Below are 71,249 nucleotides of genomic sequence, written 5' to 3'. Positions count from 1 at the left end.
CTCTCAGGTAGATGTAAAAGATCCTATGGCCATGATTTGAAGAAGAGCAAGGGAGTTCTCCCTGATGTCCTGGCCAACATTTATCTCTCAACCAACATCACTAAAACAGATAATCTGGTGATTTATCTCATTGCTGTTTGTGGGAGCTTGCTGTGTGCAAATTGGCTGCCCTGTTTCCTACATTACAACAGTGACTTCACTGGCTGTAAAGTGCTTTGGAATATTGTGAAAGGTGCTATATAAATGCAAATCTTTCTTTCTTGTTCCTCTCTGTGCATCTGTCTCTGATTCTGAGTAAGTTTTTCTGTGCATCGCTCTCTTTATTTCCATCTCTCTGTTTCTGTGAGTGTCTATCCATCTGTTTCGATATATCTGTTTCTCTGAACATCTCTCTTTGTTTCTCTCTCTGTTTCTGTGTGTATCTTTCTCTATTTCTGTGTATATGTGTGTTTCTCTCTCTCTGTTTCAGTGCCTGTCTCTCTCTCTCTCTCTGTTTCTGTGCCTGTCTCTCTCTCTCTGTTTCTGTGCCTGTCTCTCTCTCTCTCTGTTTCAGTGCCTGTCTCTCTCTCTCTGTTTCTGTGCCTGTCTCTCTCTCTCTGTTTCAGTGCCTGTCTCTCTCTCTCTCTCTGTTTCTGTGCCTGTCTCTCTTTCTCTCTCTGTGCCTGTCTCTCTCTGTTCCAGTGTGGGTCTCTCTCTCTCTCTCTCTGTTTCTGTGCCTGTCTCTCTCTCTCTCTCTGTTCCAGTGTGGGTCTCTCTCTCTCTCTCTCTGTTTCTGTGCCTGTCTCTCTCTCTCTCTCTGTTTCTGTGCCTGTCTCTCTTTCTCTCTCTGTGCCTGTCTCTCTCTCTCTCTCTCTCTCTCTGTTTCTGTGCCTGTCTCTCTCTCTCTCTCTCTGTTTCTGTGCCTGTCTCTCTCTGTTTAGATCAATAGATTTTTGTTGGGTAAGGGTATCAAGGGATATGGAGCAAAGGCAGGTAAATGGAGTTGAGGTACAGATCAGCCATGATCTAATTAAATGGCGCAACAGGCTTGAGGGGCTAAATGGCCTAATCCTGTTCCTGATGTTTTCTGTGATTGGATTTTCTTTGCCCAACAGGCCCTGGGTTGAGATTGCCTGGACTCATTTCACAAAGGACCCCTGTAGAGAGGGGGAACTTTCACCCCATCAGTCTTCCATTTTTTCCGTTAACGAGAGCCGGGAAATTTAGGCACAGATCAGCCATGGTCTAATTAAATGGCGGACACCCCAGCTGCCGCCAGTTTACAAAAGCTTCCAGCAGCCACAGCAATTAGCCTCTAATCTACCTTCGGCATGCGCCTGAGCAGCGGGCTTTAAAGGCACAGGCCAGGTTAGGTAGCGAAACATCGCAACTTCTGCTCCAGATCCCAGGCGGCCCATGAGCAACGCCAGGGGAGGTCCACCAGCGCGGTTTACATGGGCTGGCAGTCAGGAGCGAGACTCGGAATGGTTTGGGCCAGATGTGTGAGCTCCGCGGGCTCGATCTTTCAAGCCTTGGGTTGACGCCTCCCTTTTAGCCAGAGATGAGACGAGATTCTCATCAACTTCTGCTTTTTCTTCCTTCTTTCTCGTCTCGCTGACAGAGAGGAAGGGAAGAGAAACACGCACGACCCAAACCGGCTCAGTCAAAAATAAACCCATGTGGGGGGTTTTTCTTCTCTCTGATGTGAGGGGAAAACATAACAACCGTCAAGGATGGAAAAAAAAAAGCCCATCAAAGTTCATCCCTCTGGTACCCTAACTCTCCCAGTACAGCACCCGACTGTCCCTGGTGTTTCTTTATCTCCAATACCCTGTCCAGGAGAAGAGGAACAGGAGGAGGCCATTTACCCCCTCGAGCCTGTTTCGCCATCCAATTAGATCATGGCTGGTCAGTTTCTTAACTCAATTTACCCACCTTGGTCCCGTGACCCTTGATACTGACGAAAATCTATCAATCTCAGTTCTGAAATGTTCAATTGTCCCCCAGCCTCAACAGCTTTTGGGGGAGAGAGTTCCAGATTTCAACTCCCCTTTGTGTGAAGAAGTGCTTCCTGACATCACCCCTGAACGGCCCAGCTCTAATTTTAAGGTTATGCCCCCTTGTTCTGGACTCTCCCGCCAGAGGAAATAGTTTCTCTCCATCTACTCTATCAAATCCTTTAATCATCTTAAACACCTCAATTAGATCACCCATTAATCTTCTATACGCAAGGGAGTACAAGCCTCGTCTGTGCAACCGGTCCTCATAATTTAACTCTTTTAGCCCCGGTATCATTCTGGTGAACCTGCGCTGCACCCCCTCCAAGGCCAATATATCCCTCCTGAGGTGCGGTGCCCAAATCTGAACAGGGCATCACCAGATGGGGGTCTAGCCAGACCTTTATACAACTGTAACATAATTTCCAACCCTTTTGTATTCCAGCCCCCTTGAGATAAAGGCCAATGTTCCATTAGCCAAACATTTCTCACTCTCTCTGAATGAGCCTCAGAAGGAGGGGAACTCAAAAGCTCGGTCAGAGCGATGGGTTTTAAAGGGGATCTTAACAGGGCAGGGAAAGTTGGAGGGGCGGAAAGGTTTAGGAAGGGAATTCTGAGGTGCGGGGCCTAGGCACGGCCGCCATTGGTGGGGCGAAGGGAGGGGAGTTACACAAGCAGCCAAAGTCGGAGGGACGCACAGAGCTCGGAGGGTTGTAGGTGTGGAGGAGGTTACGGAGATTGTGCTTCTCAGAGGTGTAGCTATTCCTCTTCACTGATAGATTTTTTTGTTGGGTAAGAGTATCAAGGGATATGGAGCAAAGGCGGGTAAATGGAGTTGAGGCACAGATCAGCCATGAGCTGATTGAATGGCGGAACAGGCTCGAGGGGCTGAATGGCCTCCTCCTAGTTCCTAATGTTCCTATGTCTATTTCACTCTCTCTCTGTCTCTCTCACTCTCTCTACCTTTGTATTCTTTCTCTTGCTCTCTGTTTCTCTGTCTGTGTCTCTCTGTTTCTCTCTCACTCTCTCTCTGTTTCTCTGTCTGTGTCTCTCTTTCCTCACTCACTCACTCTCTGTTTCTGTCTGTATCTCTGTTTCTCTCTCGCTCTCTGTTTCTCTGTCTGTGTCTCTCTCACCCTCTCTCTGTTTCTCGGTCTGTGTCTCTCTGTTTCTCTCTCACTCTCTCTCTGTTTCTCTGTCTGTGTCTCTCTTTCCTCTCTCGCTCACTCTCTGTTTCTGTCTGTGTCTCTCTTTTCTCTCTCACTCTCTCTCTGTTTCTCTGTCTGTGTCTCTCTTTCCCCTCTCGCTCACTCTCTGTTTCTGTCTGTGTCTCTCTTTTCCCTCTCGTTCGTTCTCTGCTTCTCTGTCTGTATCTCTGTTTCTCTCTTGCTCTCTGTTTCTCTGTCTGTGTCTCTCTGTTTCAAAGTTCTCTAGATTCAGGAACTGTCCCTCTAGATTGGAAAATTGCACATGTCAATCCGCTTTTTAAGAAAGGAGAGAGAGGGAAACCGGGGAATTATAGACCAGTTAGCCTAACATCTGTTGTGGGGAAATTGCTGGAGTCTATAATTAAGGATAGGGTGACTGAACACCTCGAGAATTTTCAGTTAATCAGAGAGACCCAGCATGGATTTGTGAAAGGTAGGTCACAAACCTGATGGAATTTTTTGAAGAGGTGACTAAAGTAGTGGACAGGGGAATGTCAATGGATGTTATTTATATGGACTTCCAGAAGGCATTTGATAAGGTCCCATATAAGAGACTGTTAGCTAAGTTAGAAGCCCATGGAATCGAGGGAAAAGTATGGACTTGGTTAGGAAATTGGCTGAGCGAAAAGCGACAGAGAGTGGGGATAATGGGTAAGTATTCACATTGGCAGGATGTGACTAGTGGAGTCCCGCAGGGATCTGTCTTGGCACAGAGTGAGCTGGGGGGAAGCCGCTAAATGTGACGCGGGGCGGCAAAGGCAGGAACATCTAGTGGGCTATTCGACAACTTTACGTGGGTTTTCCCTCAATTATTCACAATATTTATTAACGACTTAGATGAAGGCATAGAAAGTCTCATATCTAAGTTTGCCGATGACACAAAGATTGGTGGCATTGTAAGCAGTGGAGATGAAAACATAAAATTACAAAGCGATATTGATAGATTAGGTGAATGGGCAAAACTGTGGCAAATGGAATTCAATGTAGACAAATGTGAGGTCATCCACTTTGGATCAAAAAAGGATAGAACAGGGTACTTTCTAAATGGTAAAAAGTTAAAAACTGTGGATATCCAAAGGGACTTAGGGGTTCAGGTACATAGATCATTGAAGTGTCATGAACAGGTGCAGAAAATAATCAAGAAGGCTAATGGAATGTTGGCCTTTATATCTAGAGGACTGGAGTACAAGGGGGCAGAAGTTATGCTGCAGCTATACAAAACCCTGGTTAGACTGCACCTGGAGTACTGTGAGCAATTCTGGGCACCGCACCTTCGGAAGGACATATTGGCCTTGGAGGGAGTGCAGCGTAGGTTTACTAGAATGATACCTGGACTTCAAGGGTTAAGTTACGAGGAGAGATTACACAAATTGGGGTTGTATTCTCTGGAGTTTAGAAGGTTAAGGGGTGATCTGATCGAAGTTTATAAGATATTAAGGGGAACGGATAGGGTGGATAGAGAGAAACTATTTCCGCTGGTTGGGGATTCTAGGAGTAGGGGGCACAGTCTAAAAATTAGAGCCAAACCTTTCAGGAGCGAGATTAGAAAACATTTCTACACACAAAGGGTGGTAGAAGTTTGGAACTCTCTTCCGCAAACGGCAATTGATACTAGCTCAATTGCTAAATTTAAATGTGAGATAGATAGCTTTTTGGCAACCAAAGGTATTAAGGGATATGGGCCAAAGGCAGGTATATGGAGTTAGATCACAGATCAGCCATGAACTTATCAAATGGCGGAGCAGGCACGAGGGGCTGAATGGCCTACTCCTGTTCCTATGTTCCTATGTTTCTCTCTCGCTCGTTCTCTTTTTCTCTGTCTGTGTCTCTCTTTCTCTGTTTGTCTCTCTCACCCTCTCTGCCTTTGTGTTCTTTCTCTTGCTCTCTGTTTCTCTGGTTCCTTTCTGTTCCTCTCTCTCTCTCTCTCTCTCTGTAACCACAGCCACCCTGCCTCCCTATCTGTCAGCTTCAGTCTGCCTCAGTGTGCTCTCAGACCTCAACCGGAAACCCTCAGACTCTGACCTTATCGCAGGTGCTGGCTCCAGGGGCCGAGCGGAGCAGAGCAGAGCTCCCCCGAGCGCTGCAGCATCTGCTGTGTGGAGGCAGCCAGGCACAGAGTGAGCTGGGGGGAAGCCGCTAAATGTGACGCGGGGCGGCAAAGGCAGGAACATCTAGTGGGCTATTCGACAACTTTACGTGGGTTTTCCCTCCAGCGAGAGGGAAGTGAAATCAACGGGCGACGAACATCACAAACCCGATGCCCAACATCCATCCCTGAATTTGGAGCCACAGTTCCTGGATTTTGTTTTTCTGTGTAAATTTAGGACACTCTCTGCCTCAACATTATATAGAAAAGAACTTGCATTTATTTGGCACCTTTCACGGCTTCAGGATGTCCCAAAATACTTTACAGCCAATTAAATACTTATTGAAGTATTGTCGCTGTTGCAATGTAGGAAATATGCGCACAGCAAGATCCCACAAACAGCAATGTGATAATGACCAGATAATCTGTTTTTGGTGATGTTGGTCGAGGGATAAATATTGGCCTCAGGACACCGGGGAGAACCCCCCTCTGCTCTTCTTCGAAATAGTGGCCGTGGGATCTTTTACCTCCACCTGAGAGGGTAGACGGGGCCTCGGTTTAACGTCTCACCTGAAAGACGGTACCTACCGACAGTGCAGCACTCCCTCTGTACTGGCACTGGGAGTGTCGGCCTGGATTTTGTGCTCAAGTCTCTGGAGTGGGGCTTGAACCCACAACCTTCCAACTCAAAAGGCAAGAGTAATACCCACCGAGCCACAGCTGACACCCAGTGAGAGATTTTCCAATGATCTGAAAACATTAATCACTAAGGACTTGGTTGGGAGGGAGTTGACGATGTGACTCAAGTCCTCTGCAAAGGCTTATATATATTCCCAAAGCAGCACCTCCCAATGGCTTAGTTGGTAACTGCGCTGCCCGGTGTGCTCCTGAGCCGTACAGGCCATGAAGGTCCCATTTTGATCCCCGATCCGTGCTGAGCTAGCTGAGCTGAGTCGGGGAGTGGGATGGTGGGGTGGGGGGGGGCTGCAATTGGGCTCAGGGCAGGTGCAAGGTTCTACGGGCGCCGGGTGCGAGCCAAAGCATCAGGCTATTCGACAGTGCAAGGCATCATGGCTAAGTCTGATCCTGCCCTCGCCTGACGTATACTTTTTCACCGGGGAAGTGGGGGGGGGGGGGGGGTGGGGGGTGTCGCTGGACGGCCATGGGGGGGTGGGAATCCTGGCTGATTTCCCCCACCCACTCTCCCTAGTCCAAAAGCACCGAGGGAACCTCTTCTGCCATCCAAGGCTGAGATTGGCCAACTCGGCACAGACCAGCGGTCGACCCTTGGACCTTCCTGGTCTGTGCGGCTCAGTAGCAGACGAGGGCGGTACGTTTACTGTAAATTGCTAAACTTTAAAACCATGGTCGGATTCAACAACAACAAGTTGCATTTATACAGCGCTTTTAAAACAGTAAAACGTCCCAAAGGCGCTTCACAGGAGCGATTATCAAACAAAATTTGACACCGAGCCACATAAGGAGATATTAGGACAGGTCAAAGAGGTGGGTTTTAAGGAGCGTCTTAAAGGAGGAGAGAGAGGTAGCGAGGCAGAGAGGTTTAGGGAGGGAATTCCAGAGCTTAGGGCCTAGGCAGCTGAAGGCACGGCCGCCAATGGTGCAGCGATGAAAATCGGGGATTCAAGCGATGTTTAATTAAATTATTACAACTCGAAGTTACCAGGGAGGCGTCTAGTCCAATCAGTCGACAGAAAAGGTGGACTGCTTTGTCAGTTGTCAGTTCTCACCCAGGGTACAATGCCCCGTCACCTGGTAACATGGCTGTCTCTAAGAGACACTGACATCTGGGCAGCTGTCTCCCTTATATCTGATTATAAGAATCTTTGATGGGTTAAGGCGAGTGTCCCTTTAAGTGAACATCGACCCCCCCCAGACGCTGAATTTCACAGTTTTGAACCGAGCAGCTGCTGGAAGCTCCTCCTCCTCATTTGTTGGTGATCGGCTCCCCCTGTTGTCGCTCGCTGATATTTCACCCTGACAATTCATCCATGTTTTTGACCAGGGCAGAAAAAAAGAAATATTTATATCGGAAGTAAAAGATCCCAGAGGTGCGGGGGAGTTCTCCCCGGTGTCCTGGCCAATATATATCCCTCAACCAACATCACTAAAAAAAAACCCAGACCATCTAGTCATTAACTCATTGCTGTTTGTGGGATCTTGCTGTGCACAAATTGGCTGCTGCGTTTCCTATTTCATGCTCCCAGATCTTAGTGTGACGTGTGAGGCGGTGAGTGGTGCTGGGCTATTTAATCATGGGGGGCACCATAACTGAGCCAGCTCCTGTCCTCCACTGGTGTCCACACACATTCTTTCCATCGGGGGTCATTGGATCGTGACCCTGGCTGATTATTTTCCCCCCCTTCCTCAGCCCAGGTCAATTGTACGTCTGAAATGGCAAGCAATCATGAGATTAAACTACATAGAGACAACAACAATTTGCATTTACATTGTGCCTTTAATGAATTGTAAGGGGTAAAATGAACACTGAGCCAGAGAAGGAGATATTAAGACAGGTGATCAAATGCTTGGTCAAAGAGGTAGGTTTTAAGGAGCGTCTTAAAGGAGGAGAGAGAGGCGGAGAGGTTTAGGGAGGGAATTCCAGAGCTTAGGGCCTGGGCGGCTGAAGGCACGGCCGCCAATGGTGGAGCGATGAAAATCAGGGGATGCGCAAGAGGCCAGAATTGGAGGAACGCAGAGATCTCGGAGGGTTGTAGGGGCTGGAGGAGGTTACAGAGATAGGGAGGGGTGAGGCCATGGAGGGATTTGAAAACGAGGATGAGAATTTTAAAATCGAGGCTTTGCCGGACCGGGAGCCAATGTAGGTCAGCGAGCACAGGGGGTGATGGGTGAACGGGGCTTGGTGCGAGTTAGGATACGGGGGCCAGAGTTTCGTTTTAATAAAGCAGTGCTTATTAACATGCCTGTGAGAAGTCAGTGGTTAAAAGCTCCAGGGGTACATTCTAACTATCGGCAGGGGTTTCATTGGAAAGAAAAATCGGGGCGCTGATTCGCCCCCCCCCTATTAAAATTTAAAATTTAGTCCCTAGTCTGCGGTCAGTGCAGTTTCCCATCAGCTGGACAATAGCGATACTAGTAAAGGCCACGCGAGGGAGCCAGAGAGATGGCAGGCTGTCAAGTGCTTTGTGCATTGGGGCAGACGAGTGAGGACGAGTGATCGGCTCCCCCTGTTGTTTTAATCCTTCAGCTGCTGCAGCAGCTCATCCTGGTTTTATTCCTCTCGTGTGATGGAGAGGAGGTGGGGTTCGAAAGCTCAGCTCGGCCCCGAGCAGGATGCCACGATTGCGAACAGCGCATGGTTCAGCCTGAGAAGTGGCTGAGATGAGGGGCTGGAGCCAGTGGCAGGGTCACAGAGTTTGTGGCGGGCGGGGTGAGGTGGGGGGGGGCGCAAAGACGATGGCTTCAGTCTCCCCAGTGTTGAGCGGGAGGAAATTGCGGCTTCTCCAAGACTGGATGTCGGACAAGAGGGGCAGTGGAGGGGCAGGAGAGGCAGAGCAGGGTGTCAGTGATCTGCATGCAGAAGCTGACCCCATGTCTGCAGATGATGTCGCCACGGGGAGCACAAAGGAATTGAAGAAAGAGGCAGTCAGTGTCATGCCTATCGGTGTCAGCCTTGATGCACTCTCACCCCGGAGTCAGAAGGTCGTGGGTTCAACTCCCACTCCAACCACTTGTATTTATACAGCACCATATCACATCAAAATGCTCCACAGAATGCCTCTTTGAAATGTGTTCACTTTTGAAGCTGTCAGCCGTGGCTCATTGGTATCACGCTGAGTCAGAAGGTCGTGGGTTCAAGCCTCCTTGCAGGGACTTGAGCACTAAAATCCAGGCTGACGCTCCAGCGCGGTACTGAGGGGGTGCTGCACTGTCAGAGGTGCCGTCTTTCAGAAGAGACGTTAAACCGAGGCCCCGTCTGCCCTCTCAGGTGGATGTAAACGATCCCACGGCCACTATTTCAAAGAAGAGCAGGGGAGTTCTCCCCTGGGCCAATATTTATCCCTCAACCAACATCACTAAAAAAACAGATTATCTGGTGATTTATCACATTGCTGTTTGTGGGATCTTGCTGTGCGCAAATTGGTTGCCGCCTTTCCTAAATTACAACAGTGACTACACTTCAACAAATACTTCACTGGCTGTAAAGCACTTTGGGACGTCCTGAGGGTGCGAAAGGCGCTATATAAATGCAAGTTCTTTCTTTCTTTGCCTGCAGATAGACGGGACACTCAGACTCGAAGGGGTACAAGCCAGTCCCCGACGGCAGTGCATGACGGGCGATTGCGAGTCGGCCGTCTGCTTTTGCACTCCGCCCGATTTTCTTTTCCATTGAATTCATCAAACTTATACCGGGTAAGTCGGCCCTCCGCTGGGACCCCACCCTCCAGCGTGACACTGAGGCACACAGTCGAGGAAGGTGTCGGGTTTCGTCTCTGGTCTGTTCCGCCCCAGCTCCCCCTGGGTCAGGAATTGGGGGTGGGGGGATAAACAAGTCAGTAATGAGCTCCCATCCCCGATTGCTATCCAGTGACTCCTCCTGGAAAATAAAATCAGAATTATACAGCACAGAAGGAGGCCATTCGGCCCATCGTGTCTGTGCTGGCTCTCTGAAAGAGCTATCTACTCAGCCACATTTCCCATTAAAAAAAAATGTTGAAATCTTTATCCACTTCCCTTTTAGAAGCCACTACGGATTCTGCTGATTTGAAAATTCATTCTCGGGGATGTGGGCGTCGCTGGCAAGACCGGCATTTATTGCCCATCCCGATTTGCCCCAAGAAAGTGGTGGTGGGCCTTCTTCTTCAACCACTGCAGTCCGTGTCCATACAATTGAAGGGCTTGCTGGGCCACTTAAGAGTCAACCATGTTGGCATGGGGACTGGAGTCACGTTTTGGCCCAGACTGGGTAAGGACAGCAGGTTTCCTTCCCTAAAGGGACATTAGTGAACCAGTTGGGGTTTTTACGACAATCTGGCAGCTCCATGGTCACTTTTACAGTTATGTCCTGTCCACAAAAAGCAGGACAAATCCAATCCGGCCAATTATCGCCCCATCAGTCTACTCTCAATCATCTGCAAAGTGATGGAAGGTGTCGTCGACAGTGCTATCAAGCGGCACTTACTCACCAATAACCTGCTCACCGATGCTCAGTTTGGGTTCCACCAGAACCACTCGGCTCCAGACCTCATTATAGCCTTGGTCCAAACATGGACAAAAGAGCTGAATTCCAGAGGTGAGGTGAGAGTGACTGTCCTTGACATCAAGGCAGCATTTGACCGAGTGTGGCATCAAGGAGCCCGAGTAAAATTGAAGTCAATGGGAATCAGGGGGAAAACTCTCCAGTGGCTGGAGTCATACCTACCACAAAGGAAGATGGTAGTGGTTGTTGGAGGTCAATCATCTCAGCCCCAGGACATTGCTGCAGGAGTTCCTCAGGGCAGTGTCCTAGGCCCAACCATCTTCAGCAGCTTCATCAATGACCTTCCCTCCATCATAAGGTCAGAAATGGGGATGTTTGCTGATGATTGCACAGTGTTCAGTTCCATTCGCAACCCCTCAGATAATGAAGCAGTGCCCGCATGCAGCAAGACCTGGACAACATCCAGGCTTGGGCTGATAAATGGCAAGTAACATTCATTCCAGACAAGTGCCAGGCAATGACAATCTCCAACAAGAGAGAGTCTAACCACCTCCCCTTGACATTCAACGGCATTACCATTGCCGAATCCCCCACCATCAACATCCTGGGGGTCACCATTGACGAGAAACTTAACTGGACCAGCCATATAAATACTGTGGCTACAAGAGCAGGTCAGAGGCTGGGTATTCTGCAGCGAGTAACTCACCTCCTGACTCCCCAAAGCCTTTCCACCATCTACAAGGCACAAGTCAGGAGTGTGATGGAATACTCTCCACTTGCCTGGATGAGTGCAGCTCCAACAACACTCAAGAAGCTCGCCACCATCCAGGACAAAGCAGCCCGCTTGATTGGCACCCCATCCACCACCCTAAACATTCACTCCCTTCACCACCGGCGCACTGTGGCTGCAGTGTGTACCATCCACAGGATGCACTGCAGCAACTCGCCAAGGCTTCTTCGACAGCACCTCCCAAACCCGCGACCTCTACCACCTAGAAGGACAAGAGCTGCAGGCACATGGGAACAACACCACCTGCACGTTCCCCTCCAAGTCACAAACCATCCCGACTTGGAAATATATCGGCCGTTCCTTCATCATCACTGGGTCAAAATCCTGGAACTCCCTTCCTAACAGCACTGTGGGAGAACCTTCACCACACGGACTGCAGCGGTTCAAGAAGGCGGCTCACCACCACCTTCTCAAGGGCAATTAGGGGTGGGCAATAAATGCCGGCCTCGCCAGCGCGCCCACATCCCATGAACAAGTAAAAAAAAAATTCTCAAACTGCCCTGGTGGGATTCTCCGGATTCACGTTCTCTGGATAACTGGTCCAGTAAAATAACCAATATCAAAGGGATATTGATAGATTAGGTGAATGGGCAAATCTGTGGCAAATGAAATTCAATGTAGACAAATGTGAGGTCATCCACTTTGGATCAAAAAAGGATAGAACAGGGTACTTTCTAAATGGTAAAAAGTTAAAAACTGTGGATGTCCAAAGGGACATATGTTCAGGTACATAGATCATTGAAGTGTCATGAACAGGTGCAGAAAATTATCAATGGAATGCTGGCCTTTATATCTAGAGGACTGGAGTACAAGGGGGCAGAAGTTATGCTGCAGCTATACAAAACCCTGGTTAGACCGCACCTGGAGTACTGTGAGCAGTTCTGGGCACCGCACCTTTGGAAGGACATATTGGCCTTGGAGGGAGTGCAGTGTAGGTTTACTAGAATGATACCCGGACTTCAAGGGTTAAGTTATGAGGAGAGATTACACAAATTGGGGTTGTATTCTCTAGAGTTTAGAAGGTTAAGGGGTGATCTGATCGAAGTTTATAAGATATTAAGGGGAACGGATAGGGTGGATAGAGAGAAACTATTTCCGCTGGCTGGGGATTCTAGGAGTAGGGGGCACAGTCTAAAAATTAGAGCCAAACCTTTCAGGAGCGAGATTAGAAAACATTTCTACACACAAAGGGTGGTAGAAGTTTGGAACTCTCTTCCGCAAACAGCAATTGATACTAGCTCAATTGCTAAATTTAAATGTGAGATAGGTAGCTTTTTGGCAATCAAAGGTATTAAGGGATATGGGCCAAAGGCGGGTATATGGAGTTAGATCACAGATCAGCCATGATCTTATCAAATGGCGGAGCAGGCACGAGGGGCTGAATGGCCTACTCCTGTTCCTATGTTCCTAACCACTACACTACTGTACCCTGCTTTCAGCCCTGTTTCTGGTAAGGAATTCTGTACCCTAACAGCCCTCTGATTAAAAATATCGGTGGTGATGCCCCCCACAGTCAAATAGTCTGCATCATTCTAGTCTCTGGGCTCAGGTGAGGAACGGTAAGATAACAGGGGGTGAGGCCCAGCGTCTGTCGAACTGTACCCCAGCCTGAATCAGCGGCTTCAGAAAAGGAGCAGGAAAACTGGTTCCCTTCATATTTTCACCAACAGAGGAAATTCAGGTTCCATTCGCGAGCCACTGTATTTAATATTTATTAAGACGTTGGTGCACAAATTCCGCTACATTCCTGAAACAGTTAATGCAAATTCTCCCTGTTCCTCAGATCAAGTTCCCACAGTTTGGAGATACATACTAATCTCCGTTGCTATGGAAACCCTGGGAAACTTAGACCACGTAAATGAGACAAGAATGGAAACTCCATCTGGGTCAGTGGCTCCAAATCAGCAACTGGCATCATTAAAGCTAACGGGGAAGCGGGGAAAGGGAGGGGGGAAATGGGGAATAGGAGGGGGAACCAGGGAAAGAGTGGGGGGAAAGGGAGGGGGAAATGAGGAATAGTTGGGGGAAACAGGGAAAGAGTGGGGGGAAAGGGAGGGGGAAATGAGGAATAGGTGGGGGAAACCAGGGAAAGAGTGGGGGGAAAGGGAGGGGGAAATGAGGAATAGGTGGGGGAACCAGGGAAAGAGTGGGGGGAAAGGGAGGGGGAAATGAGGAATAGGTGGGGGAACCAGGGAAAGAGTGGGGGGAAAGGGAGGGGGGAAATGGGGAATAGGAGGGGGAACCAGGGAAAGAGTGGGGGGAAAGGGAGGGGGAAATGAGGAATAGGTGGGGGAACCAGGGAAAGAGTGGGGGGAAAGGGAGGGGGAAATGAGGAATAGGTGGGGGGAACCAGGGAAAGAGTGGGGGGAAAGGGAGGGGGGAGATGGGGAATAGGAGGGGGAACCAGGGAGAGTGGGGGGAAAGGGAGGGGGAAATGGGGAATAGGAGGGGGAACCAGGGAAAGAGTGGGGGGAAAGGGAGGAGGAAATGAGGAATAGGTGGGGGAAACAGGGAAAGAGTGGGGGGAAAGGGAGGGGGAAATGTGGAATAGGTGGGGGAACCAGGGAAAGAGTGGGGGGAAAGGGAGGGGGAAATGAGGAATAGGTGGGGGAACCAGGGAAAGAGTGGGGGGAAAGGGAGCGGGAAAGGAGGAATAGGTGGGGGAACCAGGGAAAGAGTGGGGGGAAAGGGAGGTGGGAAATGGGGAATAGGAGGGGGAACCAGGGAAAGAGTGGGGGGAAAGGGAGGGGGAAATGAGGAATAGGTGGGGGAACCAGGGAAAGAGTGGGGGGAAAGGGAGGGGGAAATGAGGAATAGGAGGGGGAACCAGGGAAAGAGTGGGGGGAAAGAGAGGGGGGAAATGGGGAATAGGAGGGGGAACCAGGGAAAGAGTGGGGGGAAAGGGAGGAGGAAATGAGGAATAGGTGGGGGAACCAGGGAAAGATTGGGGGGAAAGGGAGGGGGAAATGGGAAATAGGAGGGGGAACCAGGGAAAGAGTGGGGGGAAAGGTAGGGGGAAATGAGGAATAGGTGGGGAAACCAGGGAAAGTGTGGGGGAAAGGGAGGGGGAAATGAGGAATAGGTGGGGGAAACAGGGAGAGAGTGGGGGAGAGAGTGGGGGAAAGGGTGGGGGAAATGGGGAATAGGAGGGGGAAACAGGGAAAGAGTGGGGGGAAAGGGAGGGGGAAATGGGAAATAGGAGGGGGAACCAGGGAAAGAGTGGGGGGGAAAGGTAGGGGGAAATGAGGAATAGGTGGGGGAACCAGGGAAAGAGTGGGGGGAAAGGGAGGGGGAAATGGGGAATAGGAGGGGGAACCAGGGAAAGAGTGGGGGGAAAGGGAGGGGGAAATGAGGAATAGGTGGGGGAACCAGGGAAAGAGTGGGGGGAAAGGGAGGGGGAAATGAGGAATAGGTGGGGGAACCAGGGAAAGAGTGGGGGGAAAGGGAGGGGGGAAATGGGGAATAGGAGGGGGAACCAGGGAAAGAGTGGGGGGAAAGGGAGGGGGGAGATGGGGAATAGGAGGGGGAACCAGGGAGAGTGGGGGGAAAGGGAGGGGGAAATGGGGAATAGGAGGGGGAACCAGGGAAAGAGTGGGGGGAAAGGGAGGGGGGAGATGGGGAATAGGAGGGGGAACCAGGGAGAGTGGGGGGAAAGGGAGGGGGAAATGGGGAATAGGAGGGGGAACCAGGGAAAGAGTGGGGGGAAAGGGAGGAGGAAATGAGGAATAGGTGGGGGAAACAGGGAAAGAGTGGGGGGAAAGGGAGGGGGAAATGTGGAATAGGTGGGGGAACCAGGGAAAGAGTGGGGGGAAAGGGAAGGGGAAATGAGGAATAGGTGGGGGAACCAGGGAAAGAGTGGAGGGAAAGGGAGCGGGAAAGGAGGAATAGGTGGGGGAACCAGGGAAAGAGTGGGGGGAAAGGGAGGTGGGAAATGGGGAATAGGAGGGGGAACCAGGGAAAGAGTGGGGGAAAAGGGAGGGGGAAATGAGGAATAGGTGGGGGAACCAGGGAAAGAGTGGGGGGAAAGGGAGGGGGAAATGAGGAATAGGAGGGGGAACCAGGGAAAGAGTGGGGGGAAAGAGAGGGGGGAAATGGGGAATAGGAGGGGGAACCAGGGAAAGAGTGGGGGGAAAGGGAGGAGGAAATGAGGAATAGGTGGGGGAACCAGGGAAAGATTGGGGGGAAAGGGAGGGGGAAATGGGAAATAGGAGGGGGAACCAGGGAAAGAGTGGGGGGAAAGGGAGGGGGAAATGAGGAATAGGTGGGGAAACCAGGGAAAGAGTGGGGGAAAGGGAGGGGGAAATGAGGAATAGGTGGGGGAAACAGGGAGAGAGTGGGGGAAAGGGTGGGGGAAATGGGGAATAGGAGGGGGAAACAGGGAAAGAGTGGGGGGAAAGGGAGGGGGAAATGGGAAATAGGAGGGGGAACCAGGGAAAGAGTGGGGGGGGAAAGGGAGGGGGAAATGAGGAATAGGTGGGGGAACCAGGGAAAGAGTGGGGGGAAAGGGAGGGGGAAATGAGGAATAGGTGGGGAAAACAGGGAGAGAGTGGGGGGAAAAGGTGGGGGAATGGGAAAGGGAGGGGGAAATTGGAAATAGGAGGGGGAACCAGGGAAAGAGTGGGGGGAAAGGGAGGGGGAAATGAGGAATAGGTGGGGGAAACAGGGGGAGAGTGGGGAGAAAGGGAGGGTGAATGGGAAATAGGAGGGGGGAACAGGGAGAGAGTGGGGGAAAGGGAGGGGGAAATGAGGAATAGGTGGGGAAAACAGGGAGAGAGTGGGGGAAAGGGAGGGGGAAATGAGGAATAGGTGGGGAAAACAGGGAGAGAGTGGGGGAAAGGGAGGGGGAAATGAGGAATAGGTAGGGGAAACAGGGAAAGAGTGGGGGGAAGGGAGGGGGAATGGGAAATAAATGGGGAAACAGGGAAAGAGAGAGGGAAATGGGGAAAGAGAGAGGAATGGGGAATGAGGAAAGGGGAATGGGGAAAGGAACGAGACATGGGAAAAGGAAGGGGGAATGAGGAAACGGAGGGGGAAACTGGGAAAGGGCATTTGTCAATTGTTAATCTCATTCCTAACACAGATCATCACTGATAAGCAGTCAACTTGTCCACTGAAATAACTTGAATTATTACATTACATAGAAATTACATAAAATTTACAGCACAGGAACAGGCCATTCTGCCCAACTGGTTCGTGCCTGTGTTTTATGTTCCTCGAGCCTCCTCCCACCTACTTCATCTAATGAGTTCCACATTCTCACCACTCTCTGAGTAAAGAAATTCCCCCTGATTTCCCCATTGGATTTATTGGTGACTATCTTATGTTAGATAACTTGAATCAAGCAACTTTGAATTAAAAGTACATTATAGAATCATTGAATTGTACAGCACAAAAGGAGGCCATTCAGCCCATCGTGCCTGTGCCGGCTCTTTGAAAGAGCGATCCAATTAGTCCCACATCCCCGTTCTTTCCCCTCAGCCCTGCAAATTTTTTCCTTTTCAAGTATCTATCCAATTCCCTTTTGAAAGTTACTATTGAATCTGCTTCCACCGCCCTTTCAGGCAGCGCATTCCAGATCAGAACAACTCGCTGCATAAAAAAAATGTCTCCTCATCTCCCCTCTGGGTTCTTTTGCCGATTATTTTAAATCCGTGTCCTCTGGTTACCGACCCACCTGCCACTGGTAACAGTTTATCCTTATTTACTGAATCGAAACCCTTCATAATTTTGAACACCTCTATTAAATCTCCCCTTAACTTCCTCTGCTCAACCTTGTGTTCAAATCACTCCATGGCCTCGCCCCTCCCTATCTCTGTATCCTCCTCCAGCCCTACAACCCTCTGAGATCTCTGCGTTCCTCCAATTCTGGCCTCTTGTGCATCCCCGATTTTCATCGCTCCACCATTGGCGGCCGTGCCTTCAGCTGCCTGGGCCCTAAGCTCTGGAATTCCCTCCCTAAACCTCTCCTCCTCTCTCTCCTCCTTTAGGACGCTCCTTAAAACCTACCTCTTTGACCAAGCTTTTGGTCACCTGTCCTAATATCTCCTGATGTGGCTCAGTGTTAAACTTTGTCTGATAATCGCTTCCGTGAAGTGCCTTGGAATGTTTTTACTACGTTACATATAAGATTCTAAGAGGGCTTGACAGGATAGATGCTGACAGGATGTTTCCCCAGGCTGGAGAGTCTAGAACTAGGGGGCATAGTCTCAGGATAAGGGGTCGGTCATTTAGGATTGAGATGAGGAGGAATTTCTTCACTCAGAGGGTCGTGAATATTTGGAATTCTCTACCCCAGAGGGCTGTGGATGCTCAGTTGTTGAGTATATTCAAGACTGAAATCGATAGATTTTTGGACTCTAGGGGAATCAAGGTATATGGGGATCGGGCGGGAAAGTGGAGTTGAGGTCGAAGATCAGCCATGATCTTATTGAACGGCGGAGCAGGCTCGAGGGGCCGTATGGTCTACTCCTGCTCCTATTCTTTATGTTTCTTAAAGGCACTATATGAATGCAAGGTATTGTTGTCTCAGGCCAGCAATCCCACCTCTCGAGTCTCTCCACGTAACTGGAGCCCCTCATCCCTGTTGTGTTTTGAAAACTTATTTGAAAATGCATCCTCCATAGCAATTGATTGACAGTCACCTGTCAATTTATTAGTAATGTTTATTAAATATATTCTGTTTTAAGTTGTTAGTTTTACTTTGCATCAATGCAAATATATATATATATATTTATATAAAAGGTGCTATTTAAAATGCAATGGTTGACCGGAAATGACAGCTTTAGAGTGGTGAAGGAGCAAAGTCGCAGAGAATCAGCGAGAGACTCGGGGAAAAAAAAGTTTTTGGAAACTTTTAAACTGATGCAGTTATGCAGCAGGAGGAGAGGAGGGCGGCGGCGGCGGCTCCGGGCTCCTTGTACCTGTCCCCGGACCGCTGCCTGGCCGCTCTGCTCCTGCTGGCTGCCTTGGCCGGCTTGATGTCCCTGCTTTCGGCGACGTTGCTGTTGGAGCTGGGGTCTCAGCAGCCCGGGGTGTCCCTTTCCCCGGTCCCGGGAGCGCTGGCTCGGCGGGTGCTGCGCTCCGTCTCCCAGGGACTGACGGCTCTCTCGGTCTCTCTGCACCTCTGCTGCCTGCTCCTGGCTCTGATGCACGGCTACCTGGCTGCCGAGGTCTGTGGAGGGGAGGCGGATCCGGACAGGTAAAAGGACAAAGTCCTGCCTCGTTACCTTTTAACTGACCAGTGTCCCTGGACAGAGCTGGCAATATTGAAGTGTTGGGATTGACTTTAATGATCATTAAGACAGGGGGGGAGATGAGGGGAAGGTGTTTTGAACGGTGAATAGTTATGATTTGGAATGCACTGCCTGAAAATAATTTTCAAAAGGGTAAAATTTGCAGCTATGGGGAAAGAACAGGGGAGTGGGACTAATTGGATAGCTCTTGGATAGGCGCAGGAACGATGGGCCGAATGGCCGCCTGTGTTGTATCTCCGTTCTTTACGCCCTATCTCTGTAACCTCCTCCAGCCCTACAACCCTCCGAGATCTCTGCGCTCCTCCAATTCTGGCCTCTTGCTCATCCCTGATTTTCATCGGTCCACCATTGGCGGCCCTGCCTTTCAGCTGCCAAGGCCCTGAGCTCTGGAAATCTCTCTCCGCCTCTCTCTCCTCCTTTCAGGGGCTCCTTATAAAACTACCTCTTTGACCGTACTTTTGGTCACCTGTCCTGATATCTCCTTATGGCGCTCGGTGTCAAATTTTATTTGATAATCGCACCTGTGAAGCGCCTTGGGACGTTTTTACTGCGTTAAAGGGGCTGTATTTCTGCTGTCTGATTCTAATACTGCTGCATTACAGACCCACTTTAATTAGTTTTCACTGATGATGCAGTAACGGTTTCCATGCAAACCATATGGTATGATCCAGGTGCAAAGTTGCCCACTGTACTGTGACACTGGCTCTGTGGTGATTCACACGGGGTTACGATTGTATAGCGGGCCATGTCACTGGACTAGTAATCCAGAGATCACCATGGCAGTTTGAGAATTTTAATTCAGTTTAAAAATAAAACGCCAGTGTCAGTGACCGTGAAGCTGTCGGATTGATGTAAAAACCCCACTGGTTCACTAACGCCTGTTATGTGTAATTGTGATCCGGAATGCATCGTCGGAAAGGGCGGTGGAAGCAGATTCAATCGTGGCTTTCGGAAAGGAATTGGATAAATATTTGAAGGGAGAAAATTTGCAGGGCTGCGGGGAAAGAGCGGGGGACTGGGACTAACTGGATTGCTCTTACAAAGAGCTGGCACAGGCTCGATGGGCCCAACGGCCTCCTTGTAACGATTCTATAATTCTGTGTCCTTTAGGGAAGGAAACCTGCCGTCCTTACCCGGTCTGGATCTATATGTGACTTCTGTCCCCCACACCAACGTGGTTGACTAGGGATGGGCAACAAATGCTGGTCTTGCCAGCATGCCCCGGTGGTGGGGCCAGCTCCCGGTGCATGGCGTTCCCGGCAACACCAAAGCAAACTTCCTGGACTTGCTAAAGCTGGGAATTTTCCATTCACCGGCAGTGGCAAATCCAGGAGATGTTGGCCCAGGTGTGGCAGTAATCCCAATGTGAAAGCAGCTTCAGTGAGGTCACCTGCAGCAGGCTGAGATGAGCTTGGCACCATGTGCAGTATAACTCCAGTGCAGACCAAGCAATGTGAGGTTACCTCCAGGAGACTATCTTGGGCTTGGCACCATGTGCAGTATAACTCCAGTGCGGACTAAATCCGATGTTGGAACAAGTACTCGGGGGGGGGGGGGTTGTCCGTGAGATTTTCCTGGGCATTTTACAAACTCGCTGCAGAGCCTTTTTAATGTTTGGGCAAGGCTGATGCCCTTGCTGCACTCTGCAAACAGCCCATAATACAACTTGGGTGTTGCCGTCTGTGGAGTTGCACTCTGCAGCGACCAGGGTCATAGCAGTAGTGCAGCAAAAGGGAGCTGTGAGACCAGCTCGGAGAGATGACGGGCTGGATTTTCATGTCTCTGCCCTGGTGTAAATCTGGTGTTGTGGATTGGCCGCCCATTATAGAAACCAATGATTTTCATCTCCCATCGATTTCATCCTCAGGACTGTCCCAAAGCATTTCCCAGTCAGTCAAATCTTTTTGAAGTGGAGTCAGGCATAATGTAGATAAACCCGGCAGCCAATTTGTGCACAGCAAGCTCCCAGAAACAGCAATGAGATAGATGACCAGATAATCTGTTTTTAGTGATGTTGGTTGAGGATAAATATTGGCCAGGACACTGGGGAGAACTCCCCTGGTCTTCTTCGAATAGTGGCCATGGGATCTTCTACGTACACTTGAGAGGGCAGACGGATTACACGTCTCATCCAAAAGACGGCACCTCCGACAGTGCAGAACTCCTTCAGTACTGAAGTGCGGTGCTTTGATTATGTGCTTGTCTCCTCGCCTGTGTGTCTCAGTACCACACCAGACCGTGCATTTATCAACTGAGCCAGAAGGGAAAGAAGTGAGCCGTGTTAAAGAATGAGCTGCTTTGTGGCTTTTACTGAGTCCTGATTCTATAACCAGCCACGACGTGATGGGGGGGAGCACTCAGTTGCGTGAGCAGGGAGTTTAATGAGCCTCCGTCTTTGTCTGAGCTTTTCTTCTGTGGAGAGACCCCCAGGTCAGGCCCCTTTTTAAAAGGAGCCAGAGACGGCCCAGCTCAGAGTGAACGTGCCGCCTTCATTCTGCTGGCTTTGCGGCCGGCGTTGGTTTGAATTGGCTCTTTTAAACGTAGCTACGGTGCCTGCACGTTTTCAGCCTCGATCCCCTCGCCCTGTCTGCTTTCCCACGGACTTTTGTTCGACGGGAATTAAATTTGAATCGCTGTTTTACCAGGGGTGGGAAAGCAGAGAGGGGTTTCCAGCCTAGGAGGGGAGGAAGTGAAAGAAACACAAATGGTAAAAGATTGTGTAAGGGCTAGACTGGTCACAGTGCAAAGCAACACCAAGAATATTTGGCAAGATTGTTCTCCTGGGTATTTCCATATAGCCTCAGAATGGGAGCATTTACGTGTGTCTAGAATTTGCTGGGAGTTTGATGGCGCTCGTCATTATCAATGTCTAAATCGTCCAGCGACTTGTGGCGAGGAAGAGATACCCCGTGAGTTGCGAATCGCCACAAGTCGCTGGACGATTTACCCCGCTCCACCGTTAGCCTCGCGAAAACGGCAGCTCGCCCTCGACCTCCCCGTGAGTTTCATGAAATTGCTGCATTTGTGCATTAATTGCCGATTAAACTCGCCGCAGAGAGATAGAGCTGGTTCTTAACAGCTTAAGGACCTTTTTAATGACGAGATTTGTGTTCAAGCAATGCCACTCAAGCCCAGAAATGGAACAATTTAAACTGTGGAGTCTCATTCCTGCAGGTAGTAAGTTGTTCTTAGAGGCTTTTAAAATTTAATTTTTTAATAAAAAATTCTTACTTTTCCTTTCTGTCGCTTTTTCTCTCTTGATCCAATCGCTCTCACCTCTTTATTTCTCTTTCTGTACCTAATTTGACTCTGATTTACCCTATTTCTTTCTGCATTGTTCCTCTGTTTCTTTCTCAATCCTTTAATCTCGTCGGTGAGAGATAGACTGTTGGTCCTGTCGTTCGCTAAGGTCCCCGTTGCCCTCGCCGTGCCCTTATCTGCTCGCACGTCCAGCAAACTGCGGCCCAAAAAAAATTTCGAGCTGAAGGGTGAGGGGAAAAAGTCTAACTAACGGGGTATGCCGCGCGATGCCTCACTCCAGCAAATTCCGGGCCAATATCGTTAGGTGCGGCAGGGGTAACAGTTCTCCCCGCAACCCAGAGCTGTAAGCTATGCTTGAGTTGCCACCTCCTAATTTCATTTGCTGCTTGTGTCCTGAAGTTTCGAACTTTTGTACAGTGGTGTGAGGGTGCTCCTCGCTGGGAGCAGGTTATCAGGAAATCGAGCGCGCATTGCGCCCGCCTACTCTGCGATCTCGGTCTGTGACGTCCTACTCAGTTAGAAAATGTATTTGTTGCGTTTTAAGTACAATGTCCTCGATGCGGGGACACTCGTGATGAGCCTACCAACCCACACAGGGGCAGTGCGTATTTATGTTGTGGTTTCAAGTTCCGCTGCAGAGACTTGAGCCCATAATCCCAAGCTGACACTCCCAAAACAGTACTGAAGGAGCACTGCACTGTCGGGGGGGTGTCATCTTTCCGATGAGACGTTAAACCAAGGCCTCGTCTGCCCACACAGGTGGGCGTAAAAGATCTGACTGCACTATTTCGAAGAAGAGCAGGGGAGTTCTCCTCGGTGTCCTGACCGATATTTATCCCTTAACCCCAACATCACTAAAACAGATTATCTGGTCATTAACACATTGCTGTTTGTGGGAGCTTGCTGTGCGCAAATGTATTTATTACAACAGTGGCTACACTTCAAAAAGTACTTAATTGGCTGTAAAGCGCTTTGGGACGTCCTGAGGTTGTGAAAGGAGTGAGATATATGCAGGTTCTTCCTTCTCCCTGACCCAGTCCGAAATCCCAGAGTCCGGCTAATTTAAATATCGTGGGTGGAGCCTGCGCTACTTCAGACTTGGCACGGATGCCTGCTTGAACTGGATGGGACGAGGAACTTCGCTTATGCCCCCAGATGTACTGGCATTTCTAAAGGGTGGTGGGGGAAGGGGTCTGAACCTGGCCAGATTCAATGTTCTGCCACCATTTCCATCACCCCCAGCTCTCGCCTGCCAATTACCCCACCCTCCGTGCTGCAGAACTTCCCTCCATCGACCCAGGAATCTCAGGGGCTTTGATGGAGTAAATAAGGAGTAACTGTTTCCACTGGCGGGTGGGTCATTAACCAGGGAACACAGATTGAAGATAATTAGACCAATTTAGGAGGGGAAAAAAACTCACGGAAATTCCTCTCTCACCCCCTGAGGCTCCAGGGGACGGCATTAACTCAATCCCAGCTACCCACCCTCCACCCATCTACCTTCTATAACTGGAGATGCTCTTGGCTCTTGGGAACTTGTCCAGCTCCTTTTCGAAGGATCGTGGTGTTTGGAGTATTGTCTGGAAGATGCCGAAATCCCTGGTTATCCTTTGCGTTTTTGGGTTTTCACATATGTGAGGAAGAGCTCAATGGGCCTAATGGCTTCCCGCTTCTGCCCTTGCATTGTATCATTCTATTCCCGTGATGTGCGATTCACTGCTGTGGTGGTGGTTTGGTGCACATAGAAAATATTCACCAAAATATAAAAAGTCTACTCCAAATAAAGTTTCCAAACAAAAATCAAAATTTTCAAGGAAAAGGCATACGTAGGAACAGGAGGAGGCCATTCAGCCCCTCGAGCCTGTTCCGCCATTCAATCAGATCATGGCTGATCTGTACCTCGACTCCATTGACCCGCCTTTGCTCCATATCCCTCACCCAACAAAAAAATCTATCGATCTCAGTCTTGAAAATCTCAAATGACCCCCAGCATCTCCGAGGCTGTCCTGGAAAATAAATCCTGGACTCTCCTAGCAAATTAATCTCATACGTGACGCATAGTATATCCACTTCGAAATCTCCCATTGAACATCATACCCAGCCATCACTTAAGTATGGATCCAAAACCTCTGCCAGTACCACTCGGTTACCAAATGTTGGGGGGGGGGGGGGGGGGTGGGGGGGTGGTGAGGGGGGGGGTGGTGAGGGGGGGGGGGGTGGGTGAGGGGGGGGGTGGGTGAGGGGGGGGTGGGTTGGGGGGGGTTTGGGGGGTGGGTTGGGGGGTGGGTTGAGGGGGTTTGGGGGGTGGGTGGGGTGGTGGGAGTGGGTGGTCACACAGTCTGCCCCTGTGGGGAAGCTGTGAACTGCAGATTCCTTAGACGGCACAAACAAAAACTAGCATTTGTATAGCGCCATTAACGTAGTAAAAGGTCCCAAGGTGCTTCTCGGAAGTGTTATCAAACAATAATTTCGACACCGAGCCACATAAGGAGGTATTAGGACAGGTGACCAAAAGCTTGGTCAAAGAGGTAGGTTTTAAGGAGCGTCTTAAAGGAGGAGAGCGAGGTAGACAGGCGGAGAGGTTTAGGGAGGGAATTCCAGAGCTTAGGGCCCAGACAGCTGAAGGCCCGGCCGCCAATGGTGGAGCGATGGAAATCGGGATGTGCAAGAGGCCAGAATTGGAGGAGCGCAGAGATCTCGGAGGGTTGTAGGGCTGGAGGAGGTCACAGAGACAGGGAGGGGCCGAAGCCATGGAGGGTTTGGAAAACAAAGATGAGAATTTTAAAACCAGATCAGAACCTTGTTTGGGTGGCATCCTCCATTATAATTCTCATTTTTGTAAAAGAAAAGCACATTTTTTTTATAGACAATTGAAAGCAGTGAGGTTGCTGGGAGTCTCACCTGGGACCCTTTTCTCCCATTTCAGGGCCGGTTGGCTTCTCCTGAACAGTCAAGCTGCCCGCCATGTGGCCCTCAGTGCGTTCTGTCTGGGTGTCATCGTGTATCTGGCAGGTAAGTGGTGAAACAGGAGGCACAAGTTCTTCCCCCTCCTCTCTGAAGCCATCTACTGAAATGTCAAGTTTGGCTCAGTGGGTAGCACTCTCGCCTCTGAGTCAGAAGGTCGTGGGCTTGAGCCCCACACCAGAGACTTCAGCACTAAATCCAAGCTGACACTCCCAGTGCATTACTGAGGGAGTGCTGCACCGTCGGAGGGCCTGTCTGCCTGTTTGGGTGGATGTAAAAGACCCCTTGGCACTCCTGGTGTCCTGGCCAACATTCATCCTTCAATCAACACCCATCAAAACAAATTAACTGCTCATTGCTGTTTGTGTGGGATCTTGCTGTGCGCGCATTGTCTGCCATGTTTCCTACAATACAACCATGGCTACAGTTCAGAAGTAATTCATTGGCTGTGAGGCACTACGGGAGGTCCTGAGGATGTGAAAGGTACTATATAAATGTAAGGTCTTGCTTTTTTCCGATGGTCAACCACCTGATATGTTCTGATATCTCATCCAACTGGCCGTTTGTTATGTACGAGCCCGGACATCGAGGGTCAGCAGGCTATCTGACTGTGGGGGAAGGAGCGAGACCAGAGCCGAGCCCAATCCTATCCTTACCTGACGTCCACATGCTCATATTTTCCAGTGTAAGTTGCTGGATAGTGATCAGGAGCAGAATTCCAGTGTCGCCCAGACCTGGAGAACAAAGGTGCATTTACCCACTCAGCCAGAAGGGGGCCATTTACCTACTGAGCAGCCTTGCTGACATCAACCAACTCAGCGTTCGAACCTGGGACGTTTCCAGGTCTTAACGGCTCAGCATCCTATCGACGTTGTCCTTGGTCTTGAGATCAGGACCTCAACAAGTGCAGGAAAATTGTGGGAATAGGCCCGTGTCCAGCCACTCTGCAGCACAACAGCTCGGCCCCACCGCTACCCTGAAAGACTGAACCGGCTGGGACTCTTTTCTCTAGGAAAGAGAAGGCTGAGGGGTGACCTGATAGAGGTCTTTAAGATTACGATAGGGTAGACGTAGAGAAGATGTTTCCACTTGTGGCGGAATCCAGAACTAGGGGGCATAAATATAAGATAGTCACTAATAAATCCATTAGGGAATTCAGGAGAAACTTCTTTACCCAGAGAGTGGTGAGAATGTGGAACTCGCTATATGGAGTAGCTGAGGTGAATAGCATAGATGCATTTAAGGGGGAGCTAGATAAGTACATGAGGGAGAAAAGGAATAGAAGGATTTGCTGATAGGGTTAGATGAAGTAAGGTGGGAGGAGGCTCGTGTGGAGCATAAACACAGTCATGGACCAGTTGGCCGAATGGCCTGTTTCTGTGTTGTAAATTCAATGTATTTCTATGTAATCCACTGCACTCCAAACACACTGGGAAAAGGAGGGGAGACTCAGTCAGAAGTTCACTATTGTGGGGGGTGAGGAGCTCGCCTATACTAAGATAGCAAAACATCCTGTTACCAAGGCAGTAGAGTCTTTCCATTTATTTATTACAGTACTCATGCACAGGGTGCTACAGTCAACGCAAATCCCTCAAAACGTACATAGAACAAGTGTCAAGTGTTCTCATGAGATCAGCCCCTTTCCCTTTCCGCAGCAGTCTTTGGATCCCAAGAGCGGGAGTGAGGATTTTCAAGCAAAGCAATCGTAAAATCTTGTACAGAGGCCAGACCTTTGTACCTGTGCCTTCTGGACACTGTGGATGTGTGGGGAGAAAAGGGAGCTGATTTCCTTTGTGCACAATCTTTATACACGCACACACACACAGATAGTGGACAAACGGGCTCTCCCGCTGCTTATACACTAGTGCAACATTTTTTGGAAGGGAGAGCCAGACTATTGAGAGGGTGCGACTTATCTGTGGGTGTGACTTAGCTTCTGTAGAATAGCTTCCTCAGGCATGTCATACATAAAGTGCTGATGGGAGAATTCAAAGCTGTTCCTTGTAAAGGTAAAGAGATTTCTTTTTCTCGTGAAATAAACAGACACACATAATGTAAACACACATCAGTGCAGATAACTGTCCAACTCCTTCAGAACCTTAGCCCGTCTGATGCCTTTTGTTCGCGTTGCCCCTGGACGAGCTTTGCGACCGTTGTTCACTGAATACACCATCCAACACTGTGGGGAAAAACCAAACCAAACGTGAGCCGTGTTAGTATTAAAGCACGGGTCCCGCTCCTTTCAGGACTCGGTGGTGATACGTGATGCCGGGTGTGTACTGAGCCCCACAGACAGAGAGGTCCCCAGGTTTGATCCCTGATCTCACCCAAGACAGCAGTTGAAACACTAGAATTGGCCTCAGCACCCATGACCCAGGGGGTAGGGGTCAACCAGGGTTACCCACTCGTGAACTCTACAGGTGACTCCTGCTGGAAGGTGCCAATGTCGGGCGAGGACAGATCAGGCCGGCTGTGATGCCCCCTGCTGTGGAATAGCTCACTGACACGCGCTGTCGAAAGGTGCACACAGTGAATAATGGCTGCTTTGTGGAGGTGGGTGGTCGGAGCTTTGAACAAATACAGCAGAAGTCGGGGGGTAGGGGGAAAGAGAGAAAATGCCTCCAACTGTCCAATAATCTGTTCGTATTCAATTAGACTGAAAAGATTAATACCTTTAAAGGCCTAGGAGAGAGTGCAGAGGAGATTCACTAGAATGGTATCAGAGATGAGGGACTAGAGAAGCTGGATTGTTCTTACAGCAGAGAAGGTTAAGGGGAGATTTAAAATTAACAAAATATGAAGGGTTTTGATAGAGTAAATAGGGAGAACTGTTTCTGCTGGTAGAAGGATCGGTAACCAGAGGACACACAGATTTAAGATAATTGGCAAAAGAACCAGAGGAGAGATAAGGAGAATTTTTTTTTTAAATTGCGAGTTGTTATGATCTGTGAATGCACTGCCTGAAAGGGCGGGGAAGCAGATTCAATAGTAACTTTCAAAAGAACTGAATATGTACTTGTAAAGGAAGAATTTGCAGGGCTATGGGAAAGAGCAGGGGGAGTGCGACTAATTGGAGAGTTTCTTTCAAAGTGCTAACACAGCCACGATGGGCCGAATGGCCTCCTTCTGTCTTGTACAATTCTAATATATAAAGGTTGCAGCAGTTCTGATGCCCCACCAGTAGATGGCACAAAAATGGCACGAGTCGAGTGTTTCCTGCGCAGACTCGCCCGGCAGGACTGCGTGTTGAGAAATGGGGTGCTCACGGCCCACGATTTGCGCTACGCACGCCACCGATTTCGTGATACACACTCTCGGCGGGTGAGGCTCTGCACCGAGAGGGCACAATTGGGAAATTTACCCTCACAGCTCGGAGGGGAGTCCAATTACCTCCGCGCAAAGTTTACATTTTGTAGCGTGTCGGCTTGGCTCAGCCGGTAGCACTCGCACCTGTGGGTCAAGCCCCCACGAGAACTTGAGCTCATAACCTGGGTGACACTCTAGTGCGGTACTGAGGGAATGCTGCACTGTTGGAGGTACCGTCTTTCGAGAGGAAGTGAAAGAGAAAGACTTGCATTATATACGCCTTTCACAACCTCAGGATGTCCCAAAGTGCTTTACAGCCAATTAAGTACTTTTGTAATGTAGGAAACGCAGCAGCCAATTTTGCACACAGCAAGATCCCACAAACAGCAATGTGATAATGATCAGATAATCTGTTTTTAGTGATGTTGGTTGAGGAATAAATGTTGGCCAGGACACCGGGGAGAAACTCTCCCGCTCTTCTTTGAAATAGTGCAGTGGGATCTTTTGCGGGCAGACGGGGCCTCGGTTTAGCGTCTCATCCGAAAGACGGCACCTCCAACAATGCTGCACTCCCTCAGTACTGTACTGGGGAGTGACAGCCTGGATTTTTGTGCTCAAGTCTCTGACTCAGAGTGCTACCAATGAGCCACAGCTGACACCTTCAAAAGTGTCAAGAGGCTGTTTCTGATATATTTATGATGTGACACGGTGCTGTGTAAATACAAGTCTTTGAGGAAAAACAGCAATTCTGACCACCGAGTTGAAAGGAAAAAGTGGAGAAAGCAAAAACATGAACTCCCTCCGCAGGTCTGAAAACAGATCAGATGCATGAAAAATAAACAACAGAAAACAAGTGTAGTCCAAAAGGGATTCCCTTGGCCGAAATCATCTGGAAGGATCCAATTTTGAGATCTTCAGAGACCCAAGGAGCAGCAAATATGTGGAAACGTTTTTGAAAACAAAAAATGATTAAGAATCCTGTGAGAAATGAGTTTGTCCAGCCCCGAACCAGTTCCTCTGAATCTGGGCTACCACCTCTGATTGGCACTCTCATTCAGAGAGGCTCCAGGACAGCTGGTGTAGGAAATGGGAAAATGTCTCTCTGGTGGGGTAGGGGGCTCTCCTCTCAGATTGGGGCAGTCCCAGAGGGAGCTTTACTCCGTATCTAACCCGTGCTGTACCTGAGCTGGGAGTGCTGGACGCTGGCACGAGGGGCTCCCGGTCCAGCAACACCTCGATTTTAAAATTCTCAAACCTTGCTTTCAAATCCCTCCGTGGCCTCTGCCCCCTCCCTATCTCTGCAACCTCCTCCAGCCCTACAACCCTCCGAGATCTCTGCGCTCCTCCAATTCCGGCCCCTTGCACATCCCCGATTTAATCGCCCCACCGCTGGAGGCCGTGCCTTCAGCTGCCTGGGCCCTAAGCTCTGGAATTCCCTCCCTAAACCTCTCCGCCTCTCTCTCCTCCTTTAAGACGCTCCTTAAAACCCACCTCTTGTCCTAATATCTCCTTATGTTGCTCAGTGTCGATTTTTGTTTAATGACGCTCCTGTGAAGCGACTTGGAATGTTTTACTATGTTAAAGGCGCTGTATAAATGCAAGTTGTTGTGAGTTCACCTTGATGAGCGCAATAAAATTAATTCAAAGGCACTTCCTATCAGCTGGTACTTACCCAGACACAGTACCGATGCTCAGAGTTTGAACATGTATTACTCTCAGCCCTGGGCACTTAACATGGAGATCCCTTGTGCTTTTCTTTCCAGCTCTCTCCATTTACGTGCTGTTGGAGTTCGAGAAGGAGACTGCGATAGCGTGCGCTGGAATCCTCGCGGCCGGAGTGCTGGCGCTCTCCGTCATTGTCATCCACGCCCTGGCGAAAGCGTGGCGCGTGGGCAGGCGCAGCCTCAGCCTCCCGGAGCGTGCCCCCACCCTGTTCGAAAACAGCCGCGCCCCTAGAGGCGGGTGGCCGAACCGGGACCAGAACCCGGAGCATCCGGACCCCGGTGGGGAAGAGGAGGAGGAGGAGGACACCCGACTGCCGGCCTTCCGCAGGGAGACGGCCTACGAGCGGTACCGCGAGCAGAAGGCCTTTTACGTGGCGACGTCGGCCAGTCACGTCGGCCAGTCGCGCCATCCCCGCGGCGACGGGACGGGACGGGTACGCGGCCTCGCGGGTGCACACGGCGCGAGCCGGCCTGTCGCGCGCACAGCGAGCCGGCCCCTGGGACGGGGTGACCCACGAGATGAGGCGGGTCCTGGCACGCAAAGGAGCCATCTGCAGGAAGGACTCGACTCTGGTTTGAGCCCCCGCGTCACCAGCGGAGACAGGAGTGGGAGGAGAAAATATTGGCATAGAATTAGTTAAGACCTCTTCCCCCCCCCCCCCCCCCACCCTTCCCCTTCAACCTTCAGCTCGAAAATGCTTTGCCCTTCAAGTTGCCGGAAGTGCGGGCTGATAACGGTGAGGGCAACGGTGACCTTGGTGAATGACTGGACCAACGGTCCATCTCCTTAACCAAATGAGATTTAAGGATTGAGAAAGAAACAGAGGAATGACACAGAAAGAAATAGGGTGAATTAGAGTCAAATCAGGTACAGAAAAGAGAAGTAGAGAGAGGGGAAGATAGATTGGATTAGGGGAGAAAAGGGACAGAAAGGAAAAGTAAGAAAAAATTTTACATTTTAAAAATTAATAATTTACTACCTGCAGGAATGGGACTCCACAGTTTCAATTGTTCCCTTTCTGGGCCAGAGAGGTTGAGTGGCATTGCAGGAACATAAATCTCATTAAAAAGATACTTACGCAATTAAGTAGCAGCTCTAACTTTCTGCGGTGAGTTTAATTCGTTTTAACAGCGCAAATGCAGCAACTGATGGGGTTAGATGAAGAGGGGAAGAAGGAGGCTCGTGTGGAGCAGAAACACCGGCGGAGACCTGTTGGGCCGAATGGCCTGTTTCTGTGCTGTAAATTCTGTGTAATTCTATGCAATTTCACGAAACTCACGGGGAGGTTGAGGGCGAGCTGCCGTTTTCGCGAGGCTAACGGCGGAGCGGGGTAAATCGTCCGGCAACTTGTGGCGATTCGCAACTCACGGGGTATCTCTTCCTCATCACGAGTGGCTGAACGATTTACACACCAATAACGGCGAACGCTATTCAACTCGCTGTTATTTTGGCAGCAAAATCTGGGCTAATTTCTTTGGAGGTGGGGAGTCCCCTCTCCATCCGCGGGGACGACGGGTCAGAAATCTCCACAAGCACGAGGGACGAGTAGAGAAATTTACCATCTTTGATTGCTGATCGGAACGTTTTTATTTAGGACAACTGCAGGTAGATTTAACCGAATGGGGAGAAGGGGAATGTCTTAGTGCCGATACTTTTTAATTTAAGAAAACTGACTCTATTTGCAGCTATATACATGTATTTTTTGACAATTTCTCTGCCCCCACTTGGGCTAACTCATAGGAACAGGAGGAGGCCATTCAGCCCCTCGAGCCTGTTCCGCCATTCAATGAGATCATGGCTGATCTGTATCCTAACTTCATCCACCTGCCTTGGCTCCCTCTCCCTTAATACCTTGGCTAGCAAAAATCCATTGATCTCAGATTTAATTGAGATCGATATTATTATTAATTGAGCTAGCATCTACTGCTTTTTGTGGGAGAGCGTTCCACACTTCTACCACCCTTTGCGTGAAGAAGTGTTTCCTAACTTCTCTCCTGAATGGCCTGGCTCTGATTTGAAGGTTATGTCCCCTTGTCCTAGACTCACCCACCAGCAGAAAAAGTTTCTCTCTATCAACTCCTTTCAAAATCCTAAAAGCCTCAAATCAAATCACCCCTTAACCTTGTCTATTCCAGGAAATACAAGCCTAATTTATATCATTTCTCCTCATAATTTAACCCTTGGAGCCCTGGTAATATTCTGGTGAATCTGCGCTGCACTCCTTCAAAGGCCAATATGTCCTTTCTAAGCTGCCCATGCCCAGAACTGTACACAGTACTCCAGATGTGATCTAACCAGGGCTTTGTATAGCTGTAGCAAAACTTCCTCCTCTTTATATTGTCGCCTTCTAGGTATAAAGACTAACATTCCATTAGCCTTTTTGATTATTTTTTCTACCTGACCACTACATTTTAGTGATCTGTGTACACGGACCCCTAAATCTCTTTGGACCTCCACTGCTCCTGGCTTTACACCATTTAAAAAATACTCCGATCGATCCTTTTTTGTTCCAAAATGGATGACCTGCCGCTTTCCTGCGTTGAAATCCATCTGCCGGTTTAGCCCATTCAATGTCCCTTTGTAATTTTGTGCTCCCGTTTACACTACTTACTGTGCACCAATGTTTGTGTCATCGGCAAACTTGGATAAATGGCTCTCGAAGTTGTTAATAAATAGTGAATAGTTGAGGCCCCATCACAGATCCTTGTGGGACACCACCAGTCACTTCATGCAAGGTTAAGGTTTTTAAAGCTACCAGCTGCCCTCCTGAACCTCTCCTTCTCGTGCGATCCCAGTGAAATGTCAGCAGGCTGCTCGACTGCGGAGGGCATCACAGCCGACCTGAGCACCTTTCCAGCTGCGGTCAGGGGACAGTGATCGACAGACTCTGACTGATTGCTATTCAGTCACCCCTGCTGTAAGATCAAATTACGAGGGCAGGATAAGGCTTTGGCTGTGATGTCCTCCACAGTCAAACAGCATGCCAACGTTCACCTTCAAAGCTGCTGGTTGAATAATGGCCACTTGGGGTGGGCTGTTCCACCTCAGGAGGCATCTTGGCCATGCTCAATCTTGTCCTTTCCCCAACAACAGATATGCACACTTTCCAGTAGGGCGAAGTGGTGGGGGGGGGGGGGTCATGAGACAGCAATTGGTAGAGACTCTGAGGCCAACTAAACTGGTCCAACTCCTCCCCTCCCCCCCCCCCCCCCCCAGTGAGATTAGCTCCCTTAGCCTAGACCTCGGAGTGGACCTGGGAAATCTTCTGGCTCAGTACTGCGTTCCTTGCCCAAGTCGCTGGGAATCCCAAGAAAAGGGTTAATTTTTTTAAAGCAACGCAGTGGAGACCATGTGGGCAACGAGCTCCCAACTTTGCTCTTATAGTCAAGTGGAACCCAGGCGTTTTGGGAGGTTGGGGAGGGTTTGGGGGGGGGGGGGGGGGCGGGGAGGGTTGATGGAGAACAAAAAAGTCGCCTGTAGCTCACCTGGCTTTTGGAGACAAGAATGATGCCCCACACGACCCATTCTCTTCAACCTAAGCTCAGGACATTCTTTGCATCACTTCTGTGGTGGATAAAAATAAAATTCCATGGTAACTGTTGTCCAATCAAAAAAAAAAATTATTAGTTACCATGCACATCCATAATTAAATTTCTTTCCCCCCCCCCCCCCCCCACAACCCCGGCCTTATTTTGATGTTTTCCCAAACAGAAAGTGAGGCAAAAAGGTCATTTCTAGGTACTGACGTCAAAAAGGAAGAGAGATCGGCTCTTCGTTGGTCAGTGAGCATCAACGGTCTCAGCAATGACGGGTTTGGTCTGTCGGGGCGCCAATCCAACGAGCCGGGAAACCACCAACCTCTCTCCACTGTGATTGAGGATGGAGTTATCTTTCAAAAATGATCGACTGTCGTTTAGTTCTCCTGTCACCAGGTGAAGCTGATCTCCACGTTACCCTGCCCACTCCATTCACCCGCCCCTCTCCTCTCCTCTCCCTCTACCACCCCCCCCACCCCCTTCATTCTGCTCAATCTCCTTCAATTCTGGAGGAGCTGAATGCTTCGAGTTGCATGCATCACTTTCGCACCGAGGCTTCGGGCTGCTTCAATGATCTCTCCGACTAACTGGAGGGGCCGTTCACCTTCGTTCTGCTTGTTGTCCGATAGGCGACCCTTCTCGCTCCCCTTGCCTACGACCTCTTTCTCTGTCACAACCACTCTTGGTTTTTTTTTTTCTCCGTTTTATTGGTTATTCATTCCGTGGAACTTTCTTTCTCTTCTAAATGCCACATCCTACATTTCCTCCCTAGGGTTGCCAACCCTCCAGGATTGTCCTGGAGTCTCCAGGAATTAAAGATTAATTAATCTCCAGGACACTGCTAGGAGCAACACCAGGGAGAGAAATCATAAGAGGCATTAAAAAATAATTGTGTGTGATTTTTTTTTTTCATTCTCTTTGAACATTTATCAGTTATAAAAATATTGGGAGACAGGATAAAGAAGCTGTTTGGCAGATAGTCGAGCATCATCCAATCGGATAATTAAGAGTCTGTTTGCTTTCCAGTTGGCCGCATGAAGATGGTGCGCTTTGAAGATGGACGTGTTGGGCGACCAATGGCGGGAGTATGGGGGGGGGTGGGAGGCAGGAGGTTGTGTAAGGAAACCTCCAGGAATTACGTCCAACCCGAGTTGGCAACTCCTAGCTCTCCCCTCCTCCCTACGTTCGAATCAAAACTCATTGCTCTTAACTGATTCTCTCTCAGTCCCTCCTCACCTCCCTCAGTCTTCCCTTCCTCCTCCTCCTCCTCCTCCTCCTCCTCCTATCTACGGGCTTTTGAAGCCCAAGGTTGGCGTCACTACTTCCCGATTTACCCCAATCTTCTCTTCCACCCCTTTCCAGCCTTTGCTGCCTCGGCCTTTCACCTAGGCGTTCACAATTTAAAACAACACACGGTGCCAGTCCCTCTTGCTCAAGACGTCATAGTGCCTCGGCAATCATGCGAGAACGTCACACCCGGACTGTGCTGCGTTTGTCCCCGCGCCCGCACGCCCACCTTACTGATCAGACGAGAATGTGGGGTGGCGAACAGCCTGTGGGTAGGAGGAAAATGGGAGAGAAAAATAAAATTCTTGGCGCATCAGCAGACCTTCTAACCCGAGGTGAATGTCATTAGGGATAATACGTTAAAAGTTCCAAAGGCTTGAGGTGTGACCAAATTGGCTGGGGATTTAGAGGCTGCTTTAGGCCCACAGAAGCTTTGGGGTGCCTGCCGCAAACCTTTCATTTACTCGGCTTGGTACAAAGTATACCAGTAAACTAAGCAACAAGACAAGTGCACCATGATTAAAACATTTTTTTTAGGAGATTGTTCAGTAAAGATGGCGAGTTGGAAAGTCTGCGTTGGTCAAGTATTCAAGATTCAACTGTACTCAAGGCTGCGTGGGCCCCAAGCCAGGCACTAAATTTTGGTTGTGCTCCCGATTTCAGCAGTACTAACCTGGAAAGGAAGGGGTGCACGCTTGGCTCTGCACTCAGGAAGAAGAGAAGGAGGGAGGTTCAGGAACTGCCTGTGTAACAATGGAACTGTAACAGACACTCACATCACTAAAGCTGCATGCAGGCGATGGGCAAATAAAAATAAAATGAAAATGCAACGTAAACACTGGAGTACTGAGGGTGCATTTTTTAACAGCGTACATTTAAAATCAAGTTACAAACGGGCAGCACATCGCAATCTGGTCGGATTTTCTTTCAGAAATTAACATTTTGGGATACAGAGTACGGGTAATTTGAGACATGACGTGTGGTGAGTGTAACATGCTCAGGAGAAACAGGTGACTTTGTTCCCAAAGCTCTCCACCACTGGGGGTTTTCCTCGCCTCGTATCAATGAGTCTACAACAGACCCAGACAAAGAGATTGATTGCTACGATGAATCAACGACTCCGTTATCGTTGTATCATGCGACTACCAGGATGGTAGAAGGCGAACTGGATGGACCTTGGGCTTTCTTCGTCCGGCGATTCCTATGTTCCGATGAGAGGCTCTTTATTGGGAGCGGGAGTGCTTGACTCACATCCAGAAAGCCACAAGTTCTATTCTTAAGGGAGACCTGCCCCAGTTAGGTGAAGTTCGGCAGATTTTTTTTTTCAATTTCTTTCTCCCAGGGGCCCTCGGTGTTGATGGGGCACGGTCCTATAGTCAACGCTGTCGTCCTGTACCCACCCAAGTGGCCGTTCTTCATCTGCGAGTCTCGATCGTGAGCGTGGGCAGGCAGTTCGAACACAGAGCAGCGTCACAGCTGAACCCAATCCTGTCTTCACTTGACGCCCAGGAATCACTGGACAGTGTTCAGGAGTGGGAACTCTGGCTGATTTTGTTTTTTCCCCCCCCCCCCTCTCCCTAGACCAGGGGCCAAATAATCAGCCAGAGTTTCTGCCCTTCTCATCACTGCTCGGTGACCGCGACTGCAAAAATGCATGTGGACGTAAAGTGAGGACCGGATCGAAATCAGGTGCGATGCCCCCCCATGGTTGAATAACTTTCAGACGCTCACTCTCGGAGTGAAGAATGGCCGCTGGTAGCGAGGTATCAGAGGACAGGGGAAGCTCCTGCAAAACAGGACCCCAGCAAAAGAAGATTTGTTCAGAAGAGGTTGGGAGGGAGGAGTTGGGGGAGTGAAAAACAAAATATTGTAAATTAGAGAATTGGGCAATATGAGAAGGGAGGGGTCAAAAAGGCAGGAGCGACTGCTTTCATTTCTTCAAAACCTGAAGTTATGGAGCTCCAGGGGCACCATCAATACAACACTGACTGCAGAAACCATCATCCAAGTAAACCTTTTACTGAGCAAAGGGTTTGTCTTGACTGGGCAGCGTGAAAGTCTTGATGGTTTGGAGGGCTGACGGAGTACGGGACACAGGAGGAGATGGAAAGGGTAACGAAGAAACACACAAAATAAAAATGATGCTACTACCGTTTCGCCGTAATAGACGCTCAGTACTCACAGGGCTAAGAAACAGCTACAAAGAAAATATTAAAACTCAAAACATCAAACTAAACAGTCTCCCCGGTGGGTTTCATTAAATCAGCACTTCACCGCCATCATCTTTGTAGTGCATTTCTATATCCTGTCCAAAAAACTCACTTCCGATTGTCACGATTTTTAGTCATGCTTTTCTGTCACCGTGCACCAGTGTAAATTGCTATGTTAACATTTCCCATTCAGTCTTGCTATGTCAACAGTCACGGCGTAGTTGCAGGCTCTGGCCACTAAGTGGTGCTGTGAAGTGATTTTTTTTCTCTGAACCGGCCTCCATTTTGTATACAAAATTAAACATATTTGTCAACTGACCGTAGACAACACTACGAGCAACTTACGAGCATTTTATTATATAAAATTAATTTTACGTGGTGGCAAGAACACAACCTCAGCTCTGTCTGTGCCGGTGCCGCCGTGAGAGTCCCGGGCAACTGTTGGCAACACTGTCAACGGACTGAGATTGGCGGCTGGGAAGAATCCACCCAGCGAGCCCCTAAAATATAGCGGGATTGGTCACAGGATGGCACAGTGGGGTCATTTGTCCCAAGTTCTCGCTGGGAGGGCGGGGGAGCCATGCCCACCAGTCACGTACGCTTGGAATCACGAAGCAGATGTGACGCAGGGGGAAGAAAATGTCTTAAGTCCCATCTGCACCACTACCCATTCTGCATCAATAGCCCCTTTGTTAACCAAAGGTATTATGGGATATGGGGCTAAGGCGGGTATATGGAGTTAGGTCACAGATCAGCCATGATCTCATTGAACGGCAGAACAGGCTCGAGGGGCTAAATGGCCTCCTCCTGTTCCTGTATTCCTATAAACACTGCTGAAATCCCACTATACCACAAATTTTCCAATTTTGTGTGCACATTGCTAAGCAAGGTCAACTTGAGGTAAACGCTCCATAGCAAGGTCATCAAATGAATGAGGTTCCTCCTCTCATCTAGTCCAATGCTCTTCTCACCACTCCCTCTCCTCCACTCTCCATAACTTCAACTCATCCAAAACTCTGCCACTCGCCATCCCTGACCTACACTGACTCCTCTTCATGTTTAAATCCCTCCACGGCCGCACCCCTCCCTACCTACCTCTGTAACCTGCTCCAGCCCAACGACGCCTCCCTCCCCAAACTCTCTGTTCCTCCGATTCTGGCCTCTTGCGCATCCCCCACTCTCCCTTCAGCCCACCATTGGCTGCCGTGCCTTCAGCCTGCTAGGCCCCACGTCCTGGAATTCCCTCTCTTAAACCTCTCTGCCATCAACTCCCTTTCCTCCTTTAAGACCCTCCTTTAACACCCATTTTGATCACCGCTCTCCTTTGGCTCAGTGATTGTTCTTTTTTTCCCCCCCCGATGACACCTGCCTGAAGCGCCTCAGGACATTGTGCTGTGTTAAAGGCACCACATCAATGCAAGTTGTTGCTGCTATTGTAATAGCGAGGTCCTTTTAGTCAGTTTCGAGTCTAGTCCACATTCTGACCTCACCTCAATGCAACGAAGCTCTATGACTACCCGGGCCTGGCGTGCTGCTTTTAATGATGCCCCCGACCCAGACCCAAGCTGACGGCATGATGATCGAAACAAAAAGGACAGAGGGATGGAAACGGTGGGCGCACCAAGCAAAACCCTAGGCCCTCACAGTACCTGCGGCTCGGCAAAGAGCTCATCTGGTCCTTGATGCTGATGGCTTGCCGCAGCAGCCCCTCGATGTTCTTGAAGTAGACTCCGCTGTTGGACATGCTTTTCACCGCGCTGGGGAGGGAGGGAAAGAAAGAAAAAAAAAAGAGGCAGAATTAACCCTTTCAGGATAACTGTTGAATTTCTCCAGCTGAAGAATTCCACTTCAGGGGACTGGTTTGGACCTTTGGCCTTTCACCTCTGGTACTGGGGTCAACTCAAACCTAGACTGATGGGATGAAAGAAGCCTCTGTTTGTTGGCCATAAGGCTGCGATGTAAAATTAGCTTTGCTCTGTATCTAACCCGTGCTGTATCTACCCTGGGATTATTTGATGGGACGGTGTAGAAGGAGCTTTACTCTGTTTCTAACCTGTGCTGTACCTGAAATGAGAGTTCTTAATGCTGATATTATGTGCCCAAACTGGGCAAGCGTTCCACCGACCCCCGCCCCCCCCCCCGGCACCAACATTCCTCACCCCGACGAGCAGAAGAATAAAGAAATCCATTCACATTACAGTCTCTGCGTATGGCGAGATTAGAAGGCGCTACAGATATTTCTCCCCTCGTCCCTTGAAGGCGGTGCCCCCTGCTGGAGTACAGATTCCACGGACCTGGGGAGCCCACCAGTACCCCACCTAAGTGCCCAAGTCAAACCCAGTCAGTGCATGCTGCCAGGCAATTCGACAATGGGAGCTTCACAGGCCAGTACAATGCTGCTTTTATCCGATTTCCATACATACACATGCTCTCCAGCAGATAGGGGTCACTGGACAGCTTTCTGGGGGGGGAAATCCTGGCTTATTTCCCCCTCCTTAACCGAGATCAATTATAGCATCTCCTTCTGTCACGCTCACTGCAATCAGCAGACGTAGCACACAGCAGGGGGGGGGGGGGGGGGCAAAGCTGGCACCTTGCGGTCAGTACCACAGCAGGCAACGCACTGCGCACACGTTTAAACATTCTTCAATCTCTCACCCCGAGGAGAGTCTCACCTGCAGGCGTATTCAACAGTGTATATCGCACCTTGGCACTGTTCCTCCACTCCTTGCATGTCTGTCTGTAGAGGAAACAAAGCACGAGAATCTAACAGACCAATCCCACTGATTAAACAGACAGCATTTTACTTAGAGGCTGACCTCTCCTTCTTTAGGTCCCTTTCATACCCTGAGCAGAATTGTTTCTGTAATACACTGGGGCTCCCGGTGCCCGTAAATCAGCCCCATCTACACGGTGGGACGGATTCCATGGGACTGGTACAGACACGATAAAATAAATGAGTGTGTGAGTGTGTGTGTGTGTGTGTGAGAGAGAGACTGTGCGAGTGCAGTTAACCGCTTGTGACTGTATGAATGAGTTACTCCCGTGGTTGATTGTGTAAGTGCCGTTACACTCGCGTGTGATTGTGCAAGTGTCCGTGTGCGATTTTGGGAATACTGTTACCCACATGCGACTGTGCAAGTACCCACGTGCGATTGCTGTTACCCACGTGCGATTGTGCAAATGCCCACGTGTGATTGTGGAGTGCTCACGTGCAATTGTGCGAGTGCTGTTACCCACGTGCGTTTGTGCGAGTGCCCACGTGCGATTGTGCAAGTGCTATTGCCCGTGTGTAATTGAGTGCCCACATGCGATCGTGCGAGTGCCCCGTGCGATTGCGGGTGTGCCGTTGCCCATGTGTGATTGCACGAGTTCTGTTACCCACATATGATCAAGGGCTTTTGCACCAGAGGATTGTAGCCAACCCTAGTTATGCAGTTCTCCCTCCCTGGCGTAAACAAGCCGACCGTCAGTAAACAAATCGTGGACTAGCGAAGGAGGAAAAAATGTCACTGCCCACCTCACCCCCGTTGTGCCTCCTGTTCCCCAATCACTTAGGTGGAGGGTAGAGGGGGGAAGAAACCTGCAAGATGGACTATCCCAATATCCCTATTGCAGGAGAAACAGTGGCTCTGACTGATGGCTCAGTGGGTAAATGCACTGCCCGGCTTCGAGCAAACCAGGAAATCTCGGCTTCAACCTGTGCCGACCTGGTTGATCCCGATCGGGACTTAACACCAGGGACAAGGCGATAGGTTTCGGTGCCTCTCGGGTAATGAAAAGGAGGAGGAAGGGGAAATTTAAAAAAAACAAATCAGCAGGAGTCCCTGCTCACGGTGACAGGCCAGGAAGCCCTGCTGGAAATGTCACGATTGTGTAGATCAGGGTTGGCCATGATGGCTCCTGCAGTCGAATAGCTTGCCGACACCGATTACCTAGGATCGCAGATGAAGAATGGCTGAGACACCAGAGGGGTGCCAGTACCTCTCAGCAAGAGTCAGCTACTTCAAGAGAAGAGGGCAGAAACTAGAACGGGGAGGGCGCAGTTGGTAAAAATATATAAAAGGGGGCAAGAGGCCCGAGGGCAGGAAGGGGGAGGAGGCGACAAGGGGTAGGAGGAGAGTTGACTGGTCATTCCCTGACAATACTGGACAATCAGAATGACATAATTGGAGCAAGTATAATTGAAGGCTGCATACAGTGACACAAGTCTCAGCCAAAAATGGAGATGATTGGGTAATTCCCCTGTCAATCATGCCTGGAGACCACACTGCTGTAAGTGACTGGGATTGATTTTAAGCACATAATTTGTATTATGTAACTATCCTCCACTCTGCATTTTGCTGGAGAAATAACCTGGCTTTTATTGGTAGACTTTGCTGTAGTTTCGATCAAGAGTTCTGTTTGCTGTAGTTCGTAGAGACTCTGTTTAAATAGACTCTGTTTGCTGAGTAAATGCAGTAGATTGTTAGCTGTAGTGTGCTGTTTAAATAGACTCTGTTTGCTGAGTAAATAGACTCTGTTTGCTGTGTGAGTCCTGCCGTAAGTGCCGACCCGCCTCCAACTCATTGGCTGACACAGTGGTGTCAATACTCACTCTGATAATTGAATTGCAAGCCAACAATTCCCTGGCACTCCTCACCTTGTGCTGCACCAGCTCTGGAAGGGATCGACGCACATGCTCCTGGAGTCGGTATAGCGCCAACGACGGCTCGTTGGCCAAGAAGTACATGCTCTCCGTGAATTTATCTGTAACTGGATGAAAGCCCAGGAGTTAGTCCAGGTGTGATTCACGGGGCTGCCCCTCTCTCGGGTAGCCATCGTTGCATGGTTTAACCGACACAGGCCATCCAAGACTTGCATTTATACGGCGACTTTAACGTAGTAAAACGGAGTCGGACAAAAATTGATACCGAGCCACATAAGGAGACGTTAGGTCACGTGTCCAAAAGCTTGGTCAAAGAGATAGGTTTTAAGGAGCATCTTAAGGGAGGAGGGAGAGGCGGAGAGGTTAAGGGAGAGAATTTCAGAGCTTAGGGCCGAGGCAGCTGAAGGCACGGCCGCCAATGGTGGAGCGAAGGAAATCGGGGATGCGCAAGAGGCCAGAATTGGAGGAGCGCAGAAATCTCGGAGGGTTGTAGGGCTGGAGGAGGTTACAGAGGTAGAGAGGGAGGGGCGAGGCCATGGAGGGATTTGAGCTCGCGACGATCAGTCGGGGTCCTCTGCCGTCAGAGTCGGTCACATTCCGCGTTCTTGCTGGTGAACTGACTGCGAGAGACTGAGCGAGAGCGTGTCGTCTCGAGCCACACACCGTCACCTGCTTCAGGTCACCTCTGCTCTAAACCCAGCTGCACTACCCTCACACCTAACCCAGGCCAAACCTGCCCAGGGGGCAATAACCCCTGCACCCAATCCATGCCAAACCAGAGGAGGAAACATTAGCCCCAAATCTAATCGCTACTGAATCTGCACCGTACCTGACCAGGGATCACCAACCCTACATCTGTTTCTTACTTACTGAGGGTGGGGGTGTCGAAGGAGCGAAGGGTGAGAGCTGGGACATACGCATGGGGTAGGGTGGGGAAATGAGGGGTTTGAAGGCAAGGGCAATGATCTTAAACTCAGTTCACTGGGACTGAGCCAAAGCCGATGTTAAGTTAACAAGCCACTTAATAACTGTTGAAGTTATAAGCAGAGCTCTGCAAGGACGGGGGTGATGCGGGGGCTGCGGCGATGTGGGTCATTTCAACCTAACCCGACGGTTTTTACATGGAATGTACAGCACAGAAACAGGCCATTCGGCCCAACTGGTCCGTGCCGGTGTTTATGCTCCACATGAGCCTCTTCCCACCTCACCTCATCTAATCCTATCAGCAAATCCTTCTATTCCTTTCTCCCTCATGCACTTATCCCCATCACTCCCCCCCCCCCCGCCTTGCGACCTGACACTGAACCCTGTCGTGGGGTTGCCAACTCTGTCTGAACGTATTCCTGGAGATTTCATCACAAGACCTCCAGCCACCCCACCTGGTCAAATAGCCTTCCCCCCCCCGCCCCACCTGGTCAAATAGCCTTCCCCCCCCCCGCCCCACCTGGTCAAATAGCCTTCCCCCCCCCCGCCCCACCTGGTCAAATAGCCTTCCCCACCCGCCCCACCTGGTCAAATAGCCTTCCCCACCGCCCCACCACATCTCTCAATATTTTTATAACTAATAAACAGAAGTCTTCAAAGAAACTGGAGGAGGGAGGGGTGGAACAAACACGATTTTGTTTTAAAAGGCCCCTGTGATTTTTTTTTTTTCTCCCCCCTGGTTTGCTCGCAGCGGGTTAACCTTTTAATTCCTGGAGACTCCAGGGCAATTCTGGAGAGTTGGCAACCCCCTAACTCTTCTCAATTCTTGTTTCCTGCCTGCGCTTTTGACCTCAGCTGCTCAGGGGTGGGGTGGGGGCTTTGGAGCAGTGTAAATCCACGCCTCGAATTCTCACCCTTCTTAACTTTCAGGTGCATCTCCTGGTCCTCCATCGTCAAGCACAAGCTGCAACCAAATATACAGACAACCAGCTCCTGCCCCGTCTCCAGGAAGTGCTCGTCCATCCTACCTTTCCCCCTAGAAAACCAGCACCAGCAGCAACAGTTCCACCCTCACACTGCCACCCTTTACTCTTCCTTTATTCCAACCCAAGCTTCAGCCTGGGCTAATTTTTTGTTGTTGTTTGTTTCATTTACAAATTTCTGCCACTTCACATTTTATTTGGGGATTTTTGTTGGGTTTTTTTTTTCTTCCCCCTCCTCTGTGTGGCGAAAGGGATTTTAAAATTCTCATCCTTGTTTTCAAATCCCTCCATGGCCCCGACTGCTGCCTATCTCTGTGACCTCCTCCAGCCCTTCAAGCCTCTGAGATCTCTGCGCTCCTCCAGTCCTGGCCTCTTGTGCATCACTGATTTTAATCACTCCATCGTTAGCTGCCTGGGCCCTAAGCTCTGGAATTCCCTCCCTAAACCTCTCCCCCTCTCTCCTCCTTTAAGACGCTCCTTAAAACCTACCTCTTTGACCAAGCTTTTGGTCACCTGTCCTAATATCTCCTTTTGTGGCTCAGTGTCAAATTTTGTTTGATAATCGCTCCTGTGAAGCGCCTTGGGGACTTTTTATTACGTTAAAGAAGCTAAATAAATGCAAATTGTCTTTGTTGAAATAAAAATCAAAACTGGTGCGGTTTTTGTGTGTCGGGGTTGCCAACCCTCCAGGATTGTCCTGGAGTCTCCAGGAATTAAAGATTAATCTCCAGGACACCACTGGGAGAAAAATCATAGGGGCATTAATAAAAAAGGTATGATTTTTAAAAAAAATTTCTTTGAACTCTTATTTATTAGTTATAAAATAATCAGTGAGGAGAAAATGCTGTTTGACTGACGGTCCCGAATCATCCATTCGGATAACGAAGAGTCTGTTCGCTTTCCGATTGGCCCCGGGGAAGGCGGGGTGCGGTAAAGATGGACGAGTCGGACGACCAATGGCGGGAGTGTGTGGGCGGGGCGGTTGGAGACAGGAGGTCACGTGATTAAACCTCCAAGAATATGTCCAACCAGCGATGGCAACCCTACCCGCGACTCGCTTTTCACGATAGGCTATTCGACTGCAGGGAGCGGCACATTCGATCCTGTTCTCACTCGATGTCCTTACAAGCAGGTGGCCGCCTTGCTGTGCCCTGGTTAAAGTTACAACAACAACAACTTGCATTTATATAGCGCCTTTAACGCAGAAGATCCTCCCAAGGTGCTTCACAGAGGTGTAATGAAAAATATGGACACCATGCCAAAGAAAGAGATATTAGGAGGGGTGACCAAAAGGTTGGTCAAAGAGGTGGGTTTTAAGGAGGCTCTTGGAGGTGGAGAGGTGGAGGGGCTTTGGGAGCAAATTCTAGAGCACGGAGCCTAGGCGGTTGAAGGCACGGCCGCCAATGATAGGGTGAATGCACAAGAGCCGAGAGGCAAACCTTGGGGGGGTCGATCTAATTGAATGGTGGAACAGGCTTGAGGGGCTCAATGGTCTATTCCTGTTCCTATGTTTCTATGTGCTGGAGGAGGTTGCGGAGATAGGGAGGGGTAACCCTTAGTTGGGGGGGGGGATCCAGAACAAGGGGGCATAATCTTAAAATTAGAACTGGGCCATTTAGGAGTGAAATCAGGAAGCACTTCTTCACACAAAGGGTAGTGGAAATCTGGAACTCTCTTCCCCCAAAAGGCTGTGGATGCTGGGGGTCAATTGAAATTTTCAAGACTGAGATCGACAGATTTTTGTTGGGTAAGGGTATCGAGGGATATGGAGCAAAGGCGGGTAAATGGAGTTGAGGTACAGATCAGCCATGATCTAACTGAATGGCGGAACGAGCTTGAGGGGCTGAATGGCCAACCGCTGTTCCTCTGTCACTGGAATTGTATTTCAAATGAAGGCAGGTGCCACTTTTGTCCATTAAAAGGACAATGCTTGGCACAGAACTGGAAGGTTCCAGGTTGAATCCCCGGTCTGGGCTGAGCTAGCTAATTTACCCCTCAGAACTTCTGGGTTTGGGAGGGGTAAAATCAGCATGAGTTTGAGTTAGTGATTGCTGTCCATTGCTCACTGCCCCTGCTGGCAAATGGGTCTATGTTTATCTATTGGATGAGGACTGATTTGCAATAGCCCCCATGGTAGAATAGCATTCTGTCACACTCATCTCCACACTCAGACACTCGAGCTATCAGAGAGTGCCTGCCACCTGTGCAGTAGTACCCAGCCTGAGTCAGCCCCTTCTGGAAGGGAGATGAGAAAACTGGAGGGCTCCAGCTCCAATCTCTGCTAAGTTAGCTGATCGCCTCTGGGGCTGGCATTTGACAATCAGGCAGGGCTCTCGCTCCAGTGACTCGTGCTGGAAACCGCACGGGTGTGAACATCACGTGAGGACGTGATCGAGTTTGACTGTGATGCCTTACCCAGTCAAGCAGCCCACCGCTATTTACTGCCTGGGCTCCCACAGGTGAAGAATTAATGGTACCGGAGGGCATTGCTAGGGAAGAGTCAGCACCTTCGGGACAGGAAGGTGCAAGACGGGAGGGAGAAACTAATTATGTAAGACCAGAGGATCAGCTCCACACAAACTGCATCCTCCCCTCCTCTCCAAACTGGGTGCCCTCAAAATGTCTCAAATGAAATAATGGCTTGTTTTAATGATATCGCTTCCAGAATGTCCTGCCAGGATGATTGAAAGAGCCCTGTGTATGAGCAGGCCAGCACTCTGCAATAGGCTTCAGCTGAATATTAATGACACAAAGTGACAGCCCCTGCCAGTGCTGTGCAAGAGCAGGATGCCAGCCTTCTGTCTGCATGTCAGTTAAGATATTTTTACACAGTGCTCATTTCTCTTGGTTCTCTTTTTTTTTCTCCTTCCATTTCTCCTCTCCTCATTGAAGGCACTGATTCTTGCTGGGGCACGGTTCCCTGTGTCAGTACATGATCACATGTGAGCCTTCGTGTGCTATTTGGCCATGTGGGGCATCGCAGTGGAATCCGATCATGTCCTAACCACACAACCGCTTTCCAGCAGGGCTTACCAGATAATGAGCAGGAGCAGTAACTTGATCTACAGCCCATCCACCTTAAACATCCACTGTCTTCACCATCACCGGCGCACTGTGGCTGCAGTGTGTACTATCCACAGGATGCACTGCAGCAACTCGCCAAGGCTTCTTCGACAGCACCTCCCACACCCGCGACCTCCACCACCCAGAAGGACAAGGGCAGCAGGTGCATGGGAACACCATCACCACCAAGTTCCCCTCCAAGTCATACACCATCACGACTTGGACATATATCGGCCATTCCTTCATCATCTCTGGGTCAAAATCCTGGAACTCCCTACCTAACAGCACTGTGGAAGCACCTTCACCACAAGGACTGCAGCGGTTCAAGAAGAAGGCCCATCACCACCTTCTCAAGGGCAACTATAGGGATGGGCAATAAATGCCGGCCCTGCCAGCGACGCCCATATTCCCAGAATTAATTAATTAGTTTAAAACCCAGGCTTATTGTTTTCCTCCTGCAGCCCTACAACCCTCCATGAACACTGCGTTCCTCCAATTCTGGACTCCTGTGCATCCTCCTCTGCGTTCCTCCAACTCTGGACTCTGGACGATCCCTTTGCCCCACCATTGGCGGCCGTGCCTTCAGCCGTCTCGGCCCTAAGCTCTGGAATTACCTCTCTAAACCTCTTCGCCTCGCTACCTCTCTCTCTCTCCCTCCTGTAAGACCCTCCTTAAAAGCTGCCTCTTTGACCAAGCTTGTCCTAATATCTCCTTCTTTGGCTCGGTGTCAATTTTTTTGTCTGATTACGCTCCTGTGAAGCGCCTTGAGACATTTTACTGTTAAGGCGCTAAAGAAATGCAAGTTTAGATTTTATGGGCCTGAAGGTTTGCAAAGGGCTGTTCTCATTGGTAGATAAACTCTAAATTAAAACACCAAGATCTGTTAGTGGCAGCAACCTGAGGGCAAATTAATTGGGAGTGGGGATTTAAACTTTAGACATGGCCTCCGAGGCTGAATGGGCAGAAAGACTGGACACCCCCCGTTGTAGAAAAACAGGGACCAAAGAAAACAGCCGCAGCAGCACATCCTCATTACCTAGAGCCTCCGCTGTATAATAAATGACACCCCCTCCGAAGCCTTTCATACCCAGCAACAAAGCTGTTCCTGAAGGACGCACACACATTGCATTCGGATCGCACCCCGGGGCGCTTCTCATTTAAGACAGAAACATTCTTGAAACTAGGTCAGGTTCTGTGTGGCTCCTGCGCTCCCCAACAGACCTTTAGGAAGGCAATTTTAAAAAAAAATTTGTAGCCTGTTAGTCTCATGTTCCTGTTGAAGCTTTGCAATCTGTTCTGACATTCAAAATAAGATTACCTTCGCTCGGCTTTCACTTAAAGGGGAATCGAAGTCCAATGGGGGCTTCGTTTTAATATAAAGATGCAATTTATAGTTCCCTCGTAAAGAAAGGACTTGCATCATACAGCATGTTATCGCACCCTCAGGATGTCCCAAAGCACTTCACAGACAATGAAAGAAATACTTGCATTTACACAGCGCCTTTCACGACCTCAGGATGTTCCAAAAGCCCTTTACAATCAATGAAGTACTTCTTTTTTTGAAATGTAGTCACTGTTGTAATGTAGGAAACGCGGCAGCCAATTTGCGCACAGCAAGATCCCACAAACAGCAATGTGATAATACCCAGCGTTTTAGTGATGTTGGTTAAGGGATAAATATTGGCCAGGACACCAGAGAGAACTCCCCAGCTCTTCTTCAAAATGGTGCCGTGGGGTTCTTTACGTCCACCTGAGAGGGCAGATGTGGCCTCAGTCAAAAGATGGCACCTCTGACAGCGCAGCACTCCCTCAGTACTGCACTGAAGCATCAGCCTGCATTTTATGCTCAAGTCTCTGGAGTGGGACTCGAACCCACAACCTTCTAACTCAGAGGTGAGAGTGCTGCCCACTGAGCCACGGCTGCCACCTTACTTTTTGTACTGCAGCACAGCAAGATCCCAGAATCAGCATTGAGACGAATGACCAGTTAATCTGATTTTGGTGGTGTTGATTGAGGGAGGAATCTTGGTCAAGACCCCGGGAATAATGCCATGGGATCTTTCATGCCCACCTGAACATGCAGATGGTACATTGATTTAACGTCTGATCCAAAAGACAGCATCCCTGGCAATGCAGCACTCCTTCAATACCGCATTGAAATGCCGGTCTAGATTGTAGGCTCAATTGCTGAAGAGTAATTTACCCCATGATCTTCCGACTCAAAGAAAAGATTTTTACCACCTGAGGCAAGTTGGCACATGTAACGGCAGCGTAAAGGCAGCACAACTCAGTCGTGAGGAGTAGAAGGTCCTGATGTGGATTTTTCGTTTGTACTGAGCCGGTTGATCTCACCCGAGGGGAGCCGTAGGGTGGCTTTTGAACAAATCCAAAATTGAACTAATGCAAAAAATATTTACTGGGATGATACCAGAACTGAGAAGTTATACCTAGCAGGAAAGATTGAACAGGCTGGAGCTCTTTTCTCTAGAAAAGAGAAGACTGAGGAGTGACCTGATAGAGGCCTTTAAGATTATGAAAGGGTTTGATAGGATAGACGTAGAGAAAATGTTTCCACTTGCTGGGGAGACCAGAACTAGGGGCCATAAATATAAGATAATCACTAATAAATCCAAAAGGGAACTCAGGAGAAATTTCTTTACCCAGAGGGTGGAAATCGCTACCACAAGGAGTAGTTGAGGCGACTAGCATAGATACATTTAAGGGGACAAACACGAGGGAGAAAGGAATAAAAGGATATGTTGATGGGGTAAGATGAAGAAGGGTGGGAGGAAGCTCGTGTGGAGCATAAACACCACCACAGACCTGTTGGGCTGAATGGCCTGTTTCTTTGTTGTACACTCTATGTTAACCTACGTAAATCCAGTTAAGTCAATTCAGAAATATCTTCATACAAAGGGTTGTGAGACTGTGGAACACACTAACCCACAAGACCACAGACGCCGAATCAATTGAGGCGTCATGTCCAGTTGCGAAGTAAGGGTATTAAGGAATGTGCAGAAAGGGTGGGGAATTGGGATTAACAAGGTGACGCCACCATATCAGAGCAATGGGCTTACGAACAATCTGCCAGGGAAGGAAAGGCTTCCAACTCTGGACTGCGATCCAGTAATCCCTACAGAAAAGCATGAGGTTAGGATCGGGCTGGGGGCTGTGATGCACTTTGCAGTGGAATAGCTTGCCAGCACGTACTGCCAGGCCTTACACGTCGAATATTGGCCGCTTGGGGTGGGGTATCGGAGGGGATTGGCTGCCCATGGAAGTCAGCCCATTGCGGGGAGAAACTAAATCAAATGTATTTGACTCTTTTGTAGAATACGCAGTTAAGCCGGGGCTGCGTCATTGCTTTGGCACCTCACACAGCCAAATAGAATCAACAATTTGAGCCATGGTTCTGCCATACTGTGTGAATCGTCCAGATTTTGCATCCAATTTCTCAAGAGATCACGGGCTCAATGCAGGGTTACGATCTCCTCAATGCTGTCCGATGAGGCCCAGGTCAGGTAGAAAGGAAGACTATGCAATCATGTGGGGCATCGCAACCTAGCTCGATCCGTCCATATCCCTGCGCATTCCAGCAGAGAGCACTGGGTAGCGATCAGGAACGGGTTCCCTCTGTGTGTCGACGGAGGATTTGGAGCCCAATTGCAGTTCCCTCACCACCGTCCAGACTTTTTTTAAGGCTGCATTTAAGTGCTAGACACCACTAGTCCTGGCCAGAAATGGAAACGATTGGGTAATTACCCCGTCAATCACGCCTGGAGCCCACACTGCAGTAAGTGACTGGCATTGATTTTACGCACATAATTTGTATTATGTAATGATCCTCCACTCACTGCATTTTGCTGGAGAAATCACCCTGCTTTTATTGGGAGACTTTGCAGTAGTTTCGGTCACGAGTTCTGTTTGCTGTAGTTCGTAGAGACTGTTTTTAAATAGACTCTGTGGACTGTTTGCTGTAAGTCCTGACCCACCTCCAACTCATTGTCTGACACAGTGGTGTCAACACTCACTTTGTTTTTTCAATTTATTCTCTCGGGATGGGGGCATTGTTGGCAAGGCCTGCATTTATTGCCAATCCCTAGTTGCTCTGACTGCTAGGCCACTTCAGAGGGTAGTTAAGAGTCAACATATAGGCCAGACCGGCAGATTTCTTTCCCTAAAGGACACTAGTGGACCAGTTGTGTTTTTAGACAATCCGATAGCTTCATGGTCACCAGATTTTCTTTAAACTGAAGTCAAATCCTCAAACTGGCGGGATCTGAACTTGTGTTCTGCTGAATTATTAGTCTGGGCCTCTGGATCGCTAGTCCAGTAACATAACCAGTACACTACCATACCCACTGGGATCTGCTAACTCAGCACAGAATCAGAGTAGGAATCAAACCTGGGAACTTCCTTGTCTGTATGGTTCTGTTCCATATCACAAGGTGCCATTGATAAGTTGTGCGATTTCCATTGAAGATGACCTCTTGCATTATTAATGTAGGTGATATCTAGTCTCCCCTCCTATGAGGGATTTAATAGCTGGGAGCCTTTTGTTGGCCTGTGTCCAGCACGCTTTCATTTGACTGATGCTCAGGCACTGCTTTGTATACTGCCTCCCACTAATTGCACATCACAGGCCGCTGATGTTAATTTGTGTGAGGGACGCTCTATATGTCATTCAATGCTGGACACAGCAAGGTCAATAAAACGTGTCAGCTAGAGAGAAAAAAGAAAGTCTGGATTTCTCTGCCGTCCTCCCTGTTCAATTCCATTTCTTCCCCTTACGTTATAGATCTGGAGTTAACGTGCTTGAGTCTCTGAAGGAAAATGAGACCAGGCTCGTTTTCGGACGGTCTGTTCATTCTGGCTAGAAGCCAGCCCAACTCAAAGCCTGGGTTGACCATCAGCCTCCCTCCACTGTAGATCTGGGCACACACAAACCCAAGTGCTGACTTTAAGTCTCCTTCCCCCTCCTCTCACAATGTCAGCTGTGGTGCAGTGGGTAGCAATCTCTCGCCCGTTGAGTAAAGCTGTTGTGGGTTCAAGCCCCACTCTAGAGACTTGAGCACATAATCCAGGCAGACACTCCCAGTGCCAGTACTGAGGGAGTCCTGCATTGTCAGAAGTGCTGCCTTTTGGATGAGACGTTATCCCAAGGCCCTGTCTGCCCTCTCAAATGGACTTAAAAGACCCCCCTGGCACTATTTGAAAGAAGGGCAGAGGTATTCGTGTCCTGGGCCATATTTATCCATCAACCAACATCAATAAAAAACAAATTATCTGGTCATTGCTAATTGTGGGACCTTGCTGGGTGCAAATTGGCTGCCGCGTTTCCTACATTATAACAGTGTCTACACTTCGAAAGTACTTAATTGGCTGTAAAGTGTTTTGAGATGTCCTGTGGTTGAGGAAGGCGCTATATAAATGCAAATTCTTTCGTTCTTTATTGCCAGCCTAATATATGCCAATGACTAATAAATCCTGAAGTGGGGCTTGACTTCTGACTCAGAGGGGAGAGTACTACCGACAGAGCCAAACTGACAGTTCAAGTCAACAGCTTGATTAGGACTGGGGCAGTGAAAGAGATAGACAGGAAATTTGCAATACGATACACTCTGGACAAAACAGGCCCAACTTGCTCATTAGTGATGGAAAGTGAAAGACAGAGCAACTGTGAAGAGAGGCTGACAATACCACTGACCAGGTCCTTGTTTATTAGAGATATTTAAATGGTACCTGCTGGGGAACAGGGCTCATTCTGGACTGGGCCTTACTCCAATCAAATAGGCACAAAACCAGCAGCTGTAACCAGCAGAGAAAAGGCCTGAAACCTCTGTATGGACTGGCTCTAATCGAGCTTGCATTTGTAATGGGACAAAACGTAAATGGGAGCCAGAGTGACGGGATCTCTTTGTGGACTAGGTCTTGTCCAGATTGTTTATTGAAAAAGGAAAGGAAACCGACAGAGACAAGGCCCGAGGCCTCTCTATGGAATAATGCTTAGCCAGATTCTCTTATTTCCTTTCCTTTTCGACCTTGAGGCCGCTGCTGCTGTCTCTCAACTCTTCATTTCCTCCGTCAACTGAGATCGGTGTCACCATCTGTCTAGTTACGGTTCATGAGTGGGTAGCCACAAATTTCCAAAATTTAAACCGGTCTGAAAAAGATTTTCGAAATGAAAAGTCCATTTTTTTCCCCCCCACTCATCTTTGCCACAGAACTGAATGTCACAGACCTGACTGACACTAATTAAGAAGGAAAGAAATACTTTTCTGATGCTGAGAGTTGGGGTGTACTGTCACTTTGGGTTAGGGACTTTTAAAAAAAATTCATTCTCAGGATTTGGGCGTCACTGGCAAGGCCGGCATTTATTGTCCATCCCTAGCTGCCCCTTGAGAAGGTGGTGGTGGGCCTTCTTCTTGAACCGCTGCAGTCCGTGTGGTGAAGGTGCTCCCACAGCGCTGTTAGGTGGGGAGTTCCAGGATTTTGACCCTGCGATGATAAAGGAACAGCCAACATATGTCCAAGTCGGGATGGTGTGTGTGTGACTTGGAGAGGAACTTGGAGGTGACGGTGTTTCCATGCACCTGCCACCCTTGTCCTTCTGGTTGGTGGAGGTCGCGGGTTTGGGAGGTGCTGTCGAAGAACCTTTGGCGAGTTGCTGCAGAAAATCCTGAGGATAGTACACACTGCAGATACAGTGCGCCAGTGGTGGAGGGAGTGGGTGTTTAAGATGGTGGATGTTGTCCATCTGACTTGAGGCCCTTAATTCTGTCTCTGAGAGGAAAGTGTGGAGGAGGGGAAAGATCCCACTCCTCAGAACAGGAAAGCGATCAGATAAGGTGTCACCCAGGGCCAGAAACAGGACAGAGGACAGCAACATGGCTGAATCCCAGCTACAGGTATGCAGACGTAAATGGGAGCCAGAGTGACGGGATCTCTTTATGGACTAGAAAACAGACATGTGAGAGGGACTTATAGAGGTACATACTTGATGGGTTAGAAAAGGCAAACCTGGAGTAATACCTATAGAGACTCCAAAGACGCAGGACAAGCGGGCACAAGATTGGGGCTGTAAAGGGCAAAGTTAAGACAAACGCCAGCAAGAGAGTGATTGAGAGCTGGTACGGGGTCCTCAGTGATTGTGACCAGGAAACATTTGCTGGTCTAGGGGGAAAAGAGTGGGGGAATGGGACTATTTGGATAGCTCTTTCAAAAAGCCGGCACAGGCACGATGGGCTGAATGGCCTCCTTCTGTGCTGTAAGATTCCATGACACTGGATGCATTGATGAATCAGCCGATGCTGTAATGGGGAGACAGTACAGTTGTTATTCCGGGAGGCTGAGATGAAATGGTCTGAAGAGCCTTCACCGAGAGCGATCTTGTGAAAGAAAGTATATTTCTTTCACCGTGGCTTTTATCACACCAGTGAGTGAAGGACAGATTCGTTCAAGCCAGAAAACGAGCTAATTCTGATGCCAAACCACTGTCTCCAGGTCTATCTCGCTGTCTGACAGCGAATCGCTAAACAGCTGGCCTTCATCCAATTCCCATTTATGTTTCAGGACGACAACTCCTCCGCTGTCCCTGAGGTCGGACTAACTCTGCCAGAATTGCAATCTTAAGACGCTGATGGCTGGTCTTTCAATGTGGAGACTGCATCGACTGTGGCAACTCTTAATGCAGTACACTGATATAAAAGGTTTCTACTCGCAAAGTGTTGAGATATAAAAATCAAATGCTTTGCCAGCATTAAGGAGGTGGACTCGTTGTGTTCAATTTGTGCCAGTTAATGGGCCTGTTTGCTTATAAAAATTAAAATGTTTTTCAAGATATGCAAGAAGACTGTGCCCCCCCCCACCACTTAAATCTGTGTCCTCTGGTTGCTGACCCTTCTGCCAGTGGAAAGTTTCTCCCTATCTCCTCTATCAAAACCTTTCAGAATTTTGAACACCTCTATTTAATCTCCCTTTAACCCAAGAACAATCCCAACTTCTCCAGTCTCTCCACATAACCGAAATCCCTCATCCCTGGTATAATTCTGGTAAATCTCTTCTGCACCCTCTCCAAGACCCTTACATTCTTCCTAAAGTGTGGTGCCCAGAATTGAACACAATGTTCCAGCTGAGGCCTAACCAGTGTTTTATAAAGGGTTTAGCATAACTCCTTGCTTTTGTACTCTATGCCTCTATTACTAAAGCCCAGGATCCCATTTGCTTTTTTATCAACTTGCCCTGCCACCTTCAAAGATGTGTGTCTGTGAGCCCCCAGGTCTCTCTGTTCCTGCATCCTCCATTAAAATTGTACCATTTAGTTTACATTGCCTCTCCACATTCTTCCTTCCAAAATGCATCACCTCTCTGCGTTAATTCAAATGCATGTTAGATAGATTTTTTTCAGAATATAACATTTTGGGATCCCGTCTATGAGTAATTTGAGACATGACATGTGGTAAGTGTAGCATGTGTGGGAGGAATAGGTGACTTTGGACCCATGGTTCCCAAAGCTTTCCCCCACTGGGGGTTTTCCTCACCTTGTGTCTGGGTCGGTTGTAGACTCATTGATTGCCATGATTAATCAACGACTCAGTTATCATTGTACCAATCCGACTACCAGGGTGGTAGAAAGCGAACCAGATGGACCTTGCTCTTTTTCGTCTAGCGATTCCTAAATTCCCAACTGCAGTTACTGCTGTTATGGAGGCAAACACGACCGCCATTTTATGCACAGCAAGACCAAACAAACAGCAACCATATGAATGGCCAGTTAATCTGTATTTTAGGTGATATTTACCCCCACACTAAAATTGCCCTTTAATTCAAGAAATGTTTTGGTCTTTATTCACCCAAGGTTTCTCCCCATCTGCTGCTTAACGCACTAACTCTGACTTGGGGTCTGGTTCCTTGGGCGTAGGCAGCGTTTCTAAATGACCATTCTTTGTGCGTGTGCCTAGACAATGAGTGGCGACGGGCTACTCGACTGTGGGGGAATCACAGCCGAGCGCAAACCTCGAACTACCTGACATTCACACATGCGTCGTTTCCAGTAAGAGTCACAGGAAAGATATCAAGAGCAGGAACCCTAGCTGATTTTTTTTTTCCCCTTCCTTCGGCCCAGGTGCGCTGAGACAAATTGTAGTGGCCCAAATCTTGCTGGAAAAAATTTAAATGTTATTAATGCGCAAATTGGCCAGGACATTCAGGGGAAGAAAAGACATGCCATAAGTTGTAAATCTCCAGAACTGGCTGGTCGAACAAATAGCATCTTGCCTTTAGCCTTCCGTTATTTTTAAGAACTTTGCACATTAAACTTGCCGCAATAAGTTAGAGCATAAGTACCCTTTTAAATGCGTGACATTTGTTAATGCCATGCCAATCAACCTCTCCAGTTCAGAAAGGGAACAATTTAAACTGCTGCATCTCATTCCTGCAGGTAGTAAATTCTTCCTAGAGATTTAAAAAATTTTAAATTTCAATTTTTTTCTTACTTTTCCTTTCTGTCTTTTTTCCCCTCTCTCTTAATCCAACTTTCTTTCCTTCTCTTTCTGTGCCTGATTTGACTCTAATTCACCCTTCTTCTCCGTCATTGCTCTGTTTCTTTCTCAATGCTTAAATTTCACTATTTAGTGAGATAGACTGTTGGTCCCATTTGTCCCATGGCCCTCGCCGTTATCAGCTCGCACTTCCAGCAACTCACAGGACAAAAAATTTTCGAGCTGAAGTGTGCAGGAAAAAAGAAATCTAACCAACGGTGCACGCCATGAGATTCCTCACTCCAGCAAAGTCCGGGCCACTGTGACCCCTATTCCCGACCGATACGACCCAAACAAAAACAACAGGCGCCCAATTAAGCCCAAAGAGTTTAATACAATATATACAAAGATGTTCAGAGTGTGGCAGTCACACAGCTTGTCTGTTCCCAGTCGGCTCACGTCCACGTGACTCTCAGTGAGTCAGCGACGTCCGGCCCTTCAGCATCCTCCGCAGAATCACCTCGATGCCGCCCCGGGTGCTGATGCGCTTCTGCCAGCCGTGGGTCCGTATCCGCTTGATGGTCTTGGGCTGGTACTCGGTGCCACGCTTCTTCGTCCGGACCTGCTGCTGGTTCCAAGGGAAGAGCCGGGCGGCCAGGCCAGCAGTCTCCACCCGCCCCGGGGACAGGAGGCCGGAGGGCCGCCACAGGACGGAGCTGCAGATCTCGCGCAGGCTGGAGTTCGACGACGCGACAGGGGCCAAGTACTGCGCAGGGTGCCATCTGCAGGAAGCAACAAAGGTGGCAGAGGATGGACTAGCAAGCTTGGTTTTAACTCTGGGACAGAGCAGGAACAGGAAACGGCTATTCAATCCTTTTTTAAAAAAAAGTCTAAGTACGTACTCGTACCATTTTTAACTCTCCCGCACTGGAGTTATATACTGACCATTAAAATGCCAGCGGTGTATCATTGTGTATACCAGCCTCACTGTTCCACAGTGGTAGCACACCAGTGTCACCCTTCATTTCGATATGGGGGGTTTTGATAGAATAAATAAGGAGAAACTGTTTCCACTGGCAGGAGGGTCGGTAACCAGAGGACACAGTTTTAAGATAATTGGCAAAAGAACCAGAGTGGAGTTGAGGAGAATTTTTTTAATGGTAATTTCACTCCCCAGCACTCTTCCCTCTTCTGCCTACCTTTCCCCCTTTAGATAGTGGCATTCTCACTGTCTCAAAGCTTTTTATCCAAAAACGGATCCACAGTCGTTAATCCGTGGTCAGTATAAAAACTGGCTTGATTGATTGCCTGCCAAGTTCAACTCCAACTCCAAAAACAATGGAACAAAAGAGTCTCCTCTCTCTTCTGCAGCTCTGAACTTAATTTGGATAGTCTCAATCTAGTTTTTTTGGGTGTTAGCCCATATAGCAACCTCACTCAGAGAAACGAAGAGGGCACTCAGCAGGTACAATCTGCTCTATTGTGGACTCCAGCCAACCCATTTAAGTTCTGGAGTTTTCTGCAAAGTTTCTACCTGCCCATGCCCCTGAAAGTAAATCAAGCTTTATACCAGAATGTCTCTCTAACCTTACATTTATTAATACATTTGATGCCAACTTTTACCATTATAAATTCCTTCTGCTACATTTATAATGGTAAATCGCCAATACCAACCAGATAATGCTGCAATCACACCCTCTCCTGACTTGAGTCGCTGCAGCACTGCCACTGGAGGGAGGGTGTAATTATAGAGTGACAAGTTTATATCGGCAGCTCTCATAAATTTGCATGTTCACATTTATAATGGAAATGTATAAAAATAAGGACAGAATGTATGACTTTAAGATGGGGTCTGAATTAAATCTCTACGTCCTCTATAGCCACTTCTTCGGAAGACCACACTTGGTCTGAACTCCCCGTACGCAATGTCATGGGAGATCGACTAGTCTTACATTACACATCCTTGACCATTTTCATTGGTCCCAGCAGCTCTGGAACCATCATACCCATGAAACGTTTGGGCTTCTCTTCTAACTCTTCCCTTAATTTCATTCATGACCAGCTGTTTATCAAGGTCCTTTATCGAGCGCAGCATTAAAAGGGGAAAAAAGGTCCATGGGCATACTTCTTGTTCAAAGTAATTACCCTATTGTTTACATTTTAAAAAATGCTTACTATTTAATACATGTTTTTACATCCATCATGAGACCACCTGTAGGGACAGCTTCCCTTCCAGAGACTCCTGTGCGATATTAATGGAAATGTAGCCTACTGAATTCCAAGCAGCTTCGCCATCCAATTTATTTGTGGGATGGAGAGGGGAGGGGGCCAAAACTGAGGTATCCCACCCCGAGAGACATGCTGCCCAATGCGTAGTTTTCCACTTCAACTGCTTCTCCCTCCCAACAACGAAAAGATAAGATTCCAATTTCCTCCTTTCCTGAAACGGGGCCAGCTGCCCTCGAGTATCTCTCCCCCTCTGACCCTCCCCCTGACCGTTCTTCGCTGCGTCAGTTCAGGCAGGTTATTCAACCACGGGTGGCTTCGCGGCCATGCACATGCAGGCACTATCCAACAGGGGGCGGTAAGAGCAGCCCGCCTGCTCACTGCAGCGCCCCCTCCTGGAAAGTGCGGGGATGTGGGGCCAGAACGGGATAGGGCCCAATTGCGATGCCTCCCACAGTTGAAGAGCCGACTCACACCTGCTGCTCGGTCTCACACATGACGAAAGGCCCCAACGGTCGGGAATAGAGGAGGGCGGCCGGGGCTTGTGGAACTGAACCCCGTCAACAGACATATCCCCCCCCCCCCCGGGAGCGGGGAGACGAGTAGGTCCCAATCTCCCGGCCCCGCTGTATTGAAGCCCGGGTTACTCTGCTAGGCCGCGGCCACCGATCCTCCTCCTCCTCTCCCCGTACCTGCAGCGCCGGACAACCGCCGTCAGGAAACTCATCGCCTCACTCGACTCTCCTCAGGCTTCGACGGACCCATACAGGCCCACACTCCCACCCACCAACATCCCGCCGCTTCATTGGGCTACTCGTGCCAGCGCCTCATCCAATGAGAACGCGTGTTGCAATATGACCCAAGACGCATGCGTGCAAAGCGCTAAGCTTCCTGGGAGTTGTAGTTGACTCTCCCTCCAAAGGGAGTAATGTAGTTTCTCCTGAATTCCTTATTGGATTTATTAGAACAAACTCAGGAGAGGAGGGAGGAAAAATGCTTCAAAAACAAAAACAAACCCCATGAACTTTGCTTTCATGAATGATGAAGCCATCTGAATCTTATGAGATTAGTGCTTTTTCACACACAAATACTTACATTGAACATTTGAAGAATTTTAATTTTCAATAAATAAAAGACCGCATGATGGGATAGTGAATTTACATGTGTTATTATTATGGTTTTATCACTTACAGTTACTATAACTATAATATGCGGTAACTTTCAACTTCGACAGGGACAGAAAACTGGCTACCTTGCTCAATTTTTCTTTATCAATTCAGTATTGACAATTTTCCACCCCAGAAAGTTACTCCCATACATTTTGAGGTTATTTCGATAATCCCTTACCAATTTTTTCTTCCTCCTCTCCTAAAGACACTGACTTACAAACTATAAGAGTAGAAGAGGTGATGATAAAATTGTACAAGGCAATGGTCAGGCCACAGTTAGGGTACTGTGTGCAGTTTTAGGCACCCATTATAGAAAGAACATTATAGAAAGAACATTAAAGCCACAGAGAGGGAATGGTGTAGATTCACCAGGACAATGCCAGGGATGGGAGTCTATAGATATGGTGACAGGCTCGAGATACTGGGACTATTTTTGCTGCAGCAGAGAAGGCTAAGAGGAGATTTAATTGAGATTTAAAAAAATTATGAAGGGTGAATGAGGAGAGATTATTTCCTCTGGTTGGGGAGTCAGTGACAATGGGTCAACAATTTAAAATTGTCACTGTGAGAGTGAGGAGAGAGGTTTAGAAGGGATTACTCTACCCAAAGGGTTATTAGAATATGGAATGCTTTGCTACGGAGAAAGGTGGAAGCAGAGACTATTATATCTTTTGAGGGAAAAGTGGATCAATACATTTTTTGTGTGTTTACAGGCCCCTCTTTTATAAGAAGGGAGGGGGGGAGGGTAGGGTGTGTTTTATTTAAAACAAATCAAAAACCAAATGTCAAATAATAATTTTATTGTAAGGATCCAGGATGCCACTCCAGCCCCTGCGGTGCCCACCGGTCGTGGAAAGCCTCAAGCATAGGACACCGCGTGCTCCCTCTCCAGGGCCACCCGGGCACGGAGAATGCCACGGAAGAGAGGCAGACAGGCCGAGCGACCACCCCCATGGGCCGCGTTTAACCTGGACCTGTGGATAGCCACCTTGGACAGGCCCAGGAGCAGGCCCCTGAGGACATCCCCCAACTTGCCAGCCCCCCTCCTCACCGGGTGGCCAAAGATCAGGAGCATGGGACTGAAGTGAAGCCAGAATTTGAGGAGCAGCCCCCATAAATAGTGGAACAGGGCTGCAGCCTCCCACACCCTGTGAATAAATGAAACACAGGCTCATCCAGGCCGCAGAAATTGCAGGCGGCCTGGGAGTCCGTGAAATGGCTTAAACGCCTGTTGGTCGTGACTGCTCCATGCAACACTCTCCACCCCAGATCCCCAATGGTTCACGGGAGAGGGCGTAGAGGGCCTTCCACTGGGGACCCCCGCCTCCGCCGGACGGCAAGATGGTACGCCAGGGCGTGTCCGGGCAAGAGACGAGGGCGAGGAAGTGGAGAGTGTGCAGGAGCAGCCCGTACAGGAAAATGGGCCAGATGGCCTCCTTCTGTGCTACAAACTTCTATGGTTCATGCTGAGAAATAATTACATAGAATTTACAGCACAGAAACAGGCCATTCGGCCCAACATGAAGGTGTTTATAGTTCACACAAGCCTCCTCCCACTCTATTTACTTTATCTCACCCTATCAACATATCTTTCCAATACTTTCTCCCTCATGTACGTATCTAGCTTCCCCTTAAATGCATCGTTGCTATTCACCTTAACCGCTCCATGTGGCAGCAAGCTCCACAGTCCTCAGGTGTCATCAGCCTGCCAGGAGGGGGAGGAAATGAAAGAGGATCAGAATACCAGGTACACTGAGACCACTCAGATCAGACAACCCAGCACAGACTGGTGCTTGAACCTAGGAACGTCCCTGGTCTGTAGCTCAGTTTCTGCACTGGGAGGTTCGTTTACCATCTGAGGCATCAGCGGGAGAAGCTCCAGTCATGTTTGTTTTATTTTAATGTGAATTTCTGATTGAAATCTTAAATCTGAAGAAAGTTGAATGTCCATTCTCATTAATTCCAGCACTTGCACAATTACATTCCAGACTTAAGAATTGCATTAATGCTAGGGGACATAAATCAGTGCTGGAAAGGTTTCACAACAGGACTGTCCCTCTGTTAGAGAGTTATAAGGATTGGCAAGTAGGGTTTCGTTTTACTCTCCTAAATTAACTTTTTATTTGCCAAAAGCTATTAGTCAAACAGAAAGCACACTGCAATAATATATTATGTTGTTATGATCTGGAATGCACTGCCTGAAAGGACGGTGGAAGCAGAGTCAATAGTAACTTTCAAAAGGCAATTGGATAAACACTTGAAGGGAATTTTGCAGGGCCATGAGGAAAGAGGGGGGAGTGGGACTAATTGGATCGCTCTTTCAAAGAGCCAGCACAGGCACGATGGGCCGAATGACCTTCTCCTGTGCCGGATGATTCTATGATCATTGCTATAGAGGGGTGGGAGATGAGCTGATGCAACAGGCTGCAAGGAAAGAGAGATATTAAAGCAATTTAAGGATTGAGGAGGGCTGGAGAATCACGCAGGTGTTCTTAGCGAACTGCTGAGCTTCTTTGTTTTTCAGCTCAGTAAAGCTGAAACTAACTGACCCCCGGGGACTGGAATTTTCCACTGGATGAATATCCCACCCATGCTGAGAGGAGGGAGACGAATAAGTAGATACACAAATAGCCTAAATCTAAGATACACAAAAAGATAATTAACTAGTTAGATAAACTCATAGAAAGATAGACTTATAGATAGAAAGATAGATTCACAGATGGAGATATATATATATATAGATTTATTGATGGACAGAATTATGGATAGATAGAAAGAAAGATGGATATATTCATAGGTAGAAAGAAAAAGAGAAAACATTCTTGCTAAAAAATCTGAAATATATACAGAAAATCCTGGTTCTTCACTGTAGGTCAGTCAGTACCTGAAACGAGGAAAGCCAGCTTAATGTTGCATCAACAAGTAGCAGTCTGATTAAAGATGTCCCCAAAATGCTAACCCTACTCTTTTAGATGCTGCCTGACTTGTAATGTATTTCCATTATTTTCTGCTTTTATTTTGGCGAATGGAAATGCTCCCAAAACATTGCTGGATACACAGGTGAAGACAACACATGAACATAAAAGAGATCGGCACACTCAGAGAGATGAACATAATGTGTACGGAAGGACCTAGGACACTTGGAATGTAGACAGGGATGAATACGATGTCATGACATTACAGCAGTAACTATATAGTTTTTAAAGTGCTTAATTGGTGGTAAAGCACTTTGGGATGTCCTGAGGTCATGAAAGGCGCTGCATAAATCATAGAATGACACAGCACAGGAGGAGGTCATTTGGCCCATCGTGCCTGTGCTGGCTCTTTCAAAGAGCTATCCAATTAGACCCACTCCCCTGCCCTTTCCCCACAACCCCTGCAATTTTTTGTGCTTCAAGTATTTATCCAATTCCCTTTTGAAAGTTATTATTGAATCTGCTTCCACCGCCCTTTCAGGCAGCGCATTCCAGATCAGAACAACTCGCTGATTAAAAAAATTTCTCCTCATGTCGCCTCTGGTTCTTTTGCCAATTACCTTAAATCTGTGTCCTCTGGTTACCGACCCTCCTGCAAATGGATGCAAGTTCTTTCTATCTTTCTTTCTTTATTTTCTACAGCTCACCTAGAAGCGATATTTATCCAGTGTGTAACTAAGCCATACTGAGCAGGGAGGTCCCAGGTTCAATCCCAGGTCATTTTTTATATTCATTCATTCATTCATGGGATGTGGGCGTCGCTGGCGAGGCCAGCATTTATTGCCCATCCCTAATTGCCCTTGAGCAGATGGTGGTGAGCCGCCATCTTGAACCGCTGCAGTCCGTGTGGTGAAGGTTCTCCCACAGTGCTGTTAGGAAGGGAGTTCCAGGATTTTGACCCAGCGATGATGAAGGAACGGCCGATATATTTCCAAGTCGGGATCGTGAGTGACTTGGAGAGCAATGTGCAGGTGGTGTTGTTCCCATGTGCCTGCTGCCCTTGTCCTTCTAGGTGGTAGAGGTCACAGGTTTGGGAGGTGCTGTCAAAGAAGCCTTGGCGAGTTGCTGCAGTGCATCCTGTGGATGGTACACACTGCAGCCACAGTGCGCCGGTGGTGAAGGGAGTGAATGTTTAGGATAGTGGATGGGGTGCCAATCAAGCGGGCTGCTTTGTCCTGGATGGTGTCAAGCTTCTTGAGTGTTGTTGGAGCTGCACTCATCCAGGCAAGTGGAGAGTATTCCATCACACTCCTGACTTGTGTCTTGTAGATGGTGGAAAGGCTTTGGGGAGTCAGTAGGTGAGTCACTCACCGCAGAATACCCAGCCTCTGACCTGCTCTTGTGGCCACAGTATTTATATGGCTGGTCCAATGGTGACCCCCAGGATGTTGATGGTGGGGGATTCGGCGATGGTAATGCCGCTAAATATCAAGGGGAAGTGGTTAGACTCTCTCTTGTTGGAGATGGTCATTGCCTGGCACTTGTTTGGCATGAATGTTACTTGCCACTTATCAGCCCAAGCCTGGATGTTGTCCAGGTCTTGCTGCATGCGGGCTCGGACTGCTTCATTATTTGAGGGGTTGCGAATGGAACTGAATACTGTGCAATCATCAACAAACATCCCCACTTCTAACCTTACGATGGAGGGAAGGTCATTGATGACGCAGCTGAAGATGGTTGGGCCTAGGACACTGCCCTGAGGAACTCCTGCAGCAATGTCCTGGGGCTGAGATGATTGGCCTCCAACAAGCACTACCATCTTCCTTTGTGCTAGGTATGACTCCAGCCACTAGAGAGTTTTCCCCCTGATTCCCATTGACTTAAATTTTACTAGGGCTCCTTGGTGCCACACTCGGTCAAATGCTGCCTTGATGTCAAGGACAGTCACTCTCACCTCACCTCTGGAATTCAGCTCTTTTGTCCATGTTTGGACCAAGGCTGTAATGAGGTCTGGAGCCGAGTGGTCCTGGCGGAACCCAAACTGAGCATCGGTGAGCAGGTTATTGGTGAGTAAGTGCCGCTTGATAGCACTGTCAACAACACCTTCCATCACTTTGCTGATGATTGAGAGTAGACTGATGGGGCGGTAATCGGCCGGATTGGATTTGTCCTGCTTTTTGTGGACAGGACATACCTGGGCAATTCTCCACTTTGTCGGGTAGATGCCAGTGTTGAAGCTGTACTGGAACAGCTTGGCTGGAGGCGCTGTGCTGAGTTGGTCCATCTCAGCCGGCCAGTGGGATGGATGGGACAATTAGCTTCAGCAACCCCTTAGACAGGGAGGGGCTGGTCAACCAGGACTCCCCTTCCTGATTGCAAACCAGTGACCCGTGTTGGAATGTGCAGACAAGGTTCTGGAAGATGACCAGCACGGATGGAACCAGAGCCCAGCAATCAGTGCCTTCCAGATCTGAGGGGAGGTCGGATAGCAGAGTTTTATGTCAACTCAGCTCCCAGAGCAGGTAAATGGAACCAAGTCTCTGCCATTGACGCATTTTCATCAGCCACCAAGCCAAAACTCGCCTTGTAGAGGCGGGGCTGATTGGCTCTATTAATTTGATGGACAACCTTGTCTCTCAGGGTTTGGGTGAATTTATTGGCGAGCCGAGATGCCAATCAGCAAGGGGGCGGTGCCAAGGGGCTGATTATGTTTTTTTTCTCTCTGTGGTGATCAAGGACAAACAGAGACATCCTGCAAATAACCTGAAGATCAGCTAGTGACGGTAGCAGGAGACAGAGAGATACAGTTTCCCCAGCAATTTATACCTGTAGCAAACATTGCAATCCGGAGTGACACGATGTAAATCAGAGGGAGAAAAATAGCGAGTCAAATGCTGCAGCTACTTTGTAATTTTTTTTTTGCTTGCGTTGCAATATTTCAATGAATTCATTTATTTAGTGAAAATACGTGCAGTTGTAATTTTTGCAGAGCATCCGGAGTTTGCTTTTAATGAATGAGGTAAGGGGAATTTCCTATTTTATATTTTAGCGCAGTTTTATTTATTCAACGTATTTCTCATATATGCAATCGGTTCAACGCCTTGCTCCTTCTGGAGCCTCTAAATCCACAAGCATTTATTTATAGATTTTACTGCATTTCTTTTTGCAATTCACCCGATAACTCAACATTTGATTGCATTTTTAATTTGAATATTTAAAAATGAAATGCATTTTGGAATTCGAGACCTGAATATATAGTTTTCACCTAAAGGCAATTCATGATCTATTTGCATCTTCATGCATCGTGTGATATTGTTGCAATTTTCATTAATATAATAAACACGGTTTTGTGCATGTATTGTAGTTTTATTTTTTTAAATCTGGGTTTTATAAAACAAAGTCTGTCTCACTGGCGATAGGAATAAAACGCCATCGAGTAAATCTCCCGGGATTAGGAAGCTACCTGCAGTATAAAAAAATAGGAATAATTGCCATTGAACCGAACAAGGTTTATATTTGAAGAAGGGCCGTTTGAATCGGCAGATTAAACATAACACTAGGACCATGATTTGATTTTTCCAGGTGTAACCCAACTGGGGGAAATGTACAATACGAGTCCCATCGCTGAAATCGACAGGGCGAAAGGTAATCCCACATCGTTCACATGCAGCCATGTTCAAGAAATTATACAGAATCTGTACACTCACTGGACCAAATCTGTGCTAGTCCTTAATGCAGTTCGAAAATAAAGTATAGAGGGAGCTTTACTCAGCATCTAACCCGTGCTGTACCTGCCCTGGGAGTGTTTGATGGGACAGTGTAGAGGGAGCTTTACTCTGTATCTAACCCGTGCTGTACCTGCCCTGGGAGTGTTTGATGGGACAGTGTAGAGGGAGCTTTACTCTGTATCTAACCCGTGCTGTACCTGCCCCGGGAGTGTTTGATGGGACAGTGTAGAGGGAGCTTTACTCAGCATCTAACCCGTGCTGTACCTGCCCTGGGAGTGTTTGATGGGACAGTGTAGAGGGAGCTTTACTCTGTATCTAACCCGTGCTGTACCTGCCCTGGGAGTGTTTGATGGGACAGTGTAGAGGGAGCTTTACTCTGTATCTAACCCGTGCTGTACCTGCCCCGGGAGTGTTTGATGGGACAGTGTAGAGGGAGCTTTACCCTGTATGTAACCCATGCTGTACTTGCCCTGGGAGTGTTTAAGGGGATAGTGTGGAGAGAGATTTACCCTGTATCTAACCCATGCTGTACCTGCCCTGGGAGTGTTTGATGAGACAGTGTAGAGGGAGCTTTACTCTGTACCTAACCTGTGCTGTACCTGCCCTGGGAATGTTCAATGGGTCAGTGTAGAGGGAGCTTTACTCTGTATCTAACCTATGCTGTACCTGCTTTGGGAGTGTTTGATGGCATAGTGTAGAGAGAGCTTTACTCTGTATCTAACCCGTGCTGTACCTGCCTTGGGAGTGTTTGATGGGACAGTGTAGAGGGAACTTTACTCTGTATCTAACCCATGCTGTACCTGCCCTGGGAGTGTTTGATGAGGCAGGGTGTCCTTTTGGTTGGCAGTTTGAAGACGGTGAATAGTATTGGTGTAACATTTCTTTGATTGACTAAATAGTTTGCCAATTTCTACGTCACCATTTGTTTCCCTGTGGGAGAGAGAGAAATCTATTTTTTTATTGTCGGTACATTTTTGTTGTCATTGAGAAACCGAGATGAGGAGCCAATGCCTATAGTGCAGGATATGACCAAGGATTGGAAAGAGTAGGAGAGAAGTTGAGAAGAATTAAATTGTACTGATCAGACAATGCCAAGGTTGGGTTTTCAAAGCCTGTAGATTGTAAGAGGAGGGGGAAGACTGAGGGAGGGTCAGGCGTTCTATTGTTTTGGGGTCGTGGAGAACTTGATTTGAACATAATGAGGATACAAGGAGGAGGAAGAATGTGTAGAATGGGGTAATTGGAGCGTCAATGGAACAAAGAAGGAACATTCAGAGAATCACTGACTATAGTGGTAGCATAAAGCAACATATACAATATATACAATAATATGTAAAATCTATATGTTGTACAATCCACATACACAGTATATGAGCAGCATCAACACTCTAACAGTTTACCTCTCCACCCTCCTTAAACTTGAGCTCATCCAAAACTCTGCTGCCCCGTATCCAAACTCGCACCAAGTCCCGTTCACCCATCACCCCCTGTGCTCGCTGATCTATATTGGCTCCCAGTCCGGAAACGCCTTGATTTTAAAATTCTCATCCTTGTGTTCAAATCCCTCCATGGCCTCAGATTTTACGTGAAACTTGCATATGTCAGGTTGATTACTGTATGTTTTTAATATTCTATATTAATAGGAAACTACCAGCAACTATACTGTATACATTTACATTAAACTTGCATGTGGGAGGGATGTAGCTTGTGTACATCCTGCAGAAACAGAGACCTGATTATTAGTTTTGAGTCTTTGTTTAGCACACTGACACAGAAGTTAGGCAGCAAGGAGACTTAATAGGAACATAAGAAATAGGAGCAGGAGTAGACCATTCGGCCCCTCGAGCCTGCTCGCCATTCAATAAGATCATGGCTGATCTTCTACCTCAACTCCACTTTCCCGCCCGATCCCCATATCCCTTAATTCCCCTAGAGTCCAAAAATCTATCGATCTCAGTCTTGAATATACTTAACCACTGAGCATCCACAGCCCTCTGGGGTAGAGAATTCCAAAGATTCACGGTCGCAAAGGTCCGACGTTTGATTCAAGCCCATGCTGAGTTAGCGATTTCACCCGGGGCTGCAGGTAGGACATTACCATTGGCCTCAGCTCCCTCGGGGTTACAGAGGAGAAGCCTCAATCAAAGTTCCTGCTTCTGATAGTCAGCCAGTGACTCCTCCTTGAAGGTGCATCCATGTAGATGTTGGGTGAGGACAGGATCAATTCAACTGTGCTGCCCCCACAGTCAAATAGTCTACCAGTCACTCACTGTCAGACTCAAAAAGGGAGAATGATTGTTTGGGAGAAATACTGGAGAGGCATCTGTCCCTGTGGAACAAATGCCAGAAAGAATCTTCACAGGTGGAAGAGAGAAAATTGGCAAAAGTGCAAGTAGGTAATTGCCGGGAGAGCTGTGAACAAAAAGACATCTTTTCCCAGGGATATAATATCTGGCCTTGAGCTTGAGATATCTTTGACCAGAGCTGACCTTGGCTCACAGAGTTCCTTATGTAATGGTCAGAACCCGGGAGGCAGAGCAGGTATAGATAGCATTAGGCTACGGGCCAGAGAACTGGTAGGAAGACGGGATAGACTGAGACGCAGTGGTTAGAAGACATCAAGCTTGAAAAGTTGCCAGTATGTGAGTGCACCGCAAGACATTTAAAGCCACTAGTTTGAATGGAAGCTAACTGTAGGTCTCAAATTAGCAGAGAAATGGGAGCAGTTAGACCAGAGTTGAGAGTCATCTGTTTCTCTAGTCAATCCCAAATGTCTGTATTAGTCTGTGTGTTGGTTACGTTCTTGTGGAACACCAGTTAGAAGCAGTATATGGACTTTTATACTTAAGATGAATTTTCTGCTCATCAAGACAAGGTATGTGCACCGTAGCTGCAGTGTGTACTATCCACAGGATGCATTGCAGCAACTCATAAAAGCTTCTTCGATAGCACCTCCCAAACCCGCGATCTCCACCAACTAGAAAGACAAGGGCAGCAGGTGCATGGGAACAACACCATCACCTCCAAGTTCCCCTCCAAGTCACACACCATCCCGACTTGGAAATATATCGGCCGTTCCTTCATCGTCGCTGGGTCAAAATCCTGGAACTCCCTTCCTAACAGCACTGTGGGAGCACTGTCACCACACGGACTGCAGTGGTTCAAGAAGGCGGCTCAACACCACCTTCTCAAGGGGCAACTAGGGGATGGGCAATAAATGCCGGCCTCGCCAGCGACACCCACATCCCAAAGAATGATTAAAAAGAAATGTTGCTGCTGGGGACTGGAACACTTTCCATAATAGACACCCAAGTGTCAACATCAAGCACTCCCAGGTCAGGTACAAAGATGCACAGTAAAGCTCCATCTGCACTGACCCTTCACGCATTCCCAGGTGAGGTTAGATGCAGAAGAAAGTTCCCTCTGCTCCACTCCAGCAACCTTGCCTCAATCCCCCCCCCAACCTCAGAAGAGAGGCCCCTACTGCACCAGTGTAACTGTTTTCCATTCCTCACCTTGAGGCCTTTCTGAGTGAGATTGTCAATCAGAGCTGAATCAGGGGCAGTATTGCACTTGGATGGAAAGTGAACAAACTCATTTCACTTCGATCCTTACAGTTTCCAGGCAGAGAAGGCGTTTATCCCCATCAGTCTGGGCTGGATTTGCACCCACGTCCCAGTGATGAAAGGTCATCGTTTGAAGCATAGAGTCTTACCGCACAGAAGGAGGCCGCTCGTCCCATCGTGCCTGTGCTGGCTTTTTTAAAAGAGCTATCCAATTAGTCCCACTCCCCCTACTCTTTCCCCGCAGCCCTGCAGTCCTTACACCGGAGGGTTTATTTAGTGGCTGCTACATTCCGTGCCGAGACGTGGCACATTGCTATTCCCCTCTCGGGAGCCTGGGTGTTATCGCAGGATGATTCCGGTATTGTGCAGGGTGAACCCACTCAGCCGGATCCTGAAATAAACCTTTGGTCTTCGTGCATGTCTCCAGGCAACAGGAGATACCAGTATGATGACTGGAATTGTTTCCCCAGTGTTTACTGTTCCAGAGATTGGCAGAGTGGGAATGATGCAGACCTCTTGAAAGCTCTTAGAGGCAAGTGTAAGGACACCATGGTACCAGGTACATTGAAGGTGGTTCTACCATAGTAACGTGCAAACCAATCCATTTACATTGGATTCCACAGCTGCTGGAACTCATCATGTGTCAGTTTTCACTTGCACAGTTTCAAAGCTGCAGCCATTCAACCACAGGGGCATCACAGCCGACCCCAATCTTCTCTCCTGACATGCAAAGACACACACTTTCCTGTAGGCGTCACTGCGTAGCAATCAGGAGTGGGAACCCTGGCTGATATTTCCCCCCTCCCTATGTCGTGACTCCCTGATGGAAATGACTTTTTCATGAGCAAGGCCAGGATTGGGCTTGTTTGTGATGCCCTCAATGGTCAAATAGGCTGCCACCACTCGCTGTCCAGACTTGGGCTTGAAGAATGACCTTGGACTTGAACTAGGGGTTGCCAACCCTCCAGGATTGTCCTGGAATCTCCAGGAATTAAAGGTTAATCTCCCGGACACTGCTGTGAGAAAAATCATAGGGCCATAAAAAAAAATGATGGGCGTTTTTTTCATTTTCTTTGAACACTTTTAGAACCACAGAAAGGATACAGCACAGAAGGGGGTCATTCGGCCCATCATGTCCGTGCCGGCTCGAAGAACAACCAGGTGCCCATTCTAATCCCACCTTCCGGCACCCGGTCCGTAGCCCTGCAGCTTACAGCACGTTAGGTGCAGGTCCAGGTACTTTTTCAAAGAGTTGAGGGTCCCTGCCTCTACCACCAATTCGGGCAGCGAATTCCATACACCCACCACCCTGTGGGTAAAAAGGTTTTTCCTCATGTCCCCTCTAATCCTTCCTTGTTTATTAGTTATAAAAATATTGGAGAGGGGGAGAAAGGCTGTTTGACTGACGGTCAAGAATCATCCAATTGGGTAACGACGAGTCTGTTCATTGGGCAATTGGACGTGGGAAGGCGAGGCTCCCTGAGGATGGACGTGTTGGGCGACCAATGGCGGGAGCGTGTGGGTGGGGCGGTTGGAGGCCGGTAGGTCATGTGATGAAACCTCCAGAAATGCGTCCAACCAGAGTTGGCAACCCCTAACTTGAACTGAATGGCTGCTGGTGTCTATAGAACTGCACCCCAGCGAGAGTCAGCACCTTTAGGGGAGGGGGAGCTGGAGGAGCAAAGGAAAACCAAAGAGAAAGCATCTCCTTTTATTGCTGAATCACAGAGTTTGTGAGAGAACTGGCGTAAATAATTGATAAGTAGC

General features: G+C 48.7%; 3 protein-coding genes across 3 annotated transcripts; 1 reads left to right on the top strand and 2 right to left on the bottom strand.

The window, feature by feature from the left end:
- Window positions 1-18,034: 18,034 nt before the first annotated feature.
- On the top strand, window positions 18,035-33,149 carry tmem221 (transmembrane protein 221). Its single transcript, XM_067968492.1, is given in 4 exon segments — window positions 18,035-18,437; window positions 24,680-24,765; window positions 29,787-30,151; window positions 30,153-33,149. Coding segments are annotated over 4 exon segments (954 nt in total). The 5' UTR covers window positions 18,035-18,108; the 3' UTR covers window positions 30,327-33,149.
- Window positions 26,245-43,387, bottom strand: borcs8 (BLOC-1 related complex subunit 8). The gene is given in 7 exon segments (XM_067968493.1): window positions 26,245-26,841; window positions 26,843-26,896; window positions 35,245-35,272; window positions 38,431-38,538; window positions 39,457-39,521; window positions 41,424-41,536; window positions 43,268-43,387. Coding segments are annotated over 7 exon segments (510 nt in total). The 5' UTR covers window positions 43,377-43,387; the 3' UTR covers window positions 26,245-26,808.
- Window positions 43,388-56,252: 12,865 nt separating this feature from the next.
- mrpl34 (mitochondrial ribosomal protein L34) lies at window positions 56,253-58,907 on the bottom strand. The gene is made up of 2 exons (XM_067968738.1): window positions 58,797-58,907; window positions 56,253-56,660 (listed from the first exon to the last, which is right to left on the bottom strand). Exons 1-2 carry the CDS (start codon window positions 58,829-58,831, stop codon window positions 56,351-56,353), a joined length of 345 nt encoding a protein of 114 aa, XP_067824839.1. The 5' UTR covers window positions 58,832-58,907; the 3' UTR covers window positions 56,253-56,350.
- Window positions 58,908-71,249: the final 12,342 nt, after the last annotated feature.

Source organism: Heptranchias perlo, chromosome 29 (assembly GCF_035084215.1).
Source record: "Heptranchias perlo isolate sHepPer1 chromosome 29, sHepPer1.hap1, whole genome shotgun sequence".
Lineage (NCBI taxonomy): Eukaryota > Metazoa > Chordata > Chondrichthyes > Hexanchiformes > Hexanchidae > Heptranchias > Heptranchias perlo.
Note: the sequence above shows the minus strand (reverse complement) of the source record. Positions and strands in the feature narration are given on the sequence as shown.

Bases quoted from the DNA above. Each gene is read 5' to 3' on its own strand.
- mrpl34 (XM_067968738.1), bottom strand. From the start codon at position 58,831: ATGAGTTTCCTGACGGCGGTTGTCCGGCGCTGCAG. The intron at 56,661-58,796 runs GTACGGGGAGAG...TGCTTCCTGCAG, and splicing joins GCGGTTGTCCGGCGCTGCAG to ATGGCACCCTGCGCAGTACT.